Source organism: Thermobia domestica, chromosome 11 (assembly GCF_964235325.1).
Source record: "Thermobia domestica chromosome 11, izTheDome1.hap1.1, whole genome shotgun sequence".
Classification (NCBI taxonomy): Eukaryota; Metazoa; Arthropoda; class Insecta; order Zygentoma; family Lepismatidae; genus Thermobia; species Thermobia domestica.
Window position 1 is genome coordinate 55,361,408 of NC_137464.1, and position 72,089 is coordinate 55,433,496.

General features: G+C 34.5%; 1 protein-coding gene and 1 long non-coding RNA gene across 2 annotated transcripts; both read right to left on the reverse strand.

Annotated features, from left to right (window-relative positions):
* Positions 1-8,173: 8,173 nt before the first annotated feature.
* LOC145663558 (uncharacterized) lies at positions 8,174-18,977 on the reverse strand. The gene is made up of 3 exons (XR_014127185.1): positions 18,871-18,977; positions 11,609-11,756; positions 8,174-8,303 (listed from the first exon to the last, which is right to left on the reverse strand). It is a non-coding gene; the product is annotated as an uncharacterized LOC145663558 (long non-coding RNA).
* A 44,115-nt stretch (positions 18,978-63,092) lies between these two features.
* LOC145665134 (uncharacterized) lies at positions 63,093-63,521 on the reverse strand. Its single transcript, XM_081732412.1, has one exon. It carries the CDS (start codon positions 63,519-63,521, stop codon positions 63,093-63,095), a length of 429 nt encoding a protein of 142 aa, XP_081588538.1.
* Positions 63,522-72,089: the final 8,568 nt, after the last annotated feature.

Consider the following 72,089-nt stretch of genomic DNA (forward strand, 5'->3'; position numbering starts at 1 on the left):
ACAGCTCTTTCAATTGGCATAGGTCACATCTTTCACTGCAACTATCATTTTCGGAAGGTTCCCTTGTTAGATATAGTGATTTCAGGTAAGTAAATAGAAACAAATGAAAGAGAAAGAAAAATGGAGGTCTTGCAAATTCACCAGTGTTCAGAAGATGCTGTATACAATACAATATAGCAGAGTGGGTCTGTGAGTCATAGTGGGTCAAGGTGGTGGTGGATCGCAGTGGGTTCTGTTGACCCACGAGCCAGTTACTGACTCACAAATCTTGACTCACTTGACCCACTAACCCACTCAATCTCTGAAAATATCGATTCGATATTTGTAATCAATGCTTGTTACGTTCCTTACGTCAATTTAAACGTTACCATAGAGATTTCACGTTTTTTTTCTTCAGAATTTGAACACTTGAATAATTGCAATTCTTTAAAAGAGAAAGACCCCATAAGCTGTTAAAGAGCTACACATAGGAAGGACAAGACATGGAAAACGGACGAATTATTTATGATATAAAAACTAGAAACATTTTGCGAGAAAGTGTTAGGGTTCTTTTAATTAAAATTTTAAAAAATAAAGCTATTCTACTTTTTCCTGCAAGGGAAAGAAGCTTCTTATGCAGAACGACAATATAATATTTTAGAACATTCTTTATTTTTTAATTTTGATCTTTCTTATTTGCACACTATATCTACTCTTAGTTTTTCTAATTACTTTGTGAAAAAAAAATGAAGAAGGCGTGAAAATTACAATTTTCTCTCCCTTGGTATCTCTATGCGTGTTGCATCAGGTTCAGGAGGAACTTAATTTTCTATGTAACGCCTTCTTTATAATTAGTCTGAGGAAGGAACTTTGGGGAGACCAACAAAGAAAAGAGGACTTAATTAGTTCGCAATTAACAGCAAAGAAGAAAGGAGAAAGCTAATAACAAAGATGGAGAGAATGAAGAAATTGGTAAAAAGTATTCCTTTGTAGAGATTTCTTTTCTGTTAAGTTTAAAACTTCTGTTTGTTCAGCCTCCCTCATCCCACCATCTTTAGCTCATAACACAGCGGTGTTAGCCTTCAGGCTTGGTCTCTATCAAAGAGAGAAACAAAATTAAATCTTTATGTATTGTAATACAATCCCTGTATAAATACATTGTTCTCGCTTTGTATTTTAGGATATTTGTTTGTTCTCTGTGACTATATTAATCCTACAAAGTGCTTGGACAACACAAGCAAAATTTTGGACTTTTATATATAAATATATTCTGCACAGCCAAAAGGAAAATCTTCAACTATAGTATATCTAAATTTATGATCCATTTTAAATGTCAATAAGGACGTTACAGTTATATTAATAACTGTGGTGAATCTAGCATGGGGTCGGGGTCCTAGACCAGCCAAAATAATTTAAGTTATTATTTATATATTTTTGGACGTTTATAGTAAATTCATGATATACCTATCATAATCTGGATTCGGGCTGGCCACCCCACTTTTTACCTTCTAGATCCGCCACTGATTAATAAGAAAGAGCTCAAATAATACCCGTTCTTTATAGGGAAGAAATCGGTTTATGGAAAATTCTGTATTTACAAGGTATATATATTTGATTACCCTTTTCTCCAATTCGTACGATGTGTACTTGAACCAAAATGAAGTTATAGAAACTCACCACGACTCAAGTGTTATGTTGTAAATTCATTTCAAGGGCTATAATCGTTATATCTATCTATCATATCTATCTATCTATCTATCTATCTATCTATCTATCTATCTATCTATCTATCTATCTATCTATCTATATATATATATATATATATATATATATATATATATGGTGAAAAATCAGTAATAAAAACACAGCTCTATGTAAATATTAACTGTGTCCAAATAATTGATTATAAACGGTTGACCCGTTTCCTTATTTTTGGTATTTTATCAACACAAAATGCAAAATTACAATATTATGGAAGTTACCTCTACTCCCCCTTTAAAAACGAAATTTTCGAGAACACTGAAACACATGTTAGTTACGGCTGTCAAATGGCCAGTATTTTATCGGCTGACCTGTATTTTTGTCAGGTTCAACCATATCGTCCCTCTCGAGACAAAGAGGCGTATCTCATTTTCTTAATTTTTCCAGGAGACAAATTTAAAGCTTTTCTTATTGTTCATTCTATCATATTCTTTTAAAATTTAGTTTGATCTCGTAAGTTATATACCTGAATGATGGATATCAAACGAAATTTTGAAAGAAGACGATATGATAAATAGTGAGAAAATGTTTAAAGTTGTCTCCTGGAAGAAATAAGAAAATGAGATACGCTCTTCTGTCTCGAGAGGGACGATATATTTCAAGCTTTAAAATACAATTTTTCTTCATCTGTTTTGAGGATTATGAGCTTTTACCAGAAATTTTATTTTTCAGGGTTGGCAGCTCTCGCATTTAACTTGGTTGTAATGAGAAGTTTATATACTGAGTTTCATCTCCCTAATTTGAGAGACCCCCTGAAATACTCTATTTTTGATATATATTTAGATCCTTCCCCTCATTAGGGTATGCATTTTATTAAAAGTGACATGGTTGAAACCACCTGACATGAGCTACGTGTTCAAAAATCCACTTCGTACGGAGATACAATGTATAATTGTATAACAGGCTGTGGTTATATCTTATGCTCATAATCAACTGAATAGGGCCTATACCCAAGGGCACTGATTCCTCTGTAACTTTGGGGGAGGGAGCATTGAGATGTGTATTTGATTGCAAAGAAGGGTCTAAGAAGGTTTCTATGAGAATTTTAGGACAAATTGAATTCAAATTAGGCAAAATATTAAATATTCATAAAAATACATATAACAATAAAAAATACATATTCATGAAAATGCATGCGCTTCCCCAGGATTTGCGCCCTTGCCTATATTTCACTCCAACTAACCTGTTAGAAGACCAAAACAAACTTTCAGTCTACGTCGCTCTAGATCTGCTAATTCTAAATGCTGTTGTTCTTCTTTCCATTAAAGAATCCCCAGTACGAAAGTTAAAAGAAAAAGAAAAAGCACGGAAAAGTTCTCTTGTGGTTATATGATTAGCATACGCCCCTTTGTTAAGACAGACCCGGATTCTATTCCCTGCTGGAGCTCATTTGATACGGATCCTATGTTAAGCTGTAGATATACGTCTCATATAACCACGATACTGAATGGCATATTCAATTCCAAAACAACGTACCAGCTTTAAGCAGTAATGCCTACTAAACGGAAACATGGTACAGTACAAGTTGCATCTACATTTACCTCTTGTAACTTACTGTTCCGACACTTTCGGCCCTCGCTAACTCTGCCAATAACTTGATTGATCATCTCGGTGTGAGGAATCATATCGCGACATTTATTACATGAAGATATGCCATGTATAAGTTATAGAACAACATATTTTATTAGAGGGCACATGCATTGAGAAAATTTTAAAGTAGATCCTGTTTTTATGAGAACATACCGGGAGAACTAAGGATTAATTATAACTTTCATGATAGCACGAGCACATTCTTTAAAATTTATAACATTAAACCGTTGCAATGAGATAAGTCAAATATCTTTATAGTACAGAATGCGGGAGCAATAATAACGATTTCTGACGGTTTTGGAAATAATAAAACTTTATAGGGAAGTTCAAATTATTATTTTTTTCCCCACAACGATCCATTCTTCTTATTAATCTCAAAAATAACACTCTGTAAGTATCCACCAAGCACTCAAAATAGACAGTCTGATAATACACTTGGGAGAAACGGCGCTCCATGTTGTTCCTTTCTTTTCTATGCTCTATACATAGAACGTTCCACCAGTTTGCACGGGCTGTTTTTGCAGCCCAGAAACGACAGTTCTGTTCATTAACATACAGAAACAAATGGAAATGGGTTGCATCTGACATCACTAACCTGTTTAAATGACAGATTCAACTTGCAGAAGCATCAAGAACGCGTTGCAAATTTTAAACCATTTCATATTGTCTCGTCTGCACGAAGATCTTCACTAGCATCTTCACATGATCAAAGTTGTTCATGAGCTTACTGAACGAGAAAAGGCGAAGAGACTTCAATTTTACAAAAAGCTTTTGTAGATTCTGAAAGTTAAACATGACATTATGAACAAATTACTGGTCTCACAAGGTACATTCGCGAAGTGTCCCCTCGGGATTCGTGTAAAATTGATTCAAACGAAAAGTTCTCCGCGGACCAATATGCATTGTACTAAATTTAGCAGCCCATAACGATAATTTGCATGTATATGGGACTTCATATATCCTGAATTCAATCAACACTACTATACGCTCGGACACAAAATTGCTCTTAGTTTTTTAGGTGTAACTGAGCATGAATGTGGTGGGCATATGCAAAACAAATTGAATCAAGTACTGTTTCCCCAACACATGTTACCCACCTCGACTGCCATATTGATTCAACTTTCGGTTTTTCAAATGGGAATAGGTGCAAGTGATACATCAAATTCATTCTCAGAAATTCATAGTTGTAGTGAGCTTTACCGTAGTTTGTACTGTTTGGAAGGTATTGTGTTAAATGTCAGGCACTTCACGAGTATTGAGCTAAATAGAAAATTATGCAGGAGCAAATTTGTATAAGTAATCTTTTACATGATTTTCCGTTGACGAAACATTCTCTGAACGTACATACATACAGACACAGAGACGTCAATACGGAAATGGTAGGTTTTCACTCAAATCTGTTCGTATCTGAATTTACATTATGTATTTTGTCCGTAATGCATTACTCGCTTATTATACACAGTGATTCTTCTAAAACTCACGGATTTCATTTGGGTCTAGAATTTCTAACTGAGGTCCGATTTTCATGCGGTTTGTGGCAAATGATCAAGTAAGAATTTGAAATTTATGGGACTATGTTTATTCGTTTAAATTCATCCGGGGTAATATCGGCCACGCCTCAAGAAAAACAGCAAATATTTGCCAATGTACATGTACCTTGCAACTGGAATGAGGTTTTGGATTTTCGAAGCGAAATCGCAGAGTACAAATAAGTGTTAGTGAGAAAACAAATTAAATGTTAGCAGTAACACCCAAAATTCCCATGTTGAATAGCTACAGCCGATTTCTTGCTACAAACAACGGAGAGATTTCTTGGGCGACCTAATTAGTCGATAAATGATATTTTCCACAAGGGCTGCCTAGAGAATCCGATGCTTTTCTGTCTCACTCAGAAGCTATCCTGTTTCTTCCAATTTATTCACTAGTGACCATATGTATATTTATATTACTATCAGGCGCAGAACATTAGGCAAATTTATTTCTAAATGACTTTCGAGAAGCAATAACAGATTCTGTTTACCAAACCCTTTTAACGATAAAATCATGTTGCTCCAAAAAAGTACACTATTCTCACTGTGTCCTGATTATACTCACACAGTAGAACAGAATTGTACAGCGCAATTCCCAATACAACGGCCCAATTTCCTATTTCTTATTCTTATTGACCTTGGCGAGGTTTCCATGTACGAAGAAAACTCAAATCTTCACACCGCACCGCACTCTATTCCAATTGTAAGGTACACTGGCGAATATTTGCGATTTTTCTTGATGCGTGGCTGATATTATTCCGAATGAATATGGTCCCACAAATCTCCCGTTCTTCCTTGATCATTTGTCACAAACCACATGAAAATCGGACTTCTGTTAGAAATTCTAGACCCAAATGAAATCCGTGAGTTTTTCTTAAATCACCCTGTAGTATAACATGGAAGTATCGTAATAACAATCATTCACACAAATGAAATAATATTGTGACACCAATGTTGTAAAGAGTTTGTTTATACCTACAGTGGTTTTCCAGTTAGAAATTAGTTTGATTTGTCAACATCAAAAATGTAAGCGTAACTGATATTACTTTGCAATGTATACTCGCAAAGAACCTAGAATTATTTAACATGCAATACCTTCCAAACAGTACAAGCTAAGTTAAAATTCACTACACTGTTGAATTTCGGATAAAATTGTACATGAATTTGATGTATCATTTGTACCTATTCTCATTTGAAAAACTGGGAGTTGAATCCAATATGGCGGATCCAAAATGGCGGCCGGAGTAGATAACATGGTCAGAGAAGCAGTACTTGATCCAATTTGTTTTGCATATGCCCACATTCATGTCCAGTTAGTTATAAAGAAACTAAAAGCAATTTTGTGTCCGAAGGCCCATAAATACCGGGCTAAAATACCGGTATGGGCCGCTAAAATTAATATAATACATATTGGACTGCGGAGAACTTTGCATTTGCATCAATTTTACATGAATCCTGAGGGGACACTTCGCGAATGTACCTTGTCAGACGAGGCTCATTGGTCTCATTGGTCAGGCTATGTAAAGAAAGAGGATTGTCGTTTTTAAGCTGTGAATTGATGTAGAATCCTACAAATATCGCAAAAGGAACAGCATGGTACGTCATTTCCTCCGAGCACTAGTTTGTAGTTTTTGACTGTATGTGGACATCTACGTAATATTATTTGCAAAAAATAGTGATACGCATTGATTGTTCATGGAAGGAAAACGTATCGTTGTGAATATATATATACATCCCCTGAATTGATATTTTATTTGTACAACAGACAAGGGTTTCTGGGTCTTCTTGTATAATTCTAAATTTAGTTAAATATTATTAGTTCATTTGGAAATCTGAGCTTGAGATAATGTTGAAATAACAAAGCGTAACTAGTTTCAACTGGTAACAGCGTTGCAAAATTTTTAATCTTCCCGTGAATAAATACTATTTGGATTGATTCAATATTACAGCGCTAAAATGATTAACATTGAGATTTCAAATGATTAGAAATAGGATCATGTACTTCGTCTGACACTATAGTAAGCCACGTTTCCATACTAAAATTGAAACAATCGACTTTCATTTCAGATTGCGAAATTATGGTAGACTTCCTAATGATATGGATCCCATATTCTTAGCTGGAATGATAGGTTTTCATTTCTTGTTTGATAGACGGATAAGGGGACAGACGGAACTTACTCTAAGAGTGTTAAATCTACGAGGGTTATTTTTAAAGTAATGTCCGATTGCCAATAGAAACAAAATCAATAAGTTCCGAGTGCCATACATTTTTTTTTGTTATTTCCTCTGTACACATTAAACTTATTTATCTTCATACTTACTATGTTTGTTTAAACATCTATCATAACGTTCCACAAATTTTTGTATACCCTAGTCACAGAAATCACCAGTCTGTGACCGCAGATAATATTCAACCGTTGTTTTCACTTTTTCATCGGTGTCAAACCGCTGACCGGCGAGAAACTGCTTTAGGTAGGGAAAATATAATAATAATCGCTTCCACCGTTGACACGTTCCTTGCTGTCAAAATTTAAATCACAGATCTTACTTCACACTTGCCCGATGCTCAATTTGACAAACCATTTCAACTGTTAACACTCAATCATACACACTGACGCTACGACTGCAACTCATGCCCAAGACATACTGGGAGACAGCATGAGTATGCGTTTCAACAGAAACAACATACGTAGCCAACAGCAGCAATGAAAACAATGGTTGAAGATTGGCTTCGGTCAGAGGCGAGTGATTTCTGTGAAGTAAGCATACAGAAACTTACCGGTTGCTATGCTAAATGTTTAAAGAAACATGGTAACTAAGTAGAAGAACAGCTTAACGTGTACAGAGAAAATAACCAAAAATATATGGCACCATCTTATATGCTTTAAGATGTTTACAAACCTTAAGAGGTGGTTCCTTACATCAAAAAAAGAGAAAAAATTCATATGGATCTGTATGGAAAAGTGCATAGTTTTAGGGCTAGGTCTGTCCAAAATCGCGAAAAAGCCAAATTTCAAGAGGTCCTATTTCGAACTCGAGACTGTGGACGATGGCCCTTATCACGTTATTATGAATCACGTAAGATAACTAACTATTTGAGATCTATGCATATATATTTTCTTGATTTATGTGACTCCAATGAATAGTGAAAAATATGTATCTCTTGAGGTGTATATCTTTCACTGTGTAGTCTCTGTATTTCGTTTAAGCAAGGGTTACGCAAGGGTTAATTGGGAAGGGTTAAGACACTTTCCTAACTATTATATGTAAAAGCATATATTAATGACACATAATTATAATAAAGAACAACAAGCTTGAATATTATTTCTTGCGTTTTATTATCAGTCTTATTAACAACATGAGTCTTCTAATTTACAGTTACACGAAGTTAACCGTAGAAACCAAAACCTTTGTAGAATGCATATGGGTAATAATAACCATATCCTGCAAAAAATTAATAGAACAGTTATTAGATATACAGAAATATTAATAATAAAAAAACATCGTTATTTTGAAAAGCACTTGTTTATATGATAAAAGTACTGAGTTTGGTTCAGAACTTATTAAAGCTCTGAATTATACAATGATTGCTTTGACATTTCATACTTTAAAAAAAAGAAAGAAAACCATTTCAATAGCAATACATCCTTTATTTCTTTGCTCCTTGCACTTATCCTTGCTTAGTTATCCTGTCATGTATTATTGTATTCAAACTAACTGTATAATCTCTCTAAAATCCTTGTACTAGCGGGTGAAACACAACCACATATAGTCCTTTTTATGGGATTTACAATACCCTTAATCGAATTGTCAATACTTTTCTATCTTTCATTTTACCCGATATATTACGTGCTACTATCTTCACTGGGAAAATTTGTTGTGCCTAGTTTGAAACATACACTTTTAAATTTTCGATACTTAATATCCGTACCTCAATGAAATTTAGCAAATATGTAGCCCAAGGCAGTAATGGGCAAACTATAAGCTGCAGATCAGATGCGGCCCTATGAAATTCTCTATCTGGCCCGCGTCTTGGATTTAAATTGATGAATTTAACTTCCTATCTGACAAAAATCAGTGGATCCGAGTTTCAATCAGATTATGGGAAGATTTTAGGAATGTGTTCATATTTTTCATTAATTACATAAATGAATTACATTAATTACATATTTTTCATCATTTCATAATCTTTGAATCATTAGTATTTCAAGAATTTATTGTTAGTATTTCAAGAACCGTATCACTGTTGTTTTCAATAAATTATATAGGCAAGCATAAAGTTTTTTTTCCTTGGCCTTCTCTTAAACAAGTTTCACCATCACTAGCCTAGGGTATGTGTAGTATTTTTTGAGGTACTTTTCTTGCAGCTATTCTGAATATGAGGCTTCAATGGCGATGCCCAAATATATATATATATATATATATAGGTCTATGTTGAAAATCTAGAAAATCTCCAAATGTATAGATCGTGACATATGCATATGTTGCCATTCTAAAGCGTGATTCATTTTAAAGAGAATGATGTACACAACAATTTCGAGGTAATTAAGGTAGGAGCAACAACATTCCTAAGTGAAAATATACAATTTATTTTTAAAATTACATGATTTTAAAGGACATAATAATTAGGATCAATATGCCCTTGGAAAATCATGTTTCAAAATGCCCTTAGAAACTATAGGACCTATCCCAAGAGGTTTAAAGAATTACACAAAAAAGTATGCGTTCTGTCTAAATATCCAAGTATCAAAATTCACTGGTACCAGCGAAACGAACGCACCCTTAGTAGTTAAAGGAATATCCCTATACCTCAACTTCCTTTCTACAGTTCGTTTCGCCGATAACGGAGGATGGTGAAACATGGATATTTAGATAGAGCGCGTAGTATTCCTGTGTAATTCTTTAAACCATTGGTATAAGTCCTATAGTTTCTAAGCTATGACGTTTTGAAACGTGTTGTTTCGAATTTGTGGCGGTTCATAACTCTGAAAGGAGACTTATACCTTATATGACATGCTTATTAGAACTTTTTTCTTTCATTTCATATAAGGAATCACCTCTCAAAGTTTTTCGGTACTGTTACCTTTCATCCTATATATATAATGTTTATTTGTTTAGTTTTTTGTCACAATATCTTCCTCAAAGTCGGTTAAATCTCTGAACCCATTTCAGTATACGCCAGTGAATGAATTATTAATAATGTTGAACTATTTTTTGGGGTCGTTTCTTTCATACTGGTTGTTGGTAATACGTTACTGTAAGTTCTTAAAAATTGTTTCACAATCTGAATGAAATGTTTCCAATGATGGGGTCAAAAGATAAATTGTTTTCTTCAAAATATCTTCCTTCACTTTGAACATTAATCAACTAACAGCTTAATTACAAACATTACCTCCATTTATTACTTTAGTTTGCAAACTGATGAAGATACTTTGTGGTTTTTGGATGGCTGTATTTTGTCAATATTTTGTGTTACTATGGACAGATTTATGTAGAAATTGGAGACGCAATATACTGTTTCTTAAGACATTCTAATAGATTTGAAGATCTTTCTTCCAAAAGACAACAATGTCCATTCATACATTTTCTAAGAGGCATGCGAATTGACCTTTCTCTAACACTGGGAAATGCAGAGCTCCCTCGCGGCTATTTGGAAAGCGTAATTAGCGCAATGGACTCGGGTTTGATTCCGGTGCCGCGGTGGCTCAGTGGTAGAGCGTTCCCCTCTGGTGCTTGGGGTCCCGGGTTCGATCCCAGCCCTCGCCAAGTGAACTTTGTGGTGGATAAACACCGTGTGCTTGGATTTTCTCGGGGTTTTTCCGTTTCCTCCCACTTTCTTCAGTCCACCATTTCCTTCATTACTGATCATCACCGTTTCCTTTAGCCTAACCGGCATAACCGTGGGACGTAAAACTCAAAGATTTCATTTCATTTCATTTTCGGGTTTGATTCCCAGTAGAAGCTTATATGGATGGTATCCTACATTAAGTTCCGGAACCACGTCTGATATAACATCGCTGCTGACAGGGATAACAAACTCCAATTCCGTAATCAACTACCAAGTGTATTCCAAACAATATTGGTGTTTTGCTATAGAGTGTTCCTAGTGAGTCTACTGCTTTAAGAGGTTTCACATTCTAAAAGTGTAAGTTTATTTCTTACACTATTTTCACGAGTCTGAAAAGCAAATTTTGTTCAAGATAAGATGAAGTAGTAATTAAGTTGTGTGGCCATTTACAATTTCTTTTATCAATAAAATACGGTTCTTTTGTTGGGAAAGTATGGAGAGTACAAGTGGATGCCCCAGTAAGAAAAGAAAAGAAAATATATAATTTTTTAATTTTATGCTTTACGAAAATAATCGATCATAATTGTATAACTAATCAACACCTCAGATTTTTTAAATGTGCAAATGTCTTCTTTAATCCTTTTATTTTTTATTTTTTTACTAATCTCATTTTGCAAGATAAGGTCTTTGCAAGACAAATAGGCTATCCGTTTCCAAGATTATACAGTATTTGTAAGAAATAATGTTCTCAAAAAAATGTGGGATCTCAAGATAAGAATGACCCCGAAATCTAGGGGAAAAAATTGTATCCTTAATTTCGCGCCTTCATAAGTAATCGAATCCCACTTACGACACCAATGAGTTTGTAAGATAATGCCGACATAACGAAAACCCTCGAAATTACTACAGTGGAATTATCCGGAAACTTATCGAAATTTCATAAAATTGAGGATATACTTACCGAAACCGTAGAATGGTAGACCGTAGAATCCATAGCCAAAGGTATTATCTGCTTTCAGATCCTTATTAATGACTTCTTTACCATTGACTGGTTGGTCAGCAGGAAACGACAGAGCAACACAAATCAACATGGCAAAGACAACCAGCGACTGAAATGTGAAGAGTAAATTTAGGATTTCATTTTATATAATACACATTGTTAAGAGTACAAACAACGTAGTATACTTCTACATTGAATAAATGAAAACAAAATTAATATTGATAGAGCCGTACACTAAATTGGAGGTTTTCAACTTTGCGCTTCAAAAATATAATTAATAAATAGTAAGTACAATTCCTTAGCATTTATGAAAATGCACACAACTTTATTTTCTTCCCTTTTTTAAAAAGGAAAATTACTTGAAATTGTATTTTCAATGTTGAAGTTGGATCTTCTCTTGCCCTTGACTAACAAGAGCATCATGTAATACATAATATTGAAAAGTCTAATAAAAGAGACCATGTTTTATATACCTAAGTATTCGCTTTCATAGAAAGATACTCATTCTCTTAAACATGGGATAAATTCATCTTTTCTCTCTTGATTGATTTTAATCCGAGACGATATTCCCTGCAGAGAAGTCTTGGCAAAAACACACACCACGTTGAATGGAAATCGTATAATTTGAAGAAAATTATCAATAGTTATATAATTATATTATAATCGCGTTTTTTCTATGATCCATATGGATTGTAACAACCATAAGTGATTAAAATCACACAGTATAGGAATCAATCAGGAAAATTGTGTTTATGTAGCTTCGGTTTCTTAAACCTTAGATTTAACGTTAAAATGCATTTTTTTTTTTAGCTCTGCACTAAATAGCTTAGTTGCTGGAGTGAATATGAACAGTTTGTATGATTGCACTCGCACATACGACTACAGCTGACGACATACAAACCTATAACACTGTTTCAAGGAACAGAGCTGTTGCTCATAAATTATTGCAATTTAGTGCTGGTCCAGACAGTAAGCAAAGAGTATTCAATTGAAGGTTTTGGACATGTTGACCGAGATTTCATAGAGAAAAAGCTTTAAAAAAAGTGTCATTACTGAAATTATATTAATCTAAAAAAAATCTAGTGTACACCATTTTCTCGGCTTGAAAAGGAAAAACTCTAAAAAAAAGAAAAAAACTTCCGTCAACCATGGGATTCAAATCTAAGACCTTACGAGTGAGAAGCAAAAATACTGATCATTTGTCTACGACTCTCGGAGTTTTCCAATTTGTTGTCTCAAAATTTAAAAGTCATATTGTAGAATGTAGTTGAAATTCTTAGCTCTTATGTCACTATTGTTTCCCATAGTTTTCGTTACTCAATGCTGCTACTTTGTGGTGCACAAACACCGTGCTCGTGGGTTTCCTCGGGATTCTCCCGTTTCCTCCCATTTTCTTCATTCCATCGCTTCATTCATTTCTCATAATCAGCTTCTCCTTTAGCCTCACCGGCATAACCGTTGGACGTAAACCTAAAAACTTAATTTCATTTTTTTCAATTTAATGCTAATTTCAACATTTCTTTATATTTAATATTTCTTTGTTCTATGTTTATTTTTTTAAAATAACGTTCAATTGTGTTTCTATGGAAAAAAGTGTTCATCTCTGGTGTCTTAAATCGATTTCAGAGTCTGGAATCTATGACGAAAATGTAGTTTCACGGTCTTCTTTAATTTGGTTTATCTATCTTCAGTCATTCGTTACAACTTCAAATTCTTATCTTTTTTTTAAAACAAATGTAATTTTTTTAAAAAATATATAATTTATAATTATAAACTACAAACATAAATCATGGAATTCGTAGTTTTGCAAAATAATTTTAGTCGAGAAATTTCCTTTTATAGGTGGATCGTTCAACTTGATACGTCCCTGTAACTTTTGAACTAATAAACATAAAACGCTGAAATTTCATACAATGCAAATTTTGACAGGGGATATTGTTTGAAACACAACCAGATAAACAGTGTTACCAACCCAATATAAAGTTTTACTTTTCCAAAAAAAAAATAACAACGTCAGGTTATTACACAATTCAATTTTAAACGTAAAACAAAGATAGGTTCACTCTTATTAAGCAGTGTTGCAAACTAAGGATTCTACAGTATTACAAACATCGGAAGCCCACCAAATTTTGGAGTGTTCTACAACAGTGAAACGAAAGTCACACGGACAAGGCAACGCACATCCAATGTACCACAGTGTCGAATACTACAGACATAATATTACGTATTTCGAACAAATGGAAACCAAGTTAGAAGGAATTGAAAATTTTACTTTTTTCCTAGAGAGCTTTATTTTGAAAACATGTTTAGATAAGTATCTCATCTAATTCAATAGATATTTATAGATCATAATGCTTTTTATACCAACTTTATCTCAAGCCATTTCTAAGATATTTAAAAAATGCTTAAACTTGATATATTGTTTAAAATGGCGTACTTGTAGGAAATTTTGAAAACAATTTTTGAATTACTTTGGCTCTATAACATTACCACAATACTTTTTGACAAAAGAAACACTGACCAAAGCTTAAAACACACTTTATTTTAAATTATAATATCAGTTTCGGATATCTAACATATCCTTCTTCAGACAATATCCTTTTACTTTTAGATACACAATACTTTTTGATAGGTGTAATTACAACAAGTTCGCGAAATTACATAATTTTATTTATCATATCTCTAAAACGGTTTGAATATCGAATTATTGTAAACAATGTTATGATCCGTTTAAATTCAAATTCCTATGCCGTTTAAATCCAAATTCAGCCCCACAATTTGGTGGAGTGGGAGGCAGATATATATATATATATATATATATATATATATATATAATGATCGAAAATGACCGATATTAGTATCGAACTCATAGTGTTCGGGGTCGCTGAGTCGAACAGTGACATTTCCGATGTCGTTTAAATCGAAATTCAGCCCTACACCTTGGGGTAGTGGGAGGGGAAGAAGTATATAAAAATGATCAAAACTGACCTATATTGGTATCGAACTCATAGTTTTCGTGGTCGCTGAGACGAACAGTGACACTTCCTATGCCGTTTAAATCCAAATTAGGACTTTTATTCCCAAAATGAAATGTATTATTCCCGTGCAAGGAACGAGTATTCTGCTAGTATATATACAAGGAAAAATTTATGTTCCTATTGTATATATCGAAGATAGTATGTTATGAGACAAATGGTATACGAGTAATATAGAAAGTGATATACTACGTATTTGGAAAAGTGTTACTGTGTATGGATGGTGTGAGTTGTTTACAGATTGATAGAGATTAATAATGTTTATCAGAATCTTATAATAAATGCGTTGGATGTAAAGATTGACATTCAAAAACTCGGCCATCGATAATTCGGATCCTCAAGATTTCTAGCATTGATTTCGAAGCACCCTTTTAAAATTTATCGTGTGGACGCCCAATTGTTTCCTGGGAGCGTCACTTATGTTTTCATAGTCGATAATTAGTTGAATCTTACTTGCATCTGCTAACAAGCGTTCCTCTTCATTCCTTCTCGTTTTATATTGTTTATTTGTTTTTATATAGCCCCAGTGTAGATTCACTGAAGAAAAGAGATGACGTAAACTGTAATTCATAGTAATAGTGTATAGTGTAGTGACTATCGTGGGTGCACACTAAAGTTTAATTTGCGTTTCATTTACTACCTTTAAAGAATACTGCAGGTAGTCACTTTCTATTAGTTTATACAACCTTCCAAAATTGTACATTTTTGCAAACCTTCTTACGACTGGAGGTTGACGAATACTTGAATGTCCACCTTTATTCAGGTACCAATTTCAGTAGCCTCATTTGAAACTTTGTGACTTTGCTTGTTGAGGGAAGGAGGGAACGACATTCTACTGACAGGAATGGTTTCTAATTATTTTTGTATATCATTATATTGTTGATAATATATATAGTGGCGGACCCAGGATATGATCAAGGAAGGGGCTAAACCATAGTTTGCCGTTTTATCCAGTGTAAAGCAGGATTGAAGCCCATTTAATCCAGTGTACACCCGAGCGTCAAAGGGGGGCTATAGCCACTATAGTTCCCCCCTCGAATCCGCCACTATATATATATATATATATATATATATATATATATATATATATATATATATATATATATATATATATATATATATATATATATATATATCAAATTGATCCCTCTCAACCACTAAATGACGCACCTGATTGTATCATATTCACCTGTTGTCAGGTGATTTAGATAGAATAGTTTCCATAGGTAACATATATAGATTTAAAGAGGTGACTATTATTACTTGTTATTTGACTTACAGTAGTATTGTGTCTAGTCTCAGAATACCCAGTCGTCCTATTTGATTAGGATTAGAAATTAGATTTCTGGACTTTCGGCATCTAATGTCATGTTAGCCTGCCACAAGTATAAGGGATGAAGTACCCGGCGATCACACTACCCGGGGAATTGGAGAGGAAGAAGAGAATGGGGAAGGAAGGAAGCGACCTGAAATTATTAGATTTGATACCATCCCGGCATTTGCCTGACGTGATTCAGGAAAACCTAGGGAAAACCTCACGCAGGATGGCTGACCTATAAAAGCTGCTACATCTTTTCCTACCGCGACCGAGTGGCTCTAGTGGGAATTGAACCCGGTACTGCTTGCACCAAAGTCGTCCTATTTGAGTAGTGCTATCATGCTATTGAAATCGTGTCGCCACGTTTGGCCTAATCCTCGTTTCGCCTAACCAATTATCTGACACTTTTATGACAGATAAATGATAAGATTTGTGTCCGCCATTTTAGGCGAAAAAAGGATCCTCGTTTGGCCTAATCCTCGTTACGCCTAAAATGGACGGCAAATAGAAAAAATCGCGGAAATTCAGCTAGAGGGAAATTATATAAGAGAAAATTCCCTGGTATATAAAGAATTAAGAAATGCAAAATATATAGATTAATATTATATTAACTATTTTCGAGGAGTTAGGATTGCCAAAACTCCTTTATGTATTTACTAGGACCATGGATATAGGGTATATATATGAATATATATGAGTAGGTGAATAGCAAAACCCATTAAATTCACATTTTAAAATTTGTGACAAATCGAGAAAAACTATTTAAACACGTCATAATTGTAAAATAACATTAGAAACTAGAGAACATTAAAAAATTAAGATTAATGTGACTGTTGGTCTGACGAAAGCTGTGTAATCACACTAATCTGTGAATTGCGTTATTGAAGAAAATAGTTTGGATTTAACAGGTTTTGCGTATGTAAATGGAAATAACAGCTTTTGCATCTGGACGAGCGGCCATTTTTGTTGAGGCTCAAGATACAAAACCTATCAAAAAGAAAGGGAGTCAGGGTCAGAAATCAGTATTATGCCTACTAAAATATTGGAAGGGGGGATGTATTATCAACTATACATTGCACAAGATTGGCACAAATGAATATGGATACATAAACGCTACATTAATTTTGTTCTAAATTGAAAACAATGGATCCAAATGTGCAAAAAATTGAATTATGTAACCTCCTCTCCATCATCATCTACTAAATGGAAATCCATATCGTCGTCGTCTTCTGGTGCATCATCATTTTCTCGGTTTTCTATTACTCAAAAACCTCTTTGTAAAACGTGAGCTTTGAGCTGCTTTCAATCATCAAACCCTTCGTAACTACAAGCGGAGCTAATTATACCTATCCGTATACATTTCTAAACTTAGTAACTATATTTTGGAAGAGTTTGTAGCCTTTTATGGACGAACATAGGGTGAATATTAATTTGCCAATTATCCCAATATATGAATTTGAAATATAGCAAAACAAAATGTGCAAATGTTGAGTTTGAGCAAAACAGTGGCAGAAAAAGAATCAAAAATGGTAAATAAGTAGCAAAAAATTTTAACATGCTGTACCAGAAGCATGTTATAATTTTGAATGATAATTGACACTAGACATTTTAAGAGGTTCTGCTGAAGCTGAAGAGACCGTTTAGAGAAGAACCTAATCCAACAATGTTCTGTTCAAAGTAGAGTTACCCTGAAATACAAAACAAACGACTTTTAACCATAGATAGTCCACTCACCTTGTCTTTTTGGCTACATTTCATTTCCAGTTTTTCATGTGTCTTGTACTTTTTCTACAAAATTTTGGTGTTGTCTAATAATAAAATTATGATCATCGCTGCTTAGAGTAGAAAAGTTTCACGAACAGTTAGGTCAAGACATATAGTGTCTTCATTTTCAGTCCAGGGTGCGCTGTGACTCAGTAGCAGAGCGTTCATCTCCGGTGCTTGGGGTCCCTGGTTCGATCCCAGCTCGCGCCATGTGGACTTTGTGGTGGACAAACATAGTGCTTGTGGGTTTTCTCGGGGTTCTCTCGTTTCCTCCCACTTTCTTCATTCCACCATTTCATTCATTTCTCATCATCACCGTCTCCTTTAGCCTAACCGGCATATCGTGGGACGTAAAACTAAAGATTTCTTTTTTTTTTCAATTTTCAGTCCAAAAATTTAAAAAAATTATGAAAGCGCACACTTCAAATTCTGCCAAATAAAATTTCGAATGATTTACGAAAAGTTGCAATAAATATTTAGATTACTAAACTAATCCTATACAGTACGAAACCTCAAATTGTTTGAAATATGGAATTAACCAGGTTTGATTCTGTTTTTCTCATTAGGTTATTTGCAGGTTTGGGATTTCACAGTTTATGAAACTGAATATGTCAGAGGAATTTAACTGGTTTTGCATCTGTATTTCTCAGTTCTTCACATAGTAGGGAATATTTTTTTTTCGAAAAATTTCCCTCCAGCTTTATCTCCGCGATTTTTTTATAGTCCACCATTTTAGACAAAACGAGGATTAGGCCAAACGAGTATCCTTATTTCGCCTAAAATGGCGGACATGAAGCTTATCTTTTATCTGTCATAAAAGTGTCAGATAATTGGTTAGGCGAAACGAGGATTAGGCCAAACGATGCAAGATCTATTGAAATAGCTAGGGCATATTACACCTTGTTAAATAGCTGAATGCTTCTTGCGCAGAAACCTAAGCATATTTTTAAACATAACTATACTAATTCTTTTCATATCAAATACTAGTCCCGAACTCGGCGGGGTCGGGTGCTACGATGCCGAAATTGTTCTGGTAGCTTCTAGGCCGAAAAGTGTTGAAAAGATACGTTTAAAGAATTAAAAGAAAAGTAAATAACAATTCTTACCTTGAGCTCCATTTTTAATTTATATAATGTACCCAGCGTCTGGTAAGACACCTTGCTTTAAGCCAGCAAGAAAGAACTACATTGAATCAACATTCGGAGCTTTCTTTATATATACAAAAAACAGTTCGAAATTTACTACCTGTCCTTGAATTATTATTATTATTATTATTAAATCATCACTTAATTAATGAGAAATTTACATATCTATATTTCTACGAGAAAGGAACCGAACAAGGTAGGAAGTTGTGCAAGTATGAGAAATACTTGGGTATACATATTACCAAATGAGTGTGTATCGTGTTGCATTACGAGCTTTCGTTTCCCACGCTTTGATCTAATTACTATAATGGAAATGTATATAATCTTCGGGAAAACACGGAAGAATTTTCCCTTGATTTGGACATATTTTGTTTTAACACATTTTATTTTCAATTACAAATTCGGTGTGCAATATCATTCATCGAGAGTAAAATTTTTATTTCACAATAGCAATAATTTTCCCTAAAGTGAATCTCATTTAAGAGAAAATGAATGGGAATCTTTTTCAATAATAAATTATGTAAGAAGTTCTATGTTAGCAATAATTATGATAAATTATAATTAGTATATAACAATAAAGCCAGGCTTTAGAAGATTGTGTTAGTTACTTATAATGGAAATTTGCCACGACCGTAATATTGCAAATTATGGATACGTTAAATTACCAGTATCAAGTTGTAATGTCTCACCATTGTAATGCTGAAATTACAATTTTGTTTAGTTGTGTAAATTTATTTGACGAATTCCTGAATTACTGCCTAAAACTTACTATTCTAATAGTTTGTTGTGGACAACTTGAAGATTTGGTCTAATCCTTTACAATCATTACAAGATGTAGAAAATGCAGAAGGTAAACAATGCATAAATCTTACTTTGGTTTCTAATTTAAAGTAGCAGATTTATTTAGAACTTCTCAAATTAAGTTTTAACACATTTAAGTCCATTCATCTGCCAATTTGATGTTTTGAAGGATTAAACCAATAAACTGAAACTTATAAACAGTAGTAAGTACTGGTGAAATCTAGAATTAAGTTTGTTTATTGATTTTTCGGGGTATTTAGAATTAAGTTTATGAAGTCTAGAAGTCTAGAATTAAGTTTATTTATTGTTTTTTTCGGGATATTTAGAATTAAGTTTATGAAGTCTAGAATTAAGTTTGTTTATTGATTTTTCTGGGTATCTAGAATTAAGTTTATGAAGTCTAGAATTAAGTTTGTTTATTGGTTTTTCTGGGTATTTAGAATTAGGTTTATGAAGTCTAGAATCAAGTTTATTTATTGATTTTTCTGGATATTTAGAATTAAGTTTATGAAGTCTAGAATCAAGTTTATTTATTGATTTTTCTGGATATTTAGAATTAAGTTTATGAAGTCTAGAATTAAGTTTATTTATTGATTTTTCTGGGTATTTAGAATTAAGTTTATTTGTTGATTTTTCTGGGTATTTAGAATTAAGTTTATGAAGTCTAGAATTAAGTTTATTTGTTGATTTCTCTGGGTATTTAGAATTAAGTTTATGAAGTCTAGAATTAAGTTTATTTATTGATTTTTCTGAAATGTAATTTGAGTATTTACAATAATTCATGTATATGAAATGAAATAGTTTAACGTCTCTCGATTATACATTTTAGGCTAAGGGAGACGGATGATTAAGGCAGGTGAATGATGAAGGAAAAATTGCTAAAATGATAATGTGGGAGGAAACGGATGTACTCCAAGAAAATCCATGAACACGATATTTAAACTATAAACTTACTTGGCCGGCGATCGAACCACAACCCCATACACCAGACGTAAGCGTTTTACCACTGAGCCACCGTGTCTCCCTTATTCATGTATAGATCCTTCTATGGATCGTTTGTAAACGTATCTGTGAGGGTCTTCTTATCCTTCGTCCGCAACTCTGGAGACGGTATTTAATTAGAAAATTACGATAACACACTTAATATGAATAACACCTCCAAAGTTTACATTTTTGTATATAATTTTTGTAACTGATGCAATTAAGGGGACGTATGCAGATGGTGTGCTTTAGGGTTCCGGGTCCTCTCAAAATCCCGACTTTTCTCTAAATTTACTTAAATCTTAGGGTGGTCTAACAAATTTTAATACAATTTGTTCTCATATCTAAACTAGAACCCTCAATAAAGCTCAATAGACCCCTCAATCTTTCGCGAAATAAATTTCTCTGTTCATACTTGAACGCAGTTAACTATTTCAGTACGTACTTAAGCTGACGAAGAGAGACTGTTACCACAATTTTAACATCTTGTAATATACATTGTATGAATTGATAATATCGATTATTTTTTTAAGGAAAGTATATTTATATATTACGTACGAAACAAAGCCTTTTGTGAACGCTGCATGAAATAAAACACAAAGCTTGTTATTTTACTGGAATAAAAAAAACAATGTTTACAGAAATATTTATGATGATTTTCTTAAGGTTTTTGGACAATGGCTCATACCTGAAAATAATGTGGTTCGGATTCCACGTTAATCAGCAGGTCCACGTCTCATATAGCCTCGCTGCTGAAAAGGGACGTTAAACTCAAAATCAACTCAACTCATACCTGAAAAGACAAATAATGCATTTGATGGTAATTTGTGCATAAAATGAATCAAATGATTGCATTAATTATTATATAAGCAAATATAAAATGTTTATTAAAGTAAGTTAATTCGATAATATTATAAGGATACATAATGAATAAGATGGTAATGAAAGTAAATAAAGATTTAGTATCTTTGCGAAGTTCTACAATAGCGAATCAACACTTCTGATTATATATTTTAATACTACGGCACTAAGACATTTAATAAACTACCTATTTCAAGCCGACTTCTATCTACATTCTTCAGACGATCTTACACTCTTATTTTCTAATTTCTATAACTCAATACGTTGAAACTTTACTATTTACAAGAGATTACACATAAGATTTTAACCTGTTCTCTATACTGTACTACTGCAAGTGGAACTACAATGCCTTCTATTTGTAGAGACTCTAGTTATTTTATCTATATTTCTAATCTACACTACACTACTTGTAGCTTGTCTAGAAATTCTACCCTACTTCGAAACTACACTACACTACGTGTGCACTAAAAACTATGAGCAACCTGTTACGGAAAGCAAATCAAACCATTTACGGTAACATGCGATCGAATGCCAAGTCTACTAGAGGCGATACTATTATCTAACACATCAGCTCTCCGTACATTATAAATCTAGTCTGTCTACTTAAGACAAATATGAAAATTACTTATTTCTGGTGTCAACTGAATGATGAATCATCTCTAGTTCTTCGTTGTCATCGGATTCTTCTTGATTCTTCATTAATATCGGGCAGTTTTCTGATTTGTTATTTTCATTCATGTTGAAATAGAAACTTTGTTAACGGAGCATGTATACCTGTAACTTGTTGATAATGATCAATTATTATTTTGTGTGTGTGTGTGTAGGGGGCAGGGAGGTACTGTGGTTCAGTGGTAGAGCGCTTACCTCTGCTGCGTGGGATTCGTCGTTCGATCCCCGACCAAGTAAGTTTCCGTTTCCCCCCACATTATCATTCCACAAATTCTTCCATCATCATTCACTTGTCTTAATCATCAATTCCCTTAACCAAACCGGCATAATAGTGGGACGTTAAACTGAAAGATTTCATTTTATTTCATTTTATTACGTTGTAAATGTTAATGTATTTCGATCATATCTAATATAACCATCTTTATTTTAAAAATGTATTTATTGTATTCAAACGCTATAGTAGACTACTAATAGTTTCACTGTCGAAATTTTACTTTGTTTACCATACATTCGCGTATTTCTTTACACGATTATTGTTACTACACCTCCTTCTTATATGATTTGGTAAATTTCATTCTATTGACAGCGCATTGTGATCAGTTTCCATTGTTTCAATCTAATATCCAACGAATTTGGACAGCGTCATCCGTATTCAAGGACATCTCGATAGCAACCAGGATCTACAGATCCAAGATGTCCGCCCAGTCACTCGTTGCAGAACTGCGTTTTTATTAGCAGAACATTAATTACTAACTCTCATCTCAGAAGATGCGAATCATAAGTAATATTTCTACGATACATGTCTGATCGGTAGAGAGATGAAAAAAATATCGCCCCTTTCCGACTACTACTAGGAACGAGAATCGCGATAAAATAATACTTCCGACAAGTGATTACTTTCGAATATCTAACAGATCAAAAGTCTCCACGAAAACAAAAAGTGGAATTTGAGTTTAAAGTCTCTTTCAGCAGTGAGTCTATATAAGACATGAACCTACAGTTTAACTTAGGATTCAAACATGAGCTCCCACCGGGAATCTAACCCATACCGAAGGAACGTACGCTAAAAGCTTAGCCATGAGGATGCGCAAAAAATGTTGACTAAAAACAGAGAATGCGTATTACTGTTCGGTACAGTATCTTTGGTCTTCGCGAATTCTGTCGAACAATTTGAAGCTTAATATAAAAATAAATATAAAACGATAACTATGCCTGTTGTGCAGAATGGTTGCAAAACTTGATCGCTTACTTTAAGACAATGTTTTATAGAGACATGTTGCGGATAGGACCAGGTTTCCTACTAGACCCGGGTCTAGGGATGCAACGTTTTTAGTCACGCATGTTGGACGAAAATTTAATAAGGAAGACAAAAACAAGTTTGTAAAAGTTGAATATTAATAATAAACGTTGTTAAAGAAGGAGTAAATGACCTCCTAGTAATAACCCACTATTTTATCAATTGTCTATTGGTTTCAATCATTGGTACTTGAAGTTAAATAGAATTTTAACTTTATATTTGGCGTAGACACTGCCTAGAGGTGGTCACTAATTACAGAAACATAAACTTCAACAATTAAAACAGTTACTCTGTTCGTTTTAGTGATATTTTTAGTGTTCGGAATATTCACACTATCATAGTATGAACGAAAATTATGAACGAATTTATTTTTTATTACACTAGTACATAAGTGATAACAAAACTCTGTAACTTAGTTTTAAAATACACAAATTTGTAACAATTCAAATCTTTCTTTCCAGCAGATTGAAAATGATAATTCCTTCAAATTTAAACAAACGTGTTGAAACAAAGGTATGCATAAAATACTTTTAGTTTTCATTTTATATTATTTAAAATTTTGATGTCGGGGTGAGTGATGTCAAACATTTTTCTGTCTAGGGGCGACAAAAGATCATCCCTGGTTATGGGGCGAATTTCTAGCAAAATTCTAGAATCATAAATTTTGAACATACACTATAGGAGTAGTGCGTAGGCGATGAACACTGTTTTCCTCGTAGAACTTCAGATCCTCCTCTGATTGTCAAGACTGGAAAACCACTGCTTTCAGGGAAGAAACAGACTGAGAGTATCAAACAATAGAATTCTAATGCGAATATTTGGACCCAAGAGTGATGGAAATTGGAAATGGCAAAAAATTCATAGTGAGACAAACTGCATAATTTATATTGTGTACCTAACATTGTAGTCATTAACTCAAGGAGGCTCAGGTGGGTAGGTCACGTAATAGCCAGAATGGAAGAAATTAGGAACGTTTTCAAAATTTGAACAGGAAATTCAATAGGAAGGCCTAGGAAAATATTAAGATGGATCTGGTAGAAGCACGAATACAAAATATAAACTGAATCCAGTGGACTAAGGACAGAAATCAATGGAAGAATTTCGTGAATGTGGCATTGAAGCTCCGGATTTTATAGGCCATAGAATTAATTAGCTATTCTATGATAAAGTCCTCCGGCTAATCCAGCACGGGCGTCTTATTTGCTGCATTGGCCTCGGGTTCGATTCCCAGTAAGAGAGCATTGGAATTTGAAAGCAACAACAATAATAATTCAATAATTAATCGTAAGTTTGGCAACATTGGCAGGTATGTGTATACACTGTGATCAATCGTAAGTACAAGATCACAGTGGCCCACGAGATAGTGCGGCAAGTGGACAATATTTAATATGAAGGTCGCTAACTCGTTAGTGTTACGTTCCTTAGGATTTGGGCTATATTATTTACAATGATATTTTAAATTAAAAATTGTTATCGGAGCCAAAGGAAGTTGTGATAGTAAGTAAAGAAATAAACATGATTAAATGATGAATTGACCTTTCTAATGTAATTTTCATAGCAAATAAACTAATGTCCATTAAAACAAATCAAATGAAAAAATCAAAAATACTTAAGGAATATAAGGGAGCCAGTACATGTAGATCCTATAAAAAATGAAAATATGAAAATTACCCTAAATCATAACATCAAATTTATCCAGATAATTGACATAATCATGTTCAATATATTACATGTATAAATTAACAAAGATCTGTCTAAAAGCTCTGATTTGCAGACAAGGCAGACATTATTCAAATACCGACACTTGAAACTGTAAATAATAATAATACTAATAAAGCATTGAAAACTCAGGTTTCAATGGCATCCTCAAACCTTCCAACCTTAATTTAACTCATTTCACAACGCCATACAAAGATGAAATTTTACACAGCGGCATAGGTCAGATGATAATATAATATCTGGTGTTGTTTTCATATACATGTATATACATATTTATGGTTTTCTCAACTAAGAGTAATTTTTTATTGGATTGTAAGGAGATGGAGCGTATAAGAAATAATTTGTAAATAAGAAATAAATTTACATGAGATAGAATAAAATATAAATTTAAAAATAATTTAATTATGGTAAAAATAGAAAGTATAATTAATTTTTTTAAAAAATCGTTTTAGAATTTTTTTTTTTAAACGAAACTAATCGTACTAAAAGGTATATCTACTTTAAAAAAAACTTTTAATAAAGTACCTATTTATGTATGACTAAAATAAAAAGTATGGAGAAAGCTTAATTTATAAATTGATTATTTGATTTTAGGTAAAAACACTCCTGCTTTTTAGCCATGCATAAATTGGAACTTGATTAAACGCAATTTTCTTTAAAAAAGAATTATTTTGTCCTTTTTAACACATGTTTTTATTTAAAAAAAAAAAACTTTATGCAAAATATACTTTTCAAAACGAAAGAAATCTTTCTAAAAATTCAGTAGAAACAAACCAACTTAATTTATAATCAACAACAATAATATGAAAATGAAGGTGAATAGTGATTTATTGCTGTGATGAACGAATAGTGATTTATTGCTGTGAAGATACAGGGTTGGCGAGGCGAGAAAGTTATAAATTCGAACGTGGGATCTGAGGTTGCGTGTTTCACCTTGAGGTAAGAATGAACGGTAAATGTTTTGTTTTTTCACACGCACAAACAAAAAACATTCTCTGTGTCACAATCACTTCGTTATATTTTAAGAACTCAAGGAAGTGATTAAATTGAAATGATTCAGTATGGAACCACAAGGGAAGGAATGACCATCACAAAGAACAGAGAAACTGAAGTATAGCTACTTAAGACGCCCTGCTTGAGTTTCTTTTTAAAAAGATATCAAATGGCTGCAACCATTTCTAGTACAAACCCGTTAACCGGACAGTGGTATAGTTTACAACTATACGGAAATCTATACGGAGCCTACGTTATCCATATGCTACATACATACCGAACTTTTACCGCTTAGATCAGCGTTTCCCAACCGGTGTGCCGTGAATGGGCCGCTGGTTTGCCGCGAGTAAATTAAAACCAAATTATTAATTATATAGTAATTAAATTGCAGGACATAGGGGAAAATGTATATTTGTATTTTACTTTACTATGAACCTCTAATATGAATCTATAATTTTAAGTTTTATACCGCGTTACTTTTCTGTACATTTTTAATATTGAAAAAGATATTTGTTATCATTGTTATGACGTTATGACCATTTTTGCTTCTTTATTGTGCAAACTATTTCGTAACTTCAAATTTTAAAATATTCAATCCTTTCGTCAAAACAAACATGCATACGAATTACCTACATTTGTGTTTTAAAAGTAAAAGAGATTTGTTTGTTCGTTCATAATTTAGTGATCTTCCTTGTTTGTTAAAGTTTGGATGCAGTTTTCGAAAAAACAAAAAAAAAAAAAAAAAAAAACAAAAAAAAAAAAATAAGCGTATTTTTAAAAACCTAACTCCAATATTTTATTGCAATTCTTTTATATTTTTAAATTAGAATGAAAAATAAGGATGATAGTTTACCATGGTGGAAAATCAGTGATCGGGTTTTCTTCTCTGGGAGGAGATCAGTAATCACAGAAAAATATACCATGGTACTTTATATTTAAATATAATAAAATTTATGAGTGTGCCGCGAGAATTCAAGTTACACCCACAGTGTGGCGCAAGTTGAAAAAGGTTGGGAAACGCTGGCTTAGGTGTTACATCATACCGCTGGAGGATATCTGACATCTAACAGTTTTCTGTATATTACATTCTTACGTATACGTTTATGTTATATGTTATATATATGTGAGATCCTGACCACCTGTACACTGTTCTTTCGTTCGTATGGAAAGTACGTTTATTCGGAACATTTATACGGAAATTAAGTATAAAACACACGTCTTCGGTTATACATATGCTTCAGGATATTACATCGGGTTGTACATTAAGTCCAAAAGCTACAGGAAATACGCATGTAGTTTATAATTTTAAGTGCGATGCAGAGTTTCAGTACCCATTATGAACATTTTATTTTTTTTAGAAGCTTCTGAAGAATTTTCTAACCGATTCTAAATAAAGAAGAAAAACTTCTCAATTCGGCCTGTATAGATAGATATATATGTGCGTTGTGTCTAGGTTCACGCATAACTTCTACACTGAGAAAAAATCCGTTATCCGGACAGCGGTATATTGTACAAATATACGAAATCTTCATGCTTACTACAGAAATCAGTATGGAGCATATGTTATCCATGCCACTACACACGCACTGCCCTTAGTCGTTACATCATGCCGTTGCAGGATGTATGACATCTAACAGTTTTCCGTATATCACATGCATATACTTATGGTACATTCCTCAGCTGTATGTTATATACGTCCATTTATATGTGAGATTCTGACCGCCTCTTTTGTTTCGTACGGAAAGTTAATGTAGACGGAACATTTACACGGAAAGTATTATAAAACATGCGTTTTTAGTTATACGTTTGCTATACGTTAAGTCCAAAAACTACAGGATTTACGCGTGTAACCTACCTTTTTAAATGCGCCACCTACAATTTTTCCTCAGTGTAATCATCACAAAATTTGATTCAGGTACGTTTATGAACCCAATACTCAAATTAGAAGTAGTAGAAATTAACCATATCAGGTTTTAATGCTTCCTGTACAGTGAAAACGGTAATATACATACATACACACACACACACACACACACACACACACACATATATATATATATATATATATATATATATATATATATATATATATATATATATATATATATATATATATATATATATATATATATATATTGGGCTGGCCCAAAAGTAAGCATACTCCCCTGCATTGATCAAGTATAACATTCTAGCTTATAGGTTTATTTGCTTCGTCTGTTCCGAGCTTAAGATATAAGTAAAAAGACATTAAGAACAAATAATAAAGAAACTAAGTCAACCTGATGGATAACAATAAGAAATAATATATATATATAATCAATGAGCTGATCAGTACGGTAGTGTACACATACGTATTTCTAGGCCATCCTCTCTAGAGAGAGAAAGAGAAATTTTGTTTTTTGCAATCGATTAAGCGTCCCAAAAATACAAACATTTCCATCCTTAACTCTACTGAAACGGTAAGTGGTGTAATCTACAACTTTCGTTTGCATATTGATCTACATAGCATAAAAACGATTCGAGATATCGATAGGGTTTTAAGAATAGATACCATCTAGTCTCTTAACCACCTATTCAATCTGGCAGTGACAGAAATCACCAACTTCCGGTTTTAACTTTAATCGCAATAAAAAAAGAAATTGTAATTAATATCAAAGACGAGGTTGTCTGTAACCAATTAAGCATCTCAAGAACATATTTCACCTCAACTATAATCTGTTCACTAAAAGCGAAAGCGGCAAAAATTTACGACTTCCAGTTTTAACGTTGATCGTTATAGAGTGAAATCGATAACAGCAAGAAACGATTTTCTGTAATCAATTAAGCTTCCCAATAATATATCCCATCTCCTCTCTACTATCTGTATTAAAACTGGAAATGACACAAATCAACCACTTCCGGTTTTAACGTTTACCACCATAAAATAAATATCTTAATAGCTACCGAGAAGCTGTTTTCTGTAATCTATTAATCGTCCTAAGAATGTATTTCATTTTTACTCTACTCTCTCTACTAAAATCGAAAGTGACCGAAAGAAAGCATTTCCGGTTTTAGCCAATGTTTGTTTGATCCGTTTCCATGTTTGATTTATTCATCAACTTTTCCCAATTTCATGCTTCGTATTTTATGAAACGCTTGATTGGTACTTGTGTGTGACAACAGTAAAACTTGTCGTTTGCATCAATCAGTATCGTACTGGTACTACATTTGTTGTGAAGTACAAATATTCTATGTACTTCGTGCCTTTATGTCGACCAATTTAAAATAAATTTATGATGATACCGTAATAATAAAGCGTCAGTATCTCAAACTTTAATAGTTTGTGCATGCTTTCTTCTTAATTCACCTTCTGCCGCTTAGTATGCATTGAATTTAATAGGTTTCTACCACCTATTTCAGAACTTAATGGGACTGCCATGCACTCGTAAATCATAATTTTCATAAGTTATTATGAAAACTATTTATGAAAGCTATTTATGTAGTTCAAGATTACGTTTACATATAGTTTATTAAGATTCGAGAGGAGTCAATTCTGAGAATTGGACAGGATTTTTAAAGTGCCTCGTGATATTCAAGGTTTAAGGAGATGTTATTAATTTCAGCCCCGTGCTTATAGTACCATTTTCTGCCGATGTGTATTGTATATATGATTGTTATTTGTATTGTTTCGGCATGTATCACAATCCTTTTTCACAGAATATCTACGTAAGTTTGTTCATTATCCAACGGATAAATTTTAATGCTTTTACTCTCCTGAATAGAATTTAGCCCCACATCATGATCGAACTAAATCTAAACTTACAATGGGTATTGTACTCTCAACTTTGTCTTCTGTGTCTATTTTCTTCAACATCTAATTTACTGCATTAGATGCTAACAGGTCCATTTTTGCTGGGTCGGAACGAATCGCGCTGTGGCAGCCTAGAATCCTTGGTTCTTGTCTAAATGAATGCTAGTGGCAAATTCAGTCATTTTAGTAGCATCATTCTCTTTGATTACGAAAGATCTCCTCCTACTTTATTCTTCCATTAAAATTTGCATTTAGTTTCGTTAGTTTTCTCGAAAATAATACCTACTTTTCGTAACTCAGCAAAGTTTTGGAACGCTAAATTTAAGATTAACTCTATATACTTACTAGAAAGCGTTCCTCTCGTTTATTTGATTTCTTTCTTTCCTTTGGGATCATCGTGGCACGGTAGCAGAGTGCTTACATCTAGTGCGAGGGGTCACTGTTTCGATCCTTTGCCCACCTTCGATCCTTTGCAAAGGTATAACTTGCTTTTGTGCAAGTTATACCTTTGCACAAAAAAGGAAGTACTTATGATGTTCAAAACTATAGGCCTGTTTCAATTTTGTCTGTTTTCTCGAGATTTTTTAATCACTAATGTTATCGCGCTTGAGAAATTTTATATCCTGCCATAACCTAATTCCGACTTCTCAACATGGATTCCAAAAAAAAAAAAACAAAAAAAAAAAACAACGATACAGCGTTGTTTAACTTTATTAAAGAGGTTTCTACAGAACTTGATAAGGGAAAATATGCAGTAGGTTTATTTGTTGATTTCTCCAAGGCATTCGACAATGTTCAACATTCTCTTCTACTGGCAAAACTCCAGAAATATGGTATTAGGGGTGTAGTACATGAATGGTTTCGCTCGTACTTGACAAACAGAAAACAAGTAGTAAAAATACAAAAAATAATTAACAATAAGCAAGTCACATTTTCATCCAAAACTGCTACTATCTCTGCTGGTGTTCCTCAAGGCTCAATTCTTGGGCCAGTTCTTTTTTTATTTTACTTAATGATCTTGTTCAATATATGTATCCCCAACATATTGTACTATATGCTGATGATGTAAATGTCCTTTTAACAGCGGACAATACTATTGAGCTAGAAAGTAAATTAAAACAAACTGTGGAGCGTTTGATAAAATTGACATCTCAGAATCAACTGGTGATAAATGCAAAGAAACAAAAGCACTAAATTTTCATTACTTATGTACACCTCGAACAGTACCTCCCATTGAGATAAATTCAACTGATGCAGACTATTCAAAATACACTAAATTTTTAGGTGTAACAATAAGCAATAGGCTTACATGGGATGCACATATTACTGAGCTAAACAGCAAATTAAGCCGTATCTGTTTTGTCATTTATAGACTACGTGGTTCAGTGTCAAAAGAAACTTTGCTGTTATTGTACTATGGAAAGTTTCAATCCTTGTTAAATTACGGAATAATTTTCTGGGGAGCCTCCTATTTCAGTGTTACTACTTTTCGTCTACAGAAAAAGGCAATAAGATCTATTTTTAATCTGTCACCAAGGTCCTCATGGAAAAGGGTCTTTCAGTCAAATAAAATTTTAATTGTGCCTTGTCTGTACATATACAAAAATATCATATATGTAAAGAGAAATGAAAGTAGTTTTCTTCATGTTGACGATATACATTCATACAACACACGACAAAAGAATAACAACATTCACAGCATACCAAAACTATGCGTGCACCAAAAGAAGTGTTCTTCCTATGTCCGCTAAGTTTGTTTAATAAGCTCCCAAGTTATTTAAAGGATATAAAAAACATACGGAATTTCAAAAATGAATTATTTAATTTTTTGTGTAACAAAATGTATTATGATATTAATGAATACTTGGGTGATAGTTTGTAAAATAATGTAATATCAATTATATTGAAATGTCTTCTTATTATTTGACAAGTCCTATGTACTGGTCTCTGACCAATAATGTACGACATGGATGAATAAAAGAATGAATGAATGAATGATCTCCGACCAAGTACGTTTGTGGTGGACAACATCGTGTCCGTGAGTTACATCCGTGTTCTTCCACACACTCATTCCACGAATTCCTCCATCATCACTCACTCACATTAATTAACCGTCCTCTTTATTCTAAAGGGGATAATTGTAGGATGTTAAACTGAAAGATATCTTTCTTTTGTTCTTTTAGGTTATTTTCGTCTGTCACAGAATTTTTCTGAAAAATCAAGGACATGGTACGAGTTTAAGTGAATTAATCTAATCTTGATCAAATTTAATATCATGGTAGATCTAGATCTGTTACAAAAGCGGCGTGTTATGTTGTGCAGGCTTTTTGTTCCCTAGTTATCCGAACTCTTCCGATCCGGTAATAAAGATTTATTTTTAAAAAATAATGAAAGACGTCTTTTCCTCCTCGCAATTAGGATACTCATAATGAGCTTATAGACCTACTATAGCAACATTCGCAAAATATATACCGAACTGGGAATTATAGTTTGTTAACAATTCTCCCAATTGCCTCGTAAAATCACACTTTTGTAACCAAAAATAAATAATTTTTGGCCCATTATGATCACAACTAATAAAGGACGTAAGCAAAAGTGTAGCACTTTCTGCAACATAGCACAATTAACGTGCTATTAGGCACTGCATTCGTAGAGATATGAGAGGACTCTCGATTCAGTCTTCCTGCTCTAGTTTTTCCCAGGATATTTTGCGGTCGGTGACGTCACATGGAGGTATCGCCAAGGATGTTATAAAACAGAGGATCTGCCCATACCACAAAATCGTATAGGCATACGTATCCTATAATTGGTGATTTTCTAACCTGTGATTGGTTATTTCGGGTAGTTGATTCTCGCTCCTATTTGTACACCCACACAGCAGCATTTAACCATTGTATAATATCAATCTGAAGCAATGACTTAAATGAAAGTAAACAACAGACACACTACATTTCTGCATATGAAGATCGCACTGTTTTGAGCCAACATATATGGCGGAAACGAGAGTAGCCAATCAGACGTGTCGATGCTAAGTTTTATTTATTTATTTATTGATTGATTTGGCTTCATTCAGTTAATAGGATGAAGATACATATGTTCAGATCCTCTATTATATAACATCCTTGGGTATCGCGAGGTATCGTTCAAGAGAACAAGTAATATACTGTGCACGCAATTACGCTAGTTGGTATACTGTTTCAAGATGGGCCAAAGTCCCTTCAGAAGACGTCACGAACCGGGAGCCAATAAGAACGCTAAACGCAAACTGGAGCTATCTGTTATTTTATATACCATGCAATTAACGTACTATTAGCCACTGCTTTCGTAGAGATTTGATGCACCTATGGTAATAATAATATTATCACGCTATTTTGTTTTTTAGAGTTCTTTAATGTTTATTTTGTGAGGAAACCTTATTTTTGTTGTTTGATTAAACAATATTATTTAGTGGGATTCCCATGGCTTTGTGGGAACAAAGTTTTCCATGATCTTATTATAATCTAAAAATACGCTTCTGATAATAAAACAAGATTATATTTAATATTTCAGAAATTTTGGATGTTTACAGAAGATGTGTAGGTATTAGGATGTAGAATTTCAAAGCTCAAAGGGCATTTACGAAAGAAATTTCATCAGAAAGAGCTACAAGCTAACTTTATTTCTTGACAGGAGTTACTACTAATCCATACATGTAGATTGAAGTAATGCTTTCAGTTTCCTATACAAAGGAACAACGGTTGGGGGAGAGCGTAGAGAAAAACTATTACCATAGCAACAACAGAGGCTGGGCTTAATTTGAAACAAGAGCAATGTTATCAGAAGTCAGGTAGAATTGAATCTCTAATATATGTTTTCTTTTGTTTCTTGGAGTCCGGGCTCATTTGTAAGTGTTTCGGAAGATCAGAAAGCAAGGGAGAAATTCCTCTATAAAAGACGATATTACACTTTCCAGTTTCATTTTCGTATTTTCAAACTAATGACAGAACCATCTGGTGCCAAAAGAGATGAAGAGAGGGCATTCTTAATCAACTCTCTTTTGCTCTCCGCCTCTCTCTCAACGATTCAATTCGGTTTCGGTTCTCCTTCAATGTTGCCAATTGTTTGATTTTTTAGTCAAATCTGGTGATGCATTTTCTAATTGCTTGAGACTAATAATTCAGTGAAATAGTAATAGTACGTGATCCTGGACTTGATTTTCAGTGGAAATCTCGTGAGAAAAATCATAATTTATTCTAATTAAGAAGTTTGGAAAAGCCAGACGTAATTTTGTTGAAAGCCACTGTGCAGACTACGACCACATCTTGTAGTATAGCGTAGAAAGTGTAAATAATTTTTCGTGCGAAAGCACGGACCAACTTGTGCTAGGCGGTCACTCCAAGAAAGAATTGGGTGGTACCAGTGAATAACCGGCTAAGTGGGGAAAGGTAAATTTTACAGGAGTGCAGTTTAAAGGTAAATTTTACAGCATTTACCTGGATAATTTTGACATAACCAAATGCTGTAACTTCCTTGATTTTATGAATTCGCCTTAGCTGCCTCTACACAATGTAGAACTCACCAAAAGAAGCTTATCTGTAAAATTTCTTTCTTTTTGTTTAAAGAAAAAGTCGTCTTAGCCGGTTATTCACTGGAACTAGCCAAGTATATATTCAGCTTCAGAGCAGAGTGAAGCTTGAGGGGAGAAGGTTAGCAGTATCATGCGCGAACCGATGTTACATATGCAAGAAACACGAACCAACCTGTGCTTGGGTGCTACAAAACAATTGTATTCTTCTGAATTAGGGCAGGTCACAGCTGGTGAGGTATATCGAAGTGCATCTGTAGGAAGCAAGCACGGTAAATATGTACAAAAACGATTATTCATACGAAAAACATGTGCTGACCTCTGCTAGCTATCTACTATAAGCAGCAGGGCTTGTATGTTTTATTTACAGTACAAGTGTGTTAATGTAGTTTTCACAGTATCCCAACGTCTTTGACGCATAAGAAATAACTCGTAAATGTAACTATTACTATAAATGTAACTGTAAGTACTCAAAATCATCAAAAGGATATTACTTACTATGGCACATTCAAGGGTTTCACACTAGCAAACTTATTCTTGTAAACAAAAAATACAAGTGTGTAAAATTACTTAGCGGAGGAAATTAATATCTTAGGTAGTTACTTTTCATATACATAAGTTCATTCTAACAGTAAAATTGTCTTCTTTATGACGAACTATTGTAAGTCATTACCTAGTTTTTAATATGGTATTCTCATATGCGCTGCCGCTGTCAATATGAATAACGAAGAGCAACATCAAGTTATTGAGTAACGAAATCAATGTTGAGTGAAATGAATAACGCAGAGCAACAACGAGTTACTGAATAACGATAAACAACGTCGAGTGGTTGAGTAACGAAAAACAACGCCGACTGAAATAAATAACGAAGAACATCGTTAAATAATTTAACAACGAGAAATAATGCCGAGTGAAATGAATAATGAAGAGCAACGATTAGTGAATTGGGTAACGAAAAACAACGCCGACTGAAATAAATAACGAAGAACATCGTTAAATAATTTAACAACGAGAAATAATGCCGAGTGAAATGAATAATGAAGAGCAACGATTAGTGAATTGGGTAACGAAAAACAACGCCAAGTGAAATGAATAACGAGGAGCAACGTCGAGTTACTGAATAACGAAAAACAACGCCGAGTGAAATGAATAATGTAGAGCAAGACTTTAAACCAGTTAATTCTCGGAAGTCGCTTTGGATATTACCGCCTATGTCGAAATTACAGAAATGAGTAAATGAATAACGATTAACAACGCCTTGGACGTTCCCCTCGTCAGTTGCTTGGCCATTTGACACGCCCTTTCTTGCCTGAACTTGTGTTTAAATGTCACTGGGACTTCAACAAACTAGGTTAGAATTCAGTCTAATATGCTAAACTTGTGATAATATAGTAAACACCGATTATATTATTTTATGTAGATGAGCCCATATAATAAACAGTAACGTTCGTTGCACACAGGCAAGATGTTCTTAGAACTAGACAAGGCAGTCTTAGAAACAGACAAGACGCTCTTGGAAACATTCAGAAATGTGGATATATTTTGATTAGTCGCCAATACCCTTGAGCCAAACATATTTAAAATTATCAGTTTCATACCTCATTAAACCTGGTAAAAATCTAACCGTGTGCAAAATATGATGACAGTCACACATATAGAGACACAATTATTATTTTATAGGTATTAAAGAATATTTTGTAATAATTTAAGCAAGAGCTCTATTAAAATTTATGACAATATTGTTAGTGTTTGCTTAAGCTACTATCATGTTTTAGAAGTAAGGATGCGCACGAGACAAAATTTGTGGCTGTCTCGTCTTGAAAATGTGCTGTAAAAGTGATACTACATGTCGATATCAACACACACATTGGCCACATTTCAATATCGCTCATGCGATCCCACTAGTGACATTTCTTTAGATTACCTAGTTTCTTTGTGAGTCCCCTTGCACAATTTCAACTTGGCCTCAGTTGTTGCATCCTTATTGGTATGCAACCGTGCAGATCATATTGCATCGCTTTAAGGGAATATTATTGGTGAATTGGCAATGGCTTTCATGTTATTTACGCTAATCCTTACATTTCCGACGCTTTGAACTCACGTTTACTTAGTATGAGTGCATTTTTTCTGGGCATTTTTCGTTAAGTATTTCCACACATGTGATCACCCTGCTTCATTTGTTGTGCTCTACCAACATTCCAGATGTATTTCTAGAGCATTTGATTACAAATTCGATACACTTAATACTCAGAACGTCACTGTTGGCCAGCATCCGTACCTGGCGATTATGCAACCACACAGAACGGGCAAGAAGGTGTCCGCCATTTTGTATTTGTTGCAGATATCGACTTAATACAAACGAATTATTGTTACCTGGTAGAAACCCTATAAATTCATATCAATTTAGACCAATTTTCATTTGGCGGATTATCCGGGAATCCCTACGTTACTTTGGGGAATCCCTTGCGAGTGCATGATAGGATTCTGAAACATGCAAAATTCAATACAGCAGGTATGACTTCTTCAGTTAATTTTTTACCCGCTCTCTTTACGTTGGATAGTTTCCGAACTATTGACGTCCGAAAGTCATTTTCCCACGCTTTCGGCACGTTGTAGATCCGAAACTATGTCCGATAGCGGAAAGTTCAAGAGAACTTTTTTTCTTGTCTCAGTGGCAGGAGTCACCTTCCAAGCGTTGTAACACTTATTTTGCAACACCCGATATATGTCCATTTGTATGTGAGATCCTGACCGCTCATATTGTTTCAGGAAAGTACGTATAAATGGAACACTTATACGGAAAGTATTATAAAAGCACGCGTTTTCAGTTATACGTTTGCTGTACGTTAAGTCCAAAAACTACAAGAATTACATATGTAACCTACTTTTCTAAGTAAGCCACCTACAATTTTTTTTTTCTCAGTGGGCTTGTCACAGGAGTAATTTTCTCTGTTACACATCTTGAAACACTGCGAAAATTACGTTAAGATACTTATAATTACAACGTACAAGTACGATCGAATTGCTAATTGTAGTAGCCCCGCGTAGCGTAGTCGCTAATGCTCTCGTCTTTGGTGCGAATTGTTCCATCTTTGATTCCCGGTGGATGCACTTGCTCGAAAGGTGTAACAAATTTTTCCACACCAGTCATTTTGTTGCAGACTTTATAAGCACAAGGCAAACGCCGGGGTTCTTAACATATACGTTCCAGGTGACTTCCTTCCGCCACATTCCATTCCTCCTTTATCCTTCCACTGTAGGCTGCTCTCCAATGGACGTTATCTCTCATACGCGGCAGACTTAAGACTATATATGCCGGTATTGCCAAGAAATGCCTACAAATGAATAAAATGCGCTTGTGTTGACCAGCCTACTCAAGTTGGTTCGTATTTTTCACATAAATAATCGTTTTTGCGCAAACTATTGGTCATTTTGCGCTTGCTCCCTACGAACATATTGTGTATTGGGCTATTGGGGGGATCAAATAGCTTCGCCTTTCTCTGAATCTGAATATATAGAAAAAATAATTATAGTGGTTACCTAGCGCAGATTGGTAGTTATTTATCACACTCATATTTGTTTACAAGCATACTTACAATCATTTCATGCCTGCTTCCTACGGACGCTTCCCCATGCTCATCGCGTGAACCTTCCAGTTTCGCCATACCTTGAAGACGAATAAATCAGAAAGCATGCTTGTAACTTTTCGCATGTATAACTTTATTATTATTATTATTATTATTATTATTATTATTATTATTATTATTATTATTATTATTATTATTTTTATTAATGTTATTAACAGTTTATCCAACACACTTGTTAACAAAATCGAAGCTGCAAAGAAATGTTTTCTAAGTCTACTATGTTATAAAATGGAAACGGATCATTATGCACATGAATATGGATATTGGTTAACATTTTGGAGACTTCAAGCCCTATCGAAACGGAGAAAAGTTATTGACAAATTATTTATTCAAATGGTGTTGGATAACAAATATAGTAGCGAATATTTCTTAGAAAACATAGGAATAAGAGTGCCGATTTATAATGTTAGGAATAGGGTTGCCATATTTTAAAATTAGAAAAGCGGAGGAATTTAAACCGTAAGTACTGATGTGCACTTGTGTGTTACATATACTGACTTGGAATTATTTTTTAGTGATTTCTTTGTTAGGTGACTCTTCCAATGTATTTTTCTAACGAAATTAAAGTAAAGGAAATTTAGTTTTTGCCTTTAGCGTTTTATTAAGTTCAACAAATATGAATTGAGTTGAGTTGATTTTGAGTTTAACGTCCCTTTCATCAGCGATGCTATATGAAACAGAACCTACTAATTAACATGGAATCAGAACCACATGAGCTCCTGTCTTCAGCAAATATGAGTCTCGAATTGTAAAGTATTATAGTAAGATATATGTAATTGTAAGGCAAGTTCCCCCTCACCCCCAAAAAAAGATATAAGACAGATATTGTTCATACGGTTTTCTCTCTCTAAGAAACACGAAATAACCTGCGAACTCGGTCTCGGCAAATAGCTCACAGACTGAGCCTGAGCGCGAGTCCAAATTTAACTCAATCGCAATTGAGATTGACACAGAGATGTAGCGTATCACGTTGAATATAACAACACTTTATCAACAAGTCATCTTAGATTTTTCTCCGGTCCAAAAAAGCGGGTGTTTTTTCGTGATTAAGAGACGATTATGCGGGCGACGAATATAGGACCTAAAAATCGGGTGGTACCCGCTAAAATCGGGTAATGTGGCAACCCTAGTTAGAAATCGATCTACATTGGTTGCATTAAATTCAAAACTTGAAATACTAAGAAGAATGACAATGTCTTAAATTTTAAAATGAACATATGTTAGGAAAAATATCAGAGCATTTCTTACAAAAATTAATCTGTTTTAACTTTATTGACAAGTGTTCTAGCTGCTTATCTTTATCTTATTGTTATTCTGTATTTTCAGTGTATTTTTATGTTATAATCTTTTACTCAAAGAACCAGTTTTTTATGTTAAAGTATGGCAATAAGCGACTAAAGATTTTTGCATGTAGCATGTGCAATTTTAAGTAAGACTGTTTCATTCTTTTAAATTTTAATAGTATATTATGAAATTGGCTGTTTTTTTAAAAAAAATTTCTGTTTTGTATATAAGTTTGAACCTGTTTTGTATATAAGCTTCTGACAAAACCCTTAACCTGCTCTAATAGTCATTCTATACTATACATTTTCTGGTGCGTTTAAAATGATTATAAAAATGGTTTTAACATAATGCTGTATTTTTCCTATGAGCTGTTCATAGCACTTAAAATAAAGGTATTATTATTATTATTATTATTATTATTATTATTATTATTATTATTATTATTATTATTATTATTATTATTATAAGGTGTAGCATTGAATCTTATAGAAATCAAAACTCTGTGTTTATATTCATAACGGTTATGCCCTCTAACATGAATCTATGCATGCCAAAGAATGCAAATCCACTCATGGAATAGCATTCTTAGAGGTACGAAGATTAGATTTATGAAGACATAACTTTCTATGTATTAAATTTATATGTGGACCCCTATTGTGAATCTGCACCCCAACTCCTTGTGTTCATAATCATTTTAAGTACACTGAGAAAAAAAATTGTAGGTGGCGTACTTAAAAAGGTAGGTTACGTGAGTAATTCCTGTAGTTTTTGGACTTAACGTACAGCAGACGTATAACTGAAAACGCATGTTTTGTAATACTTTCTGTATAAGTGTTCCATCTATACGTACTTTCCGTGTGAAACAATGTAGGCGGTCAGGATATCACATATAACATATAGCTGACTAAGGTAACATAAGTATATGCGTGTGATATACGGAAAACTATTAGATGTCAGACATCCTGCATCGGCATGATGTAACATCTAAGGGCAGTGCGTATGTGGCATACGGATAACGTATGCTCCGTAGTGATCTCTGTAGTAAGCAAGAGGATTCCGTATACTTGTACAAAAAACCGCTGTCCGGAGAATGGATTTTTGTCAGTGTATCCAGAAAGAATGTTTAAATATTAACTGAGCTGCAATTCAAAGATGATATCATAAAACATAATGCTTCAGATGTGAAACATACTAATATAGTACATCACTCAATTTAGATATTTTACGTTAGTACAAGAAGACATAGAAGTACATAAAAATGACCCTAAAAACATATTTAATTCTCAAAGATAATTGATCATTATTTCGTAAGCTTTGAGAGTAAATTCGATGCAATTGAATTAAGCAGCAAATATTGCCCAATATATTCAATTTAATTTGTTTTTATTAGCATAGAGTAATTACATAGTTATAAGAAGTTTCAGCTGCTTTTCTCGCTGAAACTGTGCACACCGTGGCGCCACCACTCAAGGAATTTGGGTACCACGAAATTTCAAAAGCAAGAACGAATCAAATCATTCAGAGCGCCTGAGTCTGATAGAATTAGCCAATGATACATTTAGCTACTGCCAGTAGCAGACGATGCAGTTACTGTGTGTTTCAGATGTAAAGCTCACGGGTAGTAGCCAATGATGCGCGATATTCCGAGCGGTGTTGCCGGATTGCGGACTCCATTTTCCCTTCTCGCTCTTCCTCCAGTTGAGATTATGACATACATTGGCAACATTATTCACAATGTAAATATACTACTCCATCAAACTCAAGAATTTGATTGTGCATCCCAGAAGTATATATAGCGACTAAATTACTTACCTATTAACTTTTCCATTGGATATGCTAAACATTCGTTTTCAACACTTCTTTCCCTATCGTCTATGTCAGTTAATATTTCGTCATTGTCTGAATCTGAGTCTTGTAAATTTATTATCAAGGGCTAATAAAATTGTAAACACAAAAAATAATTCTTCGAGCCTGACTTCGTAGCATTTTCTTTTCTTTTTTTAAAAAAAGAAAACTCTGCACTTGTACTCGGTTTGCTTAAAGATATTGTCAACTATAATTTTGGAGAAGAAACGAACTATCATGAAAGAAAGCAATCCAGACACTAATGAATTCTGTTTATGCTAGAAGAGAAGTTACGTTCCATTTTTACGTTCCAGAAGTTACGTTACGTACAACTAGCCCCTTTGTTTCCTTATCAGTTTCCATAACGAATAACACTCTTGGGCTTGGTGTAGGTGTCACAAAAGCAATCCGTAAGCAACTGGGTATACTCGAGTTTGTTTTGGATTATGATAAATTATGACACCATTCAGACGCCTGGAGTCCCAGATAATAAGGTAGTGAAGCCTGAAACAAAAAAGAAAACATACTGCGTTTCTTCTGTCGAATAAGGAAGAACCTATCTTGAAGTAAATTTCAGAACAATATTACGAACTTCCCATACTGTGTTCTTACGACGTTACATGAATCAAATTGCAAAGAGGTGTAGCCACGGGAGAAAAGGGGGCCGTGTCTTTCCAAATATTTCCAACTCCAAAATGAGGTTCGTCTGGTATATGTGTAATAAACTTATTTAATAGTGAATGCAAATGAGGGACGTTTATAATAAAACATGAAAATTTAAAAAGAAAACATCATCTGTACCTGTACCTAATTAAAACAACTAAAATTAATCATACGCTTTATATTCTCATTTCCCCAACTGGGCGCACACCGTATGAACTTACTACTACATTATTGCATAATAATATCTGAGTTGATATGATTTCGAGTTTTTTCCTTTACTATTTTAATTCACATAAACACAAAGTCAGATAAAGAGACTGCTAGAAACAGCATTTGTTTTCTTATGAATAGCTTATTGATTCATCTCCTACAATCCGGTTTTCAACTTTAGTACTGTCAAGATCCGTAGCATCGTGAAAATATAATATGTGTATAGTATGTATGGTTAGTTAAAATGCTTTCATATTCTGAAAGAGATCATTTGTTCTCTTTTAAATGTGTGAAAAGCTTTCTTTCCCCTCAAAGTAATGTTCCCCTAGAAAAACCTGCAGGTTATACCCCTGATTATCCTGTAATAAAAGTTGAATTCTATTTCCAAATTGAAGAAAAATCCACTGGAAATTAGACGCGGGACTCATCGCTCGTTTTACTAATTGTTTTATATGGAAACCTTTCAAAGCGTGTATCATAACAACCAGTTGATATAAAAAGATGTAGTTTTCACGTGTGTGTTCGTAATTCTTTTCTTCTTTTTCCTACTTCGTAAAGTGAGCAGTTGATGTGCTAATACAATATTTCTAATAAGCGCCTCTGGTATTGTCAAGATTCGCAGTAACGCGAGAAGTTAGCGTGCAAAACTGCTTGTCGCGAATTGTCAACACCGCTCAAAGCCAATTGGACGCCGCGTGAAGCCAACTCAAGGCCATGCCGCTTGTCATTTGAAACACATAATAGTTACAACTCTAGCCGGTAGTGTCACAGAATCACTTTCGTTGCATTGTGGGGAAAAATTAATCTTCATTAGTTATATAGGAAGTGGTTCATCAGGGTAATCAGTGTTTATTAGTTCATAGTACCAGACAAAAGTAATCGCCCTAAAGGAAGCGTTTCAGCAAAGAATATTACTCTTTGATTCTTGAAATATGATTAAGACATGGAGCAAATGAATTGTGATATGACAAATTAGCCCCCCAGATGGAAGTTCACTCATATATTATTTTTATTTCATATATCATTAATGCGTATTCAATTTTTCAACCTCTACTATTTCAAACTTTTCAAATGAAATGAGATTTTTCAGTTTAACGTCTCACGATTACATCCGTTTGAGTAGAGTACGTTTGTTTTATCTTGGCACGTTTGCCGCCTAAAGTTTGAATCTGTATGCAACGCGTTCTTGACACGCCACAGTTAAGTTACGAGTTATAATACGCTAGGAAACACAGCAAAACGCCACACCACTCACAAGTCACTACAACACACTTGTTTGTATGTGGCAACTAAGCACTTCAAATACCCGCCAAAGAGTAACGGCCTTATTTGATGGACTGGCTGACAACTAACGTCACCTACACGACAGGAGCGATAAGATGTCTATTGGATTAAAACGTTCGCGTGAGCGCTAGCAGAAAGTACTTTAAAAGCCAACCAAGTATACTGGCGGGAAGCGTACCAAGACGAAACAAAGGTACTCTAAGACAGATGGATGATTAAGGCAATTATACGATATTGGAAGGATTGGCGGAATGACTATAAGAGGAAATGGCAGTACCCAGCAGGGGTAAAAGTGAGAGGGATCACAGGTTGACGCTGTTACTCCACTTCTAAAAAAATATCTATGGTGTCCTCCACGTCCTAAAAAATACAATGAACAAAGGTAGGCACGAGGGACGGCAAATATATTATGCGTTCCTTTAGCTGTTCAGATCCACTTTTACCCCTGGTACTCAGAGAAAACACATGGACACTATGTTTATATCACTACAAACTTACTTTGCCAGGGATCGAACCAAGGACCCCACCCACCAGAGGTAAGCCACTGTGACCCCTACAGTTTCCAGCTATTTAAGAAAATATTTCTAAAACCCAAGACATAGATATAAACATTTTTAGGCTCCATAAAATATTGTTTTATTTATAACAAAATTTAATATGGCTGCTGAAAACAGTTCTGGTGATGAGAATATGGCGGATGTATTATAAAGCAGACTTTGTAATACAGATTATACTACTTTGTTTCTGTTTTCCAACCTGGATCTTGGGACGTTAAACTACGTCTTATGTCTTTTCATTCAGCAATATACAGTATGTTTGGTGATCTAACATTTCCACAAAAGTCGCATTGCATCCAGTACCCTCTTATAGCACATATTGTCACGTTCTTTAATGTTAAAAATATAATGAAATAATTTTATAACTTTTGATTTCATTTCCCTAGATTTAATATTTCACACTTTAAATGTTTATAATATCTCATTTAATAGGACACTCATGAATATCTGAAACTTAACTCATGGATGAAAGATAGCTGATCAGTTGACAACACTGCAAACGTAGTCTCATTACACCTCTTACTCAAGTTAGAAGAATGAAAAAAGCGAGTATATATATATATATATATATATATATATATATATATATATATATATATATATATATATATATATATATATATATAAAGTAGAACCTTCTTTAACAATATGATAGCTTTCTCTCTATGTTTCTTTGTGTAAATGTGTTTATGTGTGTGTTCGAGGGCGAGAGGAAGTTTTTTTTTTCTTTGAGATTTTTAATTATCAAGTGACTGAGTGAACAAAAGAGCATGAGTTGAAAAGAGCAAAGGAGCTCATTCATGTCAACGAGGAGAGCTCTTTCCCCCGACAAACAGAGCAGCCTTTGTTGTTGCAAAGGGATATTGATGAGGATCCCTTGGCGGTTGATTACTATTGCCATAACGAAATGAAGATTTTTCTTTTTTCTTTCTTTTTTCTCTTTTTTTTACGGGATGAAAGTGACTAAGGAGAAAATTGCAAGGCAAGAAGACATCTTGTTAAATTAAAAAGTTTTAAAAAAACACACTTCTAGCAAGTTTTCTCAATTGGATATAGTTTTTCTAAATTTGTAGAAAAGTAAATTCTCTCCATAGGAAGTTTCAGGGATGTCAGCATACTTATTCCAAAATTCTTTACGTGAGGATAAGGGGAATGTTTACTCATTCGGAACAGGAAATGTAACAGTACAAATCAGTCTACACACTTAATACATTTCGGCCCATATAGAAGAGTATGGTGTGGTTTGCACTATAGTGATTCTAAAAGTTCTTTGAGGTCTATATATTCTGACGTTCTACAAGAACATGCCGAATGCTCAGTGAGACAATGCAACTTTCATTATTCAGACCGTTAGCACAACGGAATAAATATGAATGTCCGATCTGGGAGCGATCGATTCGCAAACGAGCTCGTGTCACTTCATCTTGGCGACACGGCGAGGTTGTAAGTGGCACAAAATAGGTTTTACAGAGTAAAGATTATTTTCGTTATCATGCTTTCAATCTTTTTATCAGTGACAGCGCATCTGTTGGACGAAATAGCTTCAGAGATCACAGCACGGGAAAGATTACTCCAGTGCAACATCTTCCAAGTGATGTATTATTTCCCAGAACCGTGACATGTACCGACACCCAGCAGACAATGACAGCACATCCCTGTCGCTATAGCTGATATCATTTCACTAGAATACTATATAAGAGGGAGAGTGTATTAATGATAATTTGCAGACTTAAAGTAATGATTTATGAGTTGGTGCAAATCAGCACATGATGCAACGAAAGGTAAAACGAATGGTCGAGGGCAAGTAAAGATCATCCGCATATTAGCCAGAAGACAGGACAGTCGAGCCCATGTTCAGTACTGTAAGTAATGCAACAAACCTCCTAGCAGGTGCTAGATGAAGGCTTCTCCATTGTTGTGACCCACAAGTATAGGGTCCAAATAGATGAATCGAGTTGCGGGAGACATAGTGCGCCTGATAGAGGTTGTGAAAATATGTGTATGTGCAAAGTTATAGCAGCTGAGCGCCATAAGAAACGGAGGGGGAAGGGGTTAAATTTAGTGAGAGAAGGGCTATGTCATGTTATAGAAATAAATCAAATAAACTGTTGAATCGTAAAAATAGTGAGAGGTGGACAATGCAAACAGTGGTAGTTTCACATATTAACAAAAGAAGAATGAGCAGATTAGATCACGAACCTCCACCGCCATCTTGAAATCCGCCATTTTGAAATTATGACATTATGATCCTCCTCGTTTCTTATGGCGTTCAGCCGCTTTTACTTTGCATATACACATATTTTCACATCCTCTATCAGACGCACTATGTCTCATCCCGCAACTCGATTAATCCATTTTGACCCTTTACTTGTTAGACATACAGTCAAGGTACACAGGCCTCTCTCTCAGTATGTCTTCTGATGTAGAATGACGTATTCTACATCATCTTGGGTGTCATTCTTTGTTGAACATGCTGCTGGTTTAACTGCTGTTAGTCTAGCAATGAATATTAAACACAAGCGATGCAGACAAAATTTTGAACTGTTCTCGTCTGTGATGGAGGTCAATTGTTGTCGAGTGAAAGATGGCTTTATTATTTAATTTATTATTTTTTAATTTACTTATTCCGGCACCAACTATATGAGAAAATACATTTTTATATTATTTCAGTAAATCGATGCTTCCCAATCTCTTTCTCACTGACGTTGTAGTTTAATGAATGTGCCCAAGAATGCAGCACTCTTGCGTTAGGTTAAATTTGAGGATTCTTGCTACCATTGCTGGTATAGTTTGTTTCAAAACTAATTTAACTATTAAACGCTTCGTGCTAAAAACACGTAAAATGTGTCGTGTAAAGTTGAGACCTATAGGCCATTTCTATGATATAAAACTTATCTTTAAATTATAACATTCTGTAATTCTCTTCATGGTGCAGAGCAACACAGAGGAAATTCTACAGTAAAGTATGGCAGGTTGAAAGTAAAATTTCTTTTAATGATATTTTAATTAAGCGTGACTTATACGCCCATGGATCTTACATAGCAACAAACACGGTAATCGATCTCTTCCTTTTTCATGTAATGGCCGGTTGAAAGCTACTTTCAATGAGGTCTTCATTAAGTGCGTCTTATACGCACATGGATCTTACACACCAACAAATTCCTTCCTTTTTCATGTAAATGAAAATAAGCTACGTTTACTGGTACCCAGTTGTAAAGCCTATTTCTTGGAAAAGAGGCTTTAAGAAATACGCATTCGTGAGTCACTTAAGGTTCTCAGTATATTGTAAAGGATTTAGATCGGAAGTTATTTCTTGAAAATTCTAAAAGAAATATATTTATTTTTTACTTATAGTCCGGTAGTAATGTAACTAATGAAGTAGCATCCAGCACAGATATATTACCATATCATTTGTTACATTTTGATTTCTAGGAAATTATATTTATCAGTAAATAACCTGTAAACGAAAAAAATAACCACATATTGCTTTCAGTATTTCGAGGAATTACAAAATGAAATACAAACAAGCCTATCTCCAATTTATTATTATTATACATGATGTTCACGTTTGTGTGTGTGTAGTTCTCTTGCTATATCTGTCAAAGAATACTGTATATCCTCTTAGGTTGGTCAATGCTATACGTACATACAAAGAACATTTTGTTTCATCTCTGTATGTCTCGGATTTTATATATACATATATATATATATATATATATATATATATATATATATATATATATATATATATATATATATATATGTCTTTATTTCTACTTTGATTTATATATTTTTTTAGATTGTGCCTAAAGGGAAAATTTTACAGAAAAGTTTTAATTAGGCTTTTTATCTTCAGGATTTGGAAAATCAATTGAATTGTTCTTCTGTTTTAGAGAAAGATTAAACATTTCTAAGAAACTCAAAATAAATTAGAGGATAATTGGATTACGTTGTGTTTGAGTTCCTTTGAAAAGTACTAAAGACTTTATAATGAATGCCTTTAGGTAAGTAAGGAAAATAATATAACAGTATACTTCTTCAACTGATCAGTTCAGTCAGAATTTTTTTTTAAAATAAAATTTAAATCTGCAAATTTTATTATTGTAATAATTATATTGTGAGACGCTTATTTTAATGTTTTGCTTGTTTTGATAATAGTATTGCCAGATTCAGATAAAGTCAGAAGAGGATTCCATGATAACAGTAAATCATACATGGCCGCTTTCATTTTTTTAAATTCTAGTTTATAGATATATATTTCTGTAGTAGAAACGCCAACAGGATTTTTTTAAAGGAATGAAAAAAACTGACACAAGTGAGATGAATATATTTATCTAATGACATGTCGATAGCTGTGTGCAGCTTATTAATTGCTTTGCACTATTTGTGATTAATCCCATTCACAATGGCATATTCTCTTCCAGGGTTTAATGTGTTCAAGAAAAAAAAAAAAAGGGAAAAAAAAAGAAAAGCACCGTCTTCAAAGAGAAATATGAAAATGTACTTACAAGTAACACTTCCCAATTGTAACACTTCCTAATTGTAACACTTCCCAATTGTAACACTCCGATTTTCATAAAATTTAGCAGGTAGATACTACACATAAAATAAATGAATACGTGTTTTTTTTTACTTTCTGTGGAAAAACGGCTTTAGAAGGCAAAATCCCCTACCCAAAATTTTGAAAGTTGACGCCCGGAAGACAAAAACAAGTGCACCGAAGTGAACGAAATTGTGCACAGATATTGCAGACGTAGAATGAGGGAATACTTGTTTCGTATTTTCCTGAAAAAAACGGTTGAGTGGGCCACGGACTTCTCCAAACCTTTGATCATGAAATATCAAAAGTGTTAGTAATAGTATGTCAGATGTGTGTAAAGGACACAAAGAATTGCAACGAAATTTTGTGCATGAACAATACACAAAAAATAAACGATTACGTGTTTTTTTTTTTTTTATTTTCTGCGGAGAAACGGTTTTAGAAGGCAAAAGCTCCCACCCAAAGTTTTGAAAGTTGACGCCCAAAACGCAAAATGAAGTGAACCGAATTGAATGAAATTTTGCACAGGTATTGTAGACATAAAATGAGAGAATACGGGTTTCGTATTATTCTATAAAAAAAAAAAAAGGTTGGGTGGGGCACGGTCCCTTCCAAACCCTTTGATCACGAAATATCAAAGGTGCTAGTAACAGTATGTTAGATGTGTGTAAAGGACATGAAGAATTGCGACAAAACTTTGTGTAGGGACAATGTGAACTTAAAGAAAATCTAGAAAAGTTTTTGATTCGGATTGCCAAACTGTATTATGACGTGATATTATGAATAAACAATGTCACGTGTACGGGCGTCATGAATACTATATTGTACGGGAGTCAAGTTTCTAAAAAGAGAAATTTGAGACGTACTGATTTTGGAATTCGATTCCTTAACTCTGATTTGCATATTCAACATTAACTAGAAAGAATAATTAATGCAATCATGGATTAGCCTAAGAATGCATAAAAATATGAATAACTGAGATTCTATTTAAAGGGGAATGGTGTCGAAAGATGGTGACTCATCTGCCTATCCCACAAATAACAAAAAATAAATGAGAGTTTGGAGAAGTGAAGTTGACTCCACGAGGCTCAGTTCTCCAAGGTTAAAGTACGGGTTTCGAATAATTTCAAGTTAAAGGAAAAATAAAGTTAATACCGAGATCTAAACAGAATTATGAATTAATTTAATCGATCCTGTTTTCCCCATAGCGGTGTCTCCAAGGCGCTGGGAAAACAGGTGCGTAGTTAATTATTTAATATATCCATCTATAATATTGTTGAATCTCACAAGCTGCAAGGCTGAAAGAACGAATTTTCGCTACTGGGGATTTCCTTCAGGTTGGGTACCCTGACCATCAGTTTTAACACTAAAGTAATTGCATAAAGCAGAAATTATTCAAAAGCAGAAAAAATCAGGTATATATAGAAAAAAATAAAATTGAAAGCTAAAAAGGTATGAGTTAATTCGGGAAGAGGTCTCTGATGGTCAATGTAACCGTGCTTTGATTTAAAATAAAGAGTAATTTGACGTAACTTTTTTCTTAAAATTTAAAATCTAGGTTAAAGAAACAGGGATATTTTAGAAATTATATCACAGAAATGCTTTTTGTTCTAACGTTAATAGATTTTTTTTAAAATAAATTCAATGAGAAGTAAGATTATGTTTTACAAAAATAACAACAATTAAATGCGAAGAAGATGAAATGAATGAATCGAATTTGCCGAGAATGAATCAGATTTTTACGTATGGCAAGATAGCCCCGCCCCCACTTTAGAAAATTGAAATAATGACTAGGTCATTCGTTTGTACTACGTTTGTACCGTTTGTACCGGAAATATTTTCGTTTGTACCATTTTCCTTATAGGGTTACTTGAGAGGTCGACAGGGAAGGCTATCTTGGCGCCAAGATAGGCCCAGTATCACAGCACAAAAATTTGAAATACACCATTCGAAAGCAAATCGTTTGTACCGTTTGTACCGAAAAAGTTTTGTTTGTACCCTGATAGTTTTCGAAAAACAGGGGATGATATTTGGGGGGCTATCTTGTACGCAAGATATGCCCCCTAATGTGTACTTTTTCCATGTCCATTAAGTATTATATGTTTATCCATGTGAATTGATGTGTATTTAGAATTCTGGTTGTGCATATCAAAATAAAAAAATGAATTTTTGAATAATAACTCAACGTTAGAATTGAATCAGCAAGCGGAAAAACAGTGTGAGTTCAAAATAAACCATTTTGAAGTAAAGGCAAAAGTAACACTAAAGATGTAGAACTACGAGTTGTAATGAAGAGCAGTGCAATTCGCAAGACCTCGCACGTTATAACAGAATGCTATAATGTCGACTGTACATTTGTGGCATTAACAAACGAAAGTTCTCTTTCTCAAATATCTCACAATGCGTTTTGTGGACTAGTAGTGGTTTTCCACTCACCGATTCCATTAAATTTTCTTTATTTCTGCCCTTTTCCTTAAGTAAATACGTATTATTCAGCAATGGCCTATTTGCTTTCGTCTACTGTCTATGAAAGCGGGAAACTTCTTGAGCCGTTAATGTGACACCTAATTTCTTCAGTTGGTGTAAAGCTGAAACGTGAAAGGACGCAGTTTAGGTGAGCAAACATTTCATTTTTTAGTTTTCTTTGTTTAAGATTATTTCTGTAAATCCAGTTTCTTTCTGAATTTGTACACACTTTGTTATTCTTTTTACGGTATTTATTTACGGAAAAGGGCACAAATAGAGAAAATTTAATTGAATCGTTGAGCCGAAAAACACTGCTAGTCCGCAAAACACATTTTCAGATATTTGAAGAAAGAACTTTCGTTTGTTAATGCCACAAATGTACAGTCGACATTATAGCATTCTGCTATAGCGTGAGAGGTTTTCCAAATTGTACTGCTCTTCATTACAACTTGTAGTTCTACATCTTTAGTGTTATTTTCGCCTTTAACTCAAAATGGCTTATTTTGAACTCACACTGTTTTCCCACTCACCGATTCAATTTTAACCTTGAGTTATTCCCAGCAATTCTTTTTTTTTATTTGGATATGTACAATCAGAATTCTAAATACACATAAATTCGCATGAATACACACATAATAATTATTAATGGGCATGGAAAAAGTACATATTAGGGGGCCTATCTTGCGTACCACTCTTTCTTGCGTGCCTCCCAAATGCCATCCACTCTTTCTTCAAAATTATCAGGGTACAAACAAAACATTTTTTGGTATAAACGGTACAAACAATTTGCTTTCGAATGCTGTATTCCAATTGTTTGTGCTGTGATACGGGGAGTTATCTTGGCGCCAAGATAGCCCCCCGCCCCAAATATCATCCCCTGTTTTTCGAAAACTATCAGGGTACAGACAAAACATTTTTTCGGTACAAACGTTACAAACGATTTGCTTTCGAATAGTGTATTCCAGTTTTTTGTGCTGTGATACGGGGGGGGGGCTATCTTGGCGCCAAGATAGCCCCCGCCCGAAATATCATCCCATGTTTTTCGAAAACTATCAAGGCCAAACAAAACTTTTTTCAGTACAAACGGTACAAACGATTTGCTTTCGAATGGTGTATTCCAATTTTTTGTGCTGTGATACGGAGGCTATCTTGGCGCCAAGATAGCCCCCCCGCCACAAATATCATCCCCTGTTTTTCGAAAACTATCAGGGTACAAACAAAACTTTTTCGGTACAAACGGTACAAACGATTTGCTTTCGAATGGTGTATTTCAAATTTTTGTGCTGTGATACGGGGGGTTATCTTGGCGCCAAGGTAGCCCCCAGTTGACCTCTCAAGTAACCCTATAACGAAAATGGTACAAACGAAAATATTTTTGGTACAAAAGGTACAAACGTAGTGCAAACGAATGACCCAGTCATTGTTTCAATTTTCTAAAGTGAGGGGGGGGGGCTATGTTGCCATACGTAGATTTTTCTACTATTTTGACAAAGTGATCTGGTTACTCTTAACACATGTTTAAGCTATTCAATTTTACAGGAAAATAGCATCAATCTTATACTGCTTAATGAATTGACAACATTCGAAATTTTATAATTACTGTTAAATTTGCTTTACAAAAGATAATTTCTATCAAACCGAATAGTAATCAGTAACGTGATTTGTTATATTATTGTTTGTTTTCCCCATAGACTGAACAGTTATTATGTAAGCCACTTATTATTAACACCTTTCTAAACAAGAAAAGAAAATGAAATAGGTCAAATGATCGGATTGATGAATGAAAGAAATAATAGTTTTGTTTGCTTGCAAGACTTTTGTACAAAATATATTAAGTGAGAAGAGATAGACTATTTTGAGAAAAATTAGTGCACTTGTATTTAATGAGTTCTTGTGGGTATATGCAATTTTTAATATCAGAAGATTCATGACTTCTTTTACACAAGCAATACACAACTTTATACATATACTATATAAAAAGGTAACTAAATGAAAATTATCACACAAAGCTAACTAAATGCACAAACAATAAACTACTACTATTGGCCAATTAATTAGAAATACTGTCGACATTTTTTATTATCTAAATGATTCCTTCTTTAAAAAAAAAAGTGTTTCTCCATAGCTATGGATCGTATCTGCGCTCATAGCTGAGATAGGTACCTCTGAAAATGATCTATACTCGATCTATAAAATGATCTATAAAATGATCTATTGTCTTAAATTCTTTACATTATTTACGGATTTCTTAATACGTCCTGTGATAAGAAGATATACACTTATTTGTCGCCAATTTGCTTTAAATAGCACGACTTTGAAAATTCCTTAGCAATAGTTACTTTTGATAATAATACTTGACGATTTACAATAAAACGATATTAACCTTGCTTGACGCTTTAGTACAAATTTCCTTAGCACAACATACGCAAAAATTAGAATGTGAATAACTAATATTTTCACGCTAGTTTATGATTTTACCAAGATAGAAATTATAATATATGCAAACATCTTAAACGATGTTAAAAAAGTTACCCTCACTTGATATTGATAAATACTTATTTGGACATTAATGATTGTGATGACACCTTCAAAGTTTTAATATTAAGAAATGGCAATTTCAAATAAATGCAAGATTAAATATTGGATAGAACTCTGCGGATTTCACCAGTCAAATAATCAAAAATTCCTTATAATAATTCAAGAATTAAATTAATAATTCATAAACCAATAAGTTAATTTTAGATATGTAAAATAAGTATTAGGTTAGTTCTCCATATCCTTAAAAAAATAGTGTTCTTAAAATCTACGGATAGTCCCGTGTATATAAGCAATGTCCCGAAGTTTGGAAGTAAAATAAAAATGGAGTTATGGAGAAGATCACGGATCCCGAAAATCTTGGTCTCTGTCCTTCCTCAATAAATAAAATAATAGTACTGTTCATCCTACCTTATGCAGACGCTTATATTTCCACACGTTTATGTAAAAACTGCACTTTACTTTCCCGAGTACCGCAGTGGTTTCTAGTGTCCATTTCCAAATCTTGCGGTAACGTCTCCCGCTCAATTTCCTGGGTTCAAATCCGGGAGAAAATGTCCTCTCGTCTGCTTGGAGCGCCTATCTCTTCTTTACGGTAGGGCATCTGTCTTGGTTGACGGGCTTCGAACTCATGTCTATGTCCCTCTCGATTTCCATGGTGTCGGGATGCGGCGATGCGTAAACTTCCATGTCTTTATCCAGTTACGTGTAAATTTCCATTGAAAATAACACGGTTTCTATCAAGCACGAAACCACAACACCTTTTGCATAATCCGTTTTCACTTAGTGTGTAATGGTAATGTTTTCAGATGCAAGCATCTCACAGTCACACAAAATCACTTAGTTAAAAAAAAGTTGAAGCGTCACAGATAAATAATAATGAAATGACCGTAGTATCTTATAAAATATTAAAAAAAAAATCTAACGGAAAATTAATAACGGACCGTAGTAGTGGAGAAAGTGTGGGCACTGGGCCGGGCAGCAAATGAGGTGTTAGCCTGCCATTATTATCTTATTAAAACACTTTTAAAAATATAGGTCTATGCACGAATAAAAAAAATGTATATCAGTATAGTGTGGTGTCTTAGAGATGCTAAACGAACGATGATCTTGGAGTCTTTTTCTTCTGCTGACGCGTTCTTAGAAGTTTTGTAAAAAATGAAAATAAAAAAATAAAAAAAAATAAAAAATAGACGCTCCTTTCTTCTCTTTGTCAAATTTGAATTTTTGGTTTTGATTCTCTGTCGTGGGTCCGTTACACCATTTTCCAAAAATCGGTTGACGACGTAATTTGGCTTCCTAGCGTCGTTTCTTGCTAGCACGTGATTTTGATAAAGTTCATATGCACTCGCGAAGATGCAAAATAAAAATTTTTGGTTCCTGGTTGTCTGCTGTGTCCGATTAACGAGATTCCATTTCTTATGTACTACGTCACTCTGTCGTCACGAACAATGGCAGCCCATTTGCGATGAATCGAGAGACGCTATGGTGGGTGGTCTTTGAGCGAAAAAAGGCAAAAGCTTGAAGTATGTCGGCTGTCGTCTTAATAGTTCTTTTTTTCTGAACAGCAAAGAAAATTCTCCACCTGCGAAACATAAAGGATTCGCCTTGCGAAAATTGAAACAAAATAAAATATGTTTCTTAAATTTCAGAATTAGTTGAATTTAAATATTGGTTTTCATCTAAATACATGAATAGTTAATTAAGTATGTGAGAGTAATTGTCACAACAAAACGCAAAAAATAAGCAAATACGTGTTTTTTTATTTTGTACGGAGAAACGGTTTTAGGGGGCAAAAGCCTCCTCCCAAAATTTTGAAAGTTGAGGCCCGAAAGGCCAGAAGAAGTGAACCGAAGTGAATGAAATTGTGCATAGACATTGCAGACATAAAATGAGGAAACACGGGTTCATGAAGAATTGGAACGACACATTGTGTAGGGACAATGCGCAAAAAAATAAACGAATACAGGTTTATTTTCTGCGGAAAATCGGTTTTTAGGGGGGCAAAAGCCCCCACACAAAATTTTGAAATTTGAGGCCTAAAAGGCCAGAAGAAGTGCACTGAATTGAATGAAATTGCGCACAGATATTGTAGACGTAAATTGAGGTAATTGGGTTTCGTATTTTCTTGGCAAAAGGCGGTTGAGTTGGGCACGGACCTTCTAAAGCGTTGATTACGGAATATCAAACGTGCAAATAAGTATACGTGAGAAGTTCCTAAAGAGTATGGAAAATTGCAACGAAACTTCGTATAGGGACAATTTGCAAAACAGTAAATGAAACGTGTTTTAATTTGTGCGGAAAAACACTATTGGGGCCTCGGCCCCCTCCGAAATAGGTAAATATTACCGTAAAAGCGCAAGAAGGGGTTGACCAAAGCAAATGAAATTGTATAGTCTCTATGTAAAATAAGGCCTTTCGTGTTTCTCAAGTGTCCCTATCCACTTTGCTTCAAATTTGACACATCAACAGTAAACAGGAAATTAATCGATACGTGTTTTTGTTTATGCGGAAAAACATTCTAAGGGTTAAAGGTGCCTCCTGAAATACTATAAAATACGCTATACTGTTTGTGCTTGTTGTTGATCTGTCAAATTTGAAGAAATCGGATGAAGACACTTGTGAAACACAAAAGGCCATGTTTTACATATCCAATATCTACATAATTTTTTACGATTTCATTCGCTTCGATCCACTCCTTCTGCCACTCAACGCCTCGGTCCACTCAATAGTTTTTTCTTCTTTTCTGGAAAATACGAAACACGTATTCGCTCATCTTACCTCTACAATATTTATGCACAATTTCGTTCAGTAAGGTCCACTTCTCCTTGCCTTCCGGGCGTCAAATGCCAAAATTCTGGGTGGGAGCTTTTGCCCCCCAAAACGTTTTTCCGCAGAAAATAAAAGAAACCGTATTTGTTTATTTTTTGCTTATTTTCCCAACACAAACTTTTGTTCCAATTCTTCATGTCCTTTAGGCACTTCTGACAAACTGTTATTGCTATTCATCACGAACTGAATTGTCAGTTCTACGGCAGATTCTGGAAGTACTACCTTTTTGATCCAATGAACAACAGTGTTGCCGGATGCATGTAAGTAAAAGTTTTATCACGATAATTTTAAAGTTTGTTTTTCATTGTTTTCAGAAATTGCATAATGTAGACAGATCCTTAACACAAATTTTGATGCACTGAAACATCAGCACTGATGCCAATTCAGAATATTAATTTATGAAAACCACGTTTTCCCTAGTAACCCCTTACAAAAGCCTCATCCGATTAGTTATCGGTGGAAATGAAAAATTCTTTCCGTTCCATAGTTTCCAAGCTACTCCAACTATACAGACTGAAAATTAACAACAGAACATCTTTATATATGAGTTATGAGTCAATTTACGTGTCTTGTAAAAAAAATGATTGTTACATCTGGCAACACTGTGTGGTTCCTAATGTACTTCAATCGTTGCTTCCTAGTTTAAAAATATATGCATGAACAAGGCTTCATTATTTGTGTACCGCTTCCGGTTCAAAAGTTCTACTATCCCAAACTCCGGGTTGCATTGTATATTGGACACCCTGTGTGTTGGATATACCCACACCATCAACTGACCTTCGCCTTATCACTATTCGCATTCAACTCACGGTGTGAGGGCCAATTGAACACAGATTTCCACAAAAAGCGAAAGAATTTTTTTGGTTACTTTATAATTGATAAACAACTAGTGCGCTCAGAAACAACAACTCTGGCCGCAGGTTTAAGAGTTTATATATTTATCAATCAAGCATTTGAAACAAGAGAGGAAATCAAGCTACCGTAACAAATTGAACAAAATTGACGTTACAAAAGTCCGTAATTATGAGGATATTATTAACAAAACCAGACGTTGAGGCGCATAAAGGAAACAGAAGAGGCAATTTGGAAATGAAATCTGAACAATAACGAAATCACATAATCAAATGCAAATCAGAAAGCACACTTTGCGGTTTGTTTTATCGGAGAGCTTCAATTCGGCTACGGCATAGGAAAGGAGAAATTACCAATCTAACCGCATTAGAACGATGCAAATGAAAATCTATTTAAAATTCTCTCTCTCTCTACTGTGGTTTTCGTTCTTGAGAATCAGTGAGTATGGTTTTATTGAAGGATTCAACGTAATATTAGAATTTAAAGGTCTTTGCCTCACAAAGGAGAAGTTGCCAGTTAAGGTTGGTTGGATCATATTTTTGTTTGTTTCTCTTTCTGAACAAATTCTCTTTTGAATATAGGTACTGTTGATTATATATATATATATATATATATATATATATATATATATATATATATATATATATATATATATATATATATATATATATATATTGTTCAAAGTACTTGGATTCAGATGATGAACAGTCAGTGCGTGTTTGAAATATAAGTTGGCATAAAATAAATATAACATATATTAAGTAAACAAATACATTTTTCAGCTCATGTTTTAATATTGGTTTTCTATTCAATATTATTTTATGAAGTATCTATTTTATATTAACACAAGATAATCTCTTGGAAGAATATTTAATATCTACTCGGATTTTCGTCTGACCACAGTTCCTGAACTATCTCTAAATACCATATATGTATATTTTAACAATGTGCCCCTCAAAATTTATAGCATATGGAAGTAAATGTCTCGATTTCTTTTGAAATCCAAGATCTCAGTTTACTTTTCGAAAACTAGATAACATCGAAGACAACAGTCCTCTGTTGTTTAACGCACTCGAATTTGGAGTTTATAAATATATAGGCGTATTTAGGATTTTGTTGCCGGGGGTTGTGCACTATACGGGTAAGCAGGGAGGCAATTGCCCACCTGAATTTGAGAATTGCATATATTTTGATCGATTGTCTTCTAATATAACGTGAAACTCGTATGTTAATGGAGGATCTTATCCCTCTGAAAGAGTAATGTTTATATTTATTGATGGCTGAAACTTCGTTGAACGTTTAACCGTTATAACTGTGGTTGAATATTCATATGCTTTTCGAGTTCATTTTGGCTATATTTAATCTATACACTGGACGGTTAACCACTTAATTTAAATTCACTTGATTTGATTCATATATGTTTAGCTATTGTGTAATGTAAAGTATAACCACGAAACATTAACTTTATTTTGCTAGGGAGTATTGTGCTGTAGTGTAGTTGAAAGGTAATGAGAAATAGATAGAACTGAAAATAAACTAATGTTAAAGCAAACTTTTAGTAATAACGCCAGCATTACGGTTGACTTTCTTCTTTTTACTCGAGATAATTTTCTCACGTTTTACATTTCTGAGAAATACACGAGCGCTCGCATCTAAATGAAAGTAGCAATTATTGAGGCTCAATAAATTCAGAGTAGCCAAATACTATTTTGTTAATATATCTTGCTAAGTTAAAGTACATCTGCTAATTAGGGAATCGAAAACATATTAAGTATATGTAAAATAAACAACGTACTTTTGTCGCCGATCGACGAGCACTCGGCATAGAAATGGCAATTCTGCAGTCCAAATAAATGACTATATATGGAAGAAAGTGGTTATATAGGGTGGATTGGGGCAACTCCGACAGGCTAAGGATATTTCGCAAAATAAATGCATAATGAAGCAGCTAATGTCAAATTCAAAATATACTACTATAGTCAATTAGTTCGTGGACTGGACCCGTAGTGTGACGCTAGTAGTATACTACAGTTGATAGATGATATCCTGGAGAAAATATCCGAAGTTCATCTTTCGGCCAAGCGAGAGGCAGGTCTGTGGATACAGTGTAAACAGATGTACTGTTTCCGTTGTGAAAAGAGTTTTATTGCGCAGCGGCGGACTTGGAGAATGTCACTGTTTGAGCAACGTGCAAACATTAAGTTCTGAAAAAAAAAACTAGGCAAATCCGCTGCAGGAATTTTGCAGATGATCAGGTAAGTGTAGAGTGGCAAGGTCTTGAGCCGCAGTGCAATGTTTAATTGGTACCAATGGCTTACAGAGGGGAGAAACAGTTTAGAGGATTATGAGCCAGTAGATCGGCCAACAACAGTCCGAACAGAACGCAAGATAGAAGAGGTTGCAATGATTGTGCGCGGTAGTCGTTTCCAGTCGGTAGATGGGAATGCAGCAGCAGTACGAATCAGCCATGGTATGTGTCACAACATTCTGACGGATGACTTGAACATGTCACATGTCACTCAGCACCGTGTCCTACGTATTCTGACACAAGACCAACGATCAGAAGTGCTGACGCTGATGGAACGTTTCTGAACCGGGTAGTAACAGGAGATGATCCACACGATTCACGATCTACACGATCCTATACGATCCACAACTAACGAGACAAGCAGCCACTTAGAAATCGCAATCATCTCCAAAATGCAAAATTCCGAAATAAGACAGATCAAAAGAGAAAATGATACTTGAACTATTTTGAAGGTCAGTGTGGGTCTGTGTAATTTCTGTGTACGTATGGGCATCGCATCGATTACAGCAACCATAGGTTCTACTGGTTGTCTATATTCCGGGTACTAGTCCACGAATTTATTGACTGCACTAGTATATTTTGAAGCTAGTTTAATTATGAAGGACACAATATAACACACACAAAGGTTCAAATTCTACATTCATAAGTACATGAAGCCTGCGTTCGATGACCAAGATACGAAGTGTCGAAGTTTACCCATTTATCTGGGGAATGTCGACATTTACTTGGGAAACTCAGACAAGAAGTATAACACTCATTTAATGTAATCTAGAACACTTTTAGTGGACAGTACATTAACGACTGCAGTAATGTGTAATAGATTGACGGCAATAATATGAGAAAATGGCAATAACACTGCAAGACATTGTCAAATACTAGAAAAATAAAGCGAAGTGCAACATTACAACAAAACATAAAAATTATATTGGACAAAGATATCTTTATTATTCAATGATTCTAAACATCTTAAAGTCCTAGTCAGTATCAGAACAAACAGATCCCACAAAGAAAGGATCATTACCACTATCCACACATAGTTCGTAATACCAAGTTCTACATTGAGTGCACTGCACCCAACTCCACCATCAGGTCAAGACTATTATTTGTATATGAATTGATCATGAGTTGTTGCGAGTAACTTAATTGTAAGAGACAGAACTCTCTTACCACGTGTCTTGTGTTCAAAAAGGCGACTTTTAGTTTTGAGTGCACCCATGCACATAGGTAGAGGTCTGCGCGGATACAAAATATCGCATCCGCATCCGTACCGTATCCACAGCATCTCTATCCTCGTCCGTACCCGCATCCGCAACATCTTTATCCGCACCCGCATCCGCATCCGCAGATAATGAGGTAACAAATATATACAACCTACATATTCTATAATACACGTAGTTTTCTGAATTAAACGAAACAATATATTATATCAGTTTCCTCGTGATCAAATACCAACTACGATAAATAAAATGCAATATAAACCGTGCAGATACAAATTAGAAATTAATGAACGATTTATGTACTTACCCAAGATCTTCAAATGCAGATATCGGGCCAAAATAATGCTACGTAGGTAATATCTCTTCAATTGACTAATTTTAGAGCACGTCACTAAGTTTTTAAACTTGATCATTACTCATAAAAAAGGGGGCATTTGTTCTAAACACAAAGGCGAAATAGAAATAATAGTTATTGAAAAATAAAAAATAATCACAGGACTGCAAAAACATCCACATACCCCGAACTGACACTAGCACCAGTAATTGCACTAAATTTAAAAAAATAAGTGACGAATCTAACAACGCAATACAATGCATGCTTTCACGACCAAGCTCCTTCGTGGCTAAGCGGTTAGCGTACACGCCTTTGGCTCAATTCGGTTCAATTCGCGGCGGGAGTTCATGTGGTTCGGATTCCACGTTAATCAGTAGGTCCACGTCTCATATAGCCTCGCTGCTGAACGGGACGTTAAACTCAAAATCAACTCAAGCTTTCACGACCACCCTTTTACTGAAACTAGTAGTGAAAATAACTTCGAATACGAATAGGAAGTCTATACCGTTAAGTTCGGGAAGAGGCAATGGAGGAAGTTTAGAATTTACTGCTTTTCTTTGCAGCCCCCACTCATTGTTGGACACATTTAGGCTAGGAGAAAAAACGCATTGGTTGTTCTTTCTTTCTTTACCAGAGGCCCAGAACATACATACATATACACTTACACACAAGAAGAAAGAAAGAGAGAAAACAATTGTTGTTATAAAACTCCAATCCCTCGGAATGTTCAATGAGGTCCATGGCACCTCTCCGAAGAGAGAAATCTGTGGGATCGCCAATGTGCATTCAGTATCTCCTGTACTTCAAAGGAAACAGTGAAGAAGATTTTTTCTCTTTTTTAAGAGAGAGGGAGAGAGAAAGATGAGCGTATGATATGATTTGTTTACTATTTCGGTGACCTACGCGCTTCTCCAGTTTGTCACAAAAGGGAAAATAATTCTGCTGACCAGTTTTCAGTTTATGGAACGGGATGCGGTGTTTTAAATTAGGGTTTTGGTTCCTGACCTCTCACGCTAGAAAAACTTTATTTGAAGACATTTCTTCCTCTTCAAGGCGAATGGTCTGAAAATTTTCAGCTTTATCAGAGGGGCTTTGGGGGCAATTATTTTTGTTTTTTACAGTAAATAGCGGTACTTGAGGATGACACAAGAGGGTTGTCCTTTCTGTTTAGGTCAGAGATGTCATTCATCTACAAAACGGATGCTAAAAATATTGAAAAAAGCAATGAAAGGACAACCCTCTTGTTTCATTTTTTGTCTTTTTGCTATCACTGAGTCACAAGCTTAGAACACACTTGTATTTTGATTTTAGTATTTTTCAACTGGTTTTAAAACTTTTAGTTCAAAACGAACGTTTCTAGTGCTCTTTCCATTATCAGAAAATTCACAGCATTTTTGGGGTAGAAAAATGTAGGAAACATTATCCGCAACTTTATCCGCTATCCGCACAGAAAAGAGATATATATCCGCAAATACCCATTTTAACGCAGATATCCGCGGGTATCCGCATCCGCGCAGAGCTCTACACATAAGAGATTTTAAAACTACTCTTTCCTGCTGATACTTACAGTTATTACTTTGTCTAGCTGACGCTGAAGATCCAAATGGTTTCTGCGCAGTTTGTGTCAAGTCATAGAAAGTAACATGCATGTCTGATGTTGGTCCTGGAGGCTGGATGTGGTTTCTGTCCGAGTACTTTCAACTGTCTGCGAATTTATGAAACGGCTGCAAGTTGGCTGATCTTGTGTATGTAAATTTGAAATTGAATGATCATCTTCCTTTTTTCCAGAGCACATACTAGCACTGGAAGAATGAATAAATGATGTTATTAATGGGTGATCTGGAATTTCGGATGGATCAGAAGGAAATATTCCTGTTAACCGAAATCCATTGATACCTGATTGATATCTGCATCCATTGACGCAGATGCTGCTTTCATCCATGCTTGTTAAAAGATGTCCTCAACAACGTCTTCCCAGGATTCGCTCGTAGAAACAACCTGCAAGCTTCATTGTAACATTGTTTTAGCAGTTTGAAGAATGTAACGTCAAGAGGTTGGAACACATGTGTAGAATGGGGTGGTAAGTACATGTTAATACCTAATTCCAAAGCGTGTTCCAAAATCTTTAGATCCTTGGAATGTGACGAGCATCCATCGAGAATAAGTAAAATTGGACCTTCGGGTTTGTATGTTGCGAGATGATCAAGGAATTTTAAAAACACATCCCCTGTCATGTAGCCTTTTTCTGACATCGAAATTGTTGTTCCGGGAGGCATTTCCACTGAGAAACTATCGTCCTTCCTTTGCCGTTTCATTACGACAAAAGGTGGCATGAACTGTTCGCAAGCTGTAGCACATGCCATTATTGCAACTGTTTCACCTTTGTCTACCTTTGTCTGTGGATACACCTCTTTTTTACCTTTTACAGAGACCACTTTACCTGACTTATAAATTAATTGTAACCCTGATTCATCACAGTTCAAAATACTTCCAGGCTTGTCCCACAATTGCAGTTCGATGTAGCACTTACTTAATTGCCCAAAAAATTATCAACGTTTTCTTTGGTCGTTCCTCTAATACGAACGAACGAGAATCCTTCTACTTTTCGAACACTTAGATTAGGATGACGTCACACATACCCATATACCCACTCGTAGTCGGCCATTTTAGTTGATTCGTTAAAACGATGTGGAATTTCATTTAACTCTACCAACCTATAGGCAATGTGGCACAAATCATTTATAGTTAAACCGAATCCTCAAGCATATAATCTGCGGATTCGTTATTCCAGTTGTTTCTCTTACTCTGTGGTAAATGTTGGATGACCTTCTAATATTACACTCAGACTGCCAATCTTAATTTTATCACGTAACTTATTTCGTGATACATCGAAGGCACAGGCGACAGGGGCCAAGGCCATTTCAGCTTTTACAGCGTTTACAGCTGCGCTCATATTTTCTACAGTCCAGCTGCCTTTTTCGCTTTTCCGGATGTAATTGCGCACCATATCTAATCTGAAAAGTGTAGGTTTCCATATCCCATAAGTTGCGCACCATATCCCATAATCTAAATTCCCATAAGTTTCTTTACTAGATGTGTTGTATAGTATGTTGAATTGATAAAATAAAGCTCAGAATCAGCTCGTGTCGAAGTTCGACAACTTTTCGATCTCGGAGTTACTTAACACTGTACCTTTTCACTTATCACCTTTTATCTACATATGGCGACACTGCGCACCATTCCTAAACACATGTGTATACATTCTAGTGCCATCTGACCACCATACACCACGTAAGGTGTAAAGTTTTATGTTCCCTTCTGTTGAGGTCTTAATCATGAAGCATATAATGTTACACACTAGTGTATTTTAATGTAACACTCACCTCTATGTTAATATTTACTTTCTTTTGTATTTTCCCTCCACGCAACCAGGATAAAAGCACTGCATCAACTTCTGCACGCACACTACTACAATTTTCACACGACTGGCCCGTGTTCATTCTTTGGTTTACTATTGTGTGTTATAGTGTTGCTGTCAACTGTCGGAGTTCCCTGAAATAGCCCTAATATTCACTCTAATAAACAATATTTACTGAAAGTTACATAATAAATATGTAAACACACTGAATATCGGAACAATTTTGTTGAAGTGAACTGTAATAGTTGTGAAGAAATACCAAATCAAACAATAAGAAAATTAAAGCACGAAATATACATCCTACTGCACCTCTGGTTTGCAATTGTATCTCCTATCCTGATCCGCTTGCAGTGCCTGCCCCTGAACTTCTGACACTCTAACCATGTGTTACCTGTATTCGATTCGTAACGTACTTCTATGTATTCTAGACTTCCTGGTTGGTTGAGAAACAAGTTTCTTGGTACAGCATACCTAGTACTGATAAAAAGTCTTTGTAGAATTAAGACTTCTAAAAACGTTAACATGTCAGTTAGGTATGGCCTCAACAGGTTTCATTTATATACCTACTATGATCGTTTTTGTATGTCTGTGGAATTGAAAGTAAAATAAATATTACGATGGAAGAAAATGCTTTAAAAAAAAAGATATGTGAAACTGATTTTTTGTATTGTTTATGATTCTGCTCCTATATTATAAATCTGTGCAAAGCTAGGGATGAGAGTTGTATATTCATTCACCAGTACAACCAACCTCATAATTGATTTAATTTATTGTTAAAGGCTGTCGTGGTAAGAAAAAAAAGTAAAATGGATCTTATAAAACATCGACATGTAGACCATTGAATGAAAAATTTTATATCTTAAATTCTAAAATTTCGTGATAAATTTCATTAGGCTGCAGGATTCACTGGTTGGGAAAATATATGCCAGTGAATAAGTAAATAAACTTTTCTATTTGTGGAGTTAAATTAGAACCCTCCATCAAATAACAAGAAAGATATTGAATTTTCAAATATAGCTACCCCTTTAAGTTGAAATTTGTTTTCAACTTCCCCTATCTTGAAACCGAACCAAAGCGTTTACATAAGTTCTCTATAATGACTATACTCAAACGTATATATATTTTGACATCCTGTAACAGCAATAAGGAAACATTCTGCTGGGAGCTAGCGATGGACACGGTATACTCTGACACTTTGTATACTCAAAGTTTGTACTAGTGTATGATTTCTAACGATCATTAGAACATAGCGAGTTAACATGTAATACAGACAGGAAAACAGGGGTGATCCAAGATGTTAAATTTCTACCTAAATGAATGTGAAGCTTGCGAACGCATTCTAGATATACCTTTTTGGGGCTCACATTTAATGTAGTGTACGTGTGTTTATTGGTAATGGAGTGCATACACTTGGGAAAAGCCACGCCTCCGACTCTAGGATTGACATTTTGCAGAGAGTCAATAGTCCTGCACAATTTATTAGAATCCCTTGCTAATTTATAGCTATACTAGCTATGCTTGATGTGGTATCAAAAGATTAAAGCCCAGAGGACAAAAACAAGGTGCTATGACTCTCATGTGTTGCTATGCCTCGAGGAAATCAATAGACCTTGTTACTTCCAACAGATGTGTTAACGTTTTTCAGTTCTTTTATAGATATCATTATGATACTTTGATTTACTGTAAATAAATGTTTAACTTATAATCACACGGTGCTTGATCTCAGTGTGGAGAACAGTTACGTTTACAAACTCTGCTATTTTTATTATAAAACTAGAGATTTACAGTTAGGTGCTATTTTTTAGTATTGTATAATTATATATTTATATTAATAGAGAATTATATTTGACACCCTGACAGCAAGACATAATTCATCAACGCCAGAATTAGACATGAGGGAAAACACACAAGGTTGGCCGAATTAAGATTCTATTTCTTAATAACGTTACGTAATTTAGTTACTTTTTTCTTTTATAAGAATAGTATAAATTATCTAGCTGAAGTGCTCTTGTTTTGCACGAGAAGGAGGTTTAATGCATATAGGACAGGAAATTACATTTACGAGTATAATATAAAAAAATATATGTGCTTATGACCAACACTAATTCCTAATATTAGGACACAGTAAAGTTAATAGATGTCATTAACTGAGCTACCTGCCTGTCTGATGGCAATAGATGCTGTTAGGGTGTGGGTTATTTGCAGGTTTAAAATCATTGTGACGATTAATTTCCAACTTGGAACCCATTATATCGGTAGCATTTAGGAAAACAGCAAGAAATATTGTGGGAGAAACTAAAGGAAAAGGTCTCCTTGATAAAGGAACGTGGTAGTGGGATAAAGAAGTTAATGCAGCTGTGAAGGAGGAAAAGGAACGATACATGAAATGATAGAACTCTGGCCATTAACAAGACCTGAAGAACTACATGGAGGCGAAGAAGAACAGCAAGAAGGCAGTTAGCGTAGCAAAAAGCAAGGTTTGTGATGATCTGTACAACAACCTGGAAAGAAAAAGAGGGAGAAAAGATGATTTACACGTGTTCAAAAGTAGGAGAGAGACAAAAGAAAGATATTGCGCTTGTGCGCTACATCAAGGATGAAAATAACGAAGTTTCTGACAAGTGAGAAGACTAATAAGTGGTGAAGAACTATTTCCAGAAACTTCTCAATTATGAAAACCCGAAGGAAATTTGCGAAAATCTACCCATAAATCACAGACTTGTTCAGCCTGTGATTATGATAGAGGTGAAATTTACCGTGAAGAAGATTTAAAGAGATAAAAGATACAAGACCTGATAATATTCGTAGTGAAACATGAAACACTTTAGGTAAAGGGGTGCAATTGTTTTATTTCTTCATAGGATATTGGAAATAAGAAATATACGCAAAGGATGAGAAGCAACTACGCTGTACCGGTTTTAAAAAACAAAGGAGACATGCAAGAATGTGGTAACTATAGGGGAATAATATTTGTAGGCTACGTAATAAAGCTCTGGAAGGGAATGGTAGAAATGAAATGAAATCTTTAAGTTTAACGTCCCACGGTTATGCCGGTTAGGCTAAAGGAGACGGTGATAATGAGAGATGAGTGAAATGGTGGAATGAAGAAAGTGGGAGGAAACGGGAGAACCCCGAGAAAACCCACGAGCACGGTGTTTGTCCACCACAAAGTCCACACGGCGCGAGCTGGGATCGAACCAGGGACCCCAAGCACCGGAGGAGAATGGTAGAAGTAAGAATGGGACAAAAGATCGAAGTAACGGAGAACCAATTTGGTTTCATGCCACAATGATACAGAATGGATGAAATATTTGTACTTGAAGTGCTAATGAAAAAAGTACAGAGAAATATCAGAAGGAACTCTTATATGATTTATATCAACCTAGAGAAAGCGTATGATAGAGTGACAAAGGATTTATTTGGTGGGCGCTGAAGAAAAAAATATATTCCGAATACATATATCTGTATAATTCAAGATACGTACGTTGGGTGTAGAACAAGAGTGAGAAGCGCGTGTGATATAACAAGAATTCACAGTTAAAGTGGAATTTCATCAGTGATTGATGTTTACCCGTTTTGCAGTTGTAATGTACAGCTCACATAGAATATACAGAAATTAACATCTTGGATTATGTTATTTGCGGACGACAGCGTACTTCTAGGTGAGACCAAAGTAACACTGCAAGAGAAATTACTTATCTGGAGAGAAGCGTAGGAGAACAAAGAGTTTAGAATTAATAATAAACATTTACTCTATAAATGCTTGTAGTGGCAGCTTGCATGTTTAAAATCATTGTGACGATTAAATTCCAACTTAAAATCCATAGTATCGGTAGCACTTGGGAAAACAACAGGAAATATTGTGGGAAAAACAAAAGGAAGAGGTTTCATTGTTAAAGGTGGAATAAAGAGAGGAAGGTGTACTATAGAGCACTACAATTAGTAGCTAAGTATCAAATAAATTTGAAATCAATTCCCAAAGCCATTGTCACTATTCTAGTTTTATTTGGAAAATCAATTAAGCCTAATTTAAAAACAACAATCTCTTAAAACACATGAACGACTTAGAACCTACGACATCTGTTAAATATGAGCTTTATGTTTCATACAGAAAAACAGCATAACAGTACACAAATAAATACCCGAACATCAAATAGCTTCACAGGCTAACTTAAGAAATGAACCACTTTTTGCCAGCTCCTGTGAATCTTGTTAAAAACTCCCGACCAATTAATAAAACCAAGATACAATATTTACATTGCCCAATCAGCAAAAAAGTAATCGAAAACACAAGAATACAACTGGACAATAGAGAAGACGTAATGACGAAAAAATTCAGTTCTTGGGATCAATACTACAGGAATAGAAAAAAGATGTAAACAGCATAATTGGCAGTAGTTGGATAAAATGGAGAGAATGGGGAGGAGTATTGTGTGACAGTAGGTTACCGCCTTAAAGGGAAAGTTACAAAACAGTAGTCACTCTCGCCATATTGTACGGAGCGAAATGTTGGAGCATAAAGAAAAGAGAGGAACAGAAATTGGATGTTTTTGAAGACAAAAATATTGATATGGCTATGTGGAGAGAAGTGAAAGAATAAAATTAATAATGAAGTGATTCTAGGAACAGTAAAGGTGAGGTAATAGTAAAGAGGAAGGCAACAAAGTAGACTTCGATGATTTGAACGTGTAAGAAGACGGAGGACCTTCGAGATACGTAGCTCACAAGGTGAATGCTAAAGAACTTAATGGAAAGGGGTAGGAGGAATAAGTGGAGAGATTGCATTTTTATAAGAAAATAATGTATATTGATTCAATTTGGTGATACTTAAGAATTACACTATGATGAATATAATCTTGAATAAATTGGTAGTGTATATTTAACCTGTCAATTTTCAGAGCTCAAATAACCAAGATGGTTTCCCTTCTATTTTCTGGATAAATTAACTAAAATAACTAATTATCCCTTAGCTACCTTGTATAGTGTTAATATTTCTTCCAAAATACAAATTGACTCTACGTAATAAAGCACAACTTTAAGAAAGAAAGAGTCCTTCACCACAAAGCGTGATTTTTTTTTTTTTTTTGTAGTACAAAATGAATAAATGTGTGGCAGCACAACAACTAAGATTCTGGAACAATTTAAGTTTACTTACAAAAAAGTAAATTAGGAACTTATATGCTCAAATGTGATAAATAAAATGTGATTTCGTAGTAACTTATTATTATTAGATTCGTACCTTATTTTAACCTTTGGGTGTTTGTTTTAAGAAATACTAGACACACTATTTAATTTTATAAATGAAATGAAAAATGAAATCTTTGAGTTTTACGTCCCACGGATATGCCGGTTAGGTTAAAGGAGACGGTGCTAATGAGTAATGAATGAAATGGTGGAATGAAGAAAGTGGGAGGAAACGGGAGAACCCCGAGAAAACCCACGCACACGGTGTTTGTCCATCACAAAGTTCACTTGGTGGGGGGTGGGATCGAACCCGAGACCCCTAGCACCAGAGGTGAATTAATTTTATAAGTATTTTTATTACTTGTATAATTAGGTTATATGAATGGCCTATATAAAGAATTATATTACAAATAGAGATTTAAAGATCTTTTTAAAGAGCATTTAGATACCTACATGCCAAAGATATGAAATAGTTGTTACGTTAATTTTAATGTATAATTAATTAAATTGATTAAAATAAAACAAAATAATACCTAGACACTCCATAAGTCTTTTAACGGTGATTCATGAGAGAAACTTGTTTAGAGTGTATTATTTAGAATTTTGAAATTTACATTGCAAGGATTACTTACATTGGCCGCTTGGTTTTGTCCCAGCTTCATGAAGCATACGAGAACGGAAATTTATATACTTCGTGCACTAATCATAATATTTGTCCTTTGGGTGATTACATTACAAACTTTCTTCACAAGCTCTTCAAGGACAGCAAAGTTCCTCCTCTGCCCTCTGTGGTGGAACGCTGTTAACTCCTCATTATCTTGGTGACCCAAACTGCTACAGCCAGAGTGGCTAAGGTCCATAAACAAACCCAGGACCTCTCGGGTAAAAGTAGTTGTATAGCACACCAGATTTAGTGAATGGAGCCGTCTTGGAGCATAACAAGTGGAAATTAACGCATTTAATCTAAAAGTCTCTTGCCGTGGATGGTTGGTCAAATGATGGATTCGGCTTTCGATTAATCTTGAAGATTAGGGCTTTGTCACACAGCAACTGCATGTACGATATAAATATTGGAAGTGAGACTTTTTGACCCACATTCTTTTTGTTTTTATAGTAGCTGTCTGCGGAACTTTACTTTTCAGCAAACGGATTTTTATTTCAGATTTAGCTACTGAGAGCTAAAAGAAAAATCTTTGAGTTTTACGTCCCACGGTTATGCCGGTTAGGCTAAAGGAGACGGTGATGATGAGTAATGTATGAAATGGTGGAATGAATAAAGTGGGAGGAAACGGGAGAACCCCGAGAAAACCCACGCACACGGTGTTTGTCCACCACAAAGTTCACTTGGCGGGGGCTGGGATCGAACCCGGGACCCCAAGCACCAGAGGTGAACGCTCTACCACTGAGCCACTGATATTCTCCTGTTGTGACTGGAAAAACCGGAAAAAGTCCTTTTAGGATAGTCGGTAGTTGAGATCTATCCCAGAATCCAGTGGTGGATATAGAAGGTAAAAACTGGGGGAAGGCTGCCAGATCCCAGACCATCAGAAGTATATCATGAGTTTACTGTAAAGCTTCAAAAAAATATAAATAATAGCATAAATTATTTTCTCATCCTAAAAACTGGGGGGCTAGGCTTCCCAGCCCCGGGCTAGATCCGCCACTACCAGAATCCCAAGCAACACAACCATTGAGCCCAAGGCTGATCTGTAGGCATTATTTATTATTATTATTATTATTATTATTATTATTATTATTATTATTATTATTATTATTATTATTATTATTATTATTATTATAGTATTTCGGGTTTATTCTTCTGTTTTAAGCGTTCTAACTATTGAATCAAGTCTCTTTAAAGTATTGCTCTAGTCCCTGTATTCAAAGGACTATTCAAGAAATTACAACCATAGAAGTGTTAAAGATAATTATAAAATATATATGAAGTACGGTATAATTATGTAATATCACATCATGAATTCTCTCTTGCTTTGCGAAAATATATAAAGGTATTATTACTAAATATATAATATTGCTGAAATATTTGATAGTGTATATTTCAATTTTGGGGCACCACAAATTTATAGAATTACAAGCTCATTTGCCCAGTGCTACCCGGACATTTATTTTATAATCTTCTATTACATAGAAAAATAGAATTTATATTGATTTGGACTCTTTAATCAACGACCTATGGATCCGACACTTCGGTAGTATCGGTCGTTTTTGATTATTTTTACATGTGATCTTTTCCCATATATTGTATGTAAAAGGTTTGGTTAAAATTACGGTGTTTGCCCACCAGTGTTTGTCCACCACAAAGTCCACA

Bases quoted from the DNA above. Each gene is read 5' to 3' on its own strand.
- LOC145665134 (XM_081732412.1), bottom strand. From the start codon at position 63,521: ATGGCATGTGCTACAGCTTGCGAACAGTTCATGCCACCTTTTGTCGTA.